Raw genomic sequence first — 72,089 nt, forward strand, 5'->3', positions numbered from 1 at the left:
CTAGGAAGGTATGAAGAGGCCAGTAAGATCAGATAACAATAAAAAAAAGCCTTCTTTCCCTTCTTGGGTTATTTAACAGGAGTTGTCTTCTCAATACTATATTTGGTTGTCTGTGGCATTCTTTTCTGCAAAAGATTTCCTGTAGAAGGGAAAAAAAACAAAAACTCACCATCATTGAAAAGGGATTTTTTTAGAGTGGATGGTTGCCTTCAGATCTAATCATTTGCTTTTTATCTCCTAGATCTTTTCACAGAGATTCTGATTGATACATATGACCATTTTGTTGGGTAACAATGTTCCATTCATTTTTGCTGGAGATAATCTGAAATCTATAGAAATACTCATAATGTTTGATGGGGATGGGGATTTGGAAAAGGGGACAACAATAGAGCAATAGAGTGAGACCAGAGTTGAAAAAAAAAAAATCAGTCCTCTATCATAAAACATATTGTATTGGGCGAGGATGTTAAGTGCAGAGTCTTAATTAATCATCCTTAGGTAGAAGTATAAGTGATAAGCTTTCCTGTATTTCATAAACACCCATGTGAGACCATTACTTATCAGCTTTTAAATCTATTTTTTAAAAAAACATGAACCGAAACCAATGATTATTTAGTAAGCATGATCAAGGTCATAGATTGCTAAAGTTTAAATTAGGGAAGCTCTTCACATTCACATAGATGTTGGAGCTGAAAGGTAACTTGGAGGGCACCTAATCCAATCCTTTGTTTCACAGAGGATTTAAATCAATTTAACATACACTTACTATGGGGAAAAATGCAAGAAGAGAAAAAAAGACAATTCCTTTCCTCAAGGACCTGAAAATCTCATAGGAGAAATATGGCATACACAAATAAATATGACAAAGCATGAGAGTTATGCAAGCAAAGGAGAGATCCAAAATGCTCTAAGGCAATTGGATGAGGGAAAAACGTGATTTATTAAAACAAGCAAAGGACTTAGAATCATGATTTCTGGGTTTTAGTTCCAGTTCTTATATCTACTAGCCGTATGGTCTTGGAGAAGTCACTTAATCCCATCAAACCTCAATTTCCTTACCTGGGAAATGGGCATAATAACGTTTTCCCTACCTACCTTACCAGGGTTTTCCATAAAGATTCAAATGAAGTAATGAATATATATACATATATATATATGTATATATATATATATATTGAAAACAGAAAGAACTGCATCCATATAAGGTATTATTATAGATGGAAAAACTAAGATTTCAATAAGTTAGCTGACCTACCCAGCACAACTAGATAGTAGTAGAAAATATGTTGTTTATTTATAGGTTCAAAGCTGGAGAGTAACTTAAAGGCCATCTCATCCAACACCCTCTTTTAACAAGGAAGGTCATTAAGGTCCACAGGACCAAAGTCTTGCTTAAAATCACAGAGATAATAAGTGGCAGGGCCAGGAGGATTTTATACCAGGTCCTCTGAATTCAATTTTAATCCTCTCTCCATATTATCTCAAGGTCACAGAATTTAGTGTGAATTAGTGATAGAGACTGGCCAACTTCTAATACAATTATTTTTCCTCTATACTCAAGACCAGTGTGTTAGGTTTTCTTTACATGTATTCTCAAAGCAAATTCAGACACTGAACTATACTCCCACTCGTATAGTTTCATAACTGGGAGAAGCAATAGCTCGGACACATAACCTGATAAATAAATTGAAAGAGGAGCTATCTATTGTTATTTGTTCAGCCTTTGTACGTATGTGCATGCAAACACATGTGCATATAAATACATATGGACACCTTTGTGGCCTGTATTTATGTGACTTGAGTTAAATTTGTCTCCTTTAACTAGCTCTCCTTTGGGAACATAAACACATTAGATATTAGACAAGAATTTTTTCAAGAGATTGAAAGAAATGAAATTTGGCCAAGATATCACAGCCATGTTTATACTCACTGAATAATCTCCCTGTGATAAAGTTTAGTTAAGCAGATTGTCTAAATATATGCATGAATATGTATAACATATTATATGTAGTCTATATTTATGTGACAAGTTCCATTTGCTTCCCTCAACTAGCTCTCCTTTGGGGACAGAAATATATTGAACAGAATTGGGGACAGAAATTTACCAAATATCTTCAAGGGAGTGAAAGAAGTGAAAGTTGACCAAGAGATCACTACCATATCAATATTCACTGAATAATCTCCCTATGGAAATGTTTAGTTAAGCAGAGTGTAGTGGACACATAATATATAAACATAGACATATATGTGTATAGATATATACATGCATATACATAGCAATATGACCTTGAACATAAATGTATAATCCTTAAAGGCAGAGACTATTCCTTTTTTAAACTGGTGTCTTTAGTGCCTCCCATATGTCTGGGACAGAGTTGGCACAATAAATACTTTTTGATTGATTAGATAAGTCAATTAAAGATGAATAAGTCACTTATTAATCCTTGTATAAAGAGTGTTGAATTTATTGTTAGAAGGTCTGAACTGTGGGCCTCAGTTTCCCATCAGTAAAATAAACAGTTTGGGTTATATGATAATTTAAACACTAAGTCTATATCGTAAATGAAAATCATAATATTTATAGTATCTACTTCTCTGAGAACTCTTGTGAAGAAAGAATTTTATAAACCTTCAAGAAGTTCTGTATAATTGTGATTTATTAGGAACATAAGGGTTTGTTTTAGAAGTCTGTATTCAGATGTCTATGGTCACCTGACGCTCCTGCTAGTTTGTAAAATTTGAGCACATACACATACACACATATATACACACTGACTCTCTTCCCCCCTCCTCCCACTTTCTAGACATTACTCTACATCATAGGAAATACATAAAACAATAACACTTATCTATAAATCAATTCTAGGAAAATGGAAGGTGTTCTTTTTAGCAAACTGAGAGACTGGTAACTGTCTGACACCTTAATATTTTTTTCCTTTCTGAGATTTCAGGCATTTTGTTTTGTATAGCAATCCTCCTAGTAGATGCTCCTAAATATAAGATTTCTGACCAAGTGCAGGGTACTTGAATTTGTTAATGATGATGAAAAAAAAAAAGGGGGGGCCTTGCAAAATGTCGGGTACTATTCTCATCAAAACAAAAAAGGAAGTAGAGGGAGGGAAGGTGATAGGCACTTGCACATAGGCCTTCCCATCCAAAAGCTTTCTCTCTCTGGGGCTATAACTTCAATAAATTAATAAAGCCCCACCATTTTAAAAGTTTAATGCTAATGCTTTTTGAGGGAATAGTTCTATTTTCTAATCACAGAGTTACTTATGCAAGAACCATGTGTAAGAATTTGTGGCTTAGCCTCCTGAAAGACACTTCCTGCTCATGCATAAAAATACTTTGGGCTGAGAGCTATTTCTAAATTCTGATCTTTTGCTTTTTCTGTTCCTTTTTTGCACCCCCACCCTTAGCTTTAACCTCCTTCTGATGAATCCATTTATCATCCTTTGAATGTCTTCATTTGGAAGCATCAGTTTATCTTTGTACCTTCCCAGACCACTAATTAGCCTAGGTTCTCACAAAGCTAGCAAATACAACTATACTGAAATCCATCCTGGCACAGACCCCTCCCCTAGCTTAAATGCTCCATCACAGCCTAAAGCACAACTGATGACATATAATCACACAGCTTCTTATAAACTAAGAGCTCTTTCCCAGTAGAAGCTATTGAGCAATTTTTTGGCAACATCTCCTGTAATCAATAAAAGCAAACTTCATTCTCTACCTTTAGGACCTGGCTAAAAATAAAATAAAAAATTAGGTGACATGATGAAGAACAGCAGAGAGGAATCCATTTCAGAACCAAAAGTCTCATTTAAAATGAAATGAGATTTTATGCATCCATGAAGTATAAACATATTGGCAGAATATCATTATTAGATTTGAGTCTTCATTTTCCACAGGCAACCCTTTCCAAATAGATTCAAATTAGTATCTTTTTTTAGTTTGCATTTTTTTTTGTTATTTGAATTTAAAAGGACTTTTGCACTGGGTATACACAGAAATTGAGCACAAAAGGCAGAGATATATGAAGCTGCCTCTTTCAATTACTTTTCAGTAATGCAATTTGAGAGAGGTGGAAAAAATCAAATTAACTCTCAAGCAAATCCACTTGTGATTTGAATTTGAAAAAAATGAGAGAGAGAGAGAGCCATCTTTAAATATTTGAGGTTTATGTATCAGGAAAGATTTGCTTTGTGATTACAGGCAAATCATTTTTTTTTCTTATCTCAGTTTCTCCACATCTCTAAAAGAGGATCGATAGTTGCTCTAATTAGAATTATAGAATTTTTAGAGCTAAGAAAGGAGAGACCACAAAGATCATTCTATAGATGAGAATACTGTATATCAGTCACTGAATTGGCTTATTTGCTTTATTGTTTTCTTTGTTACAAGGGAGTTCTCATTCATTGGAATAGAAGGATGGTATATATCTGGAAGGGATATAATATAAGAACAAAAGGCATCAAAATGAATTTTTAAAAAAAGAATTACCTTGTCCATCCTACCTAGTTTTATGGATAACAAATTTTGTGATTAAGGTGATTGTGAGGCAGCTCACTGGTACAGTGGATAGAGGCGGGGCCTACAGCCAGAAAACTTGAGTTTAAATGTGGCCTCTGACACTAGCTGTATAACTCTGGGTAAGTCACAACCTCTGTTTACCTCAGTTTCCTCAACTGTAATATAGGGATAATAATAGCACTTACTTTGCAGGGTTGTTGTTAAGAGCAAATGAGATAATAATTATAAAATACTTAATAGTGGCACACAGTAGGTGATATATGTATACTAGTTATTATTAATCAATTTTATACATAAGATTCAGAGGTTTTAGATAACTTACTCATGATCACATTAATATTAATGGCAGAACTGGAATGACAGTTCTGACTCTATACAGTTCCTCTTCATCTCACTTTCTTAAATATGTATTTTTTATTTCAATTCATTATTTATTTATTTATTTTTAGCATGTCAAGTCATTTTATTGGAACAAACACTGAATTAACAATAAGGAACTCTTGTTGTGAGGATAAAATGAAGTAATGGAAGGGAAAGAACTTTGAAAACTATTATGTGCTATAGCAAAGTATTGCAGAGCTATTTTGATTGCAAATATATATTACCTTATCTTATGGTCCCAGATCCAGATCCTTCCTGGCCCCCTCTGCAAAGTGGGAGACCAGAATACAACACTGCCCACCTCCAGGAGAAGCAGACAGGAAGGATTAAAGCCCTCTGATCCTTTGTGTCAACACTTCTTAGAGAGTGAGTTTAATTATTCCTCTGCTGCTTCCCCTATGGCTAATAATATCCTATCATCTTTATCTCTTTCAATCCCTGTATTAATCAATTACCATCAACATAGAATCAAAATTTCTCCATCTCCCACCTTTAGCTCCCCATCTCCATCCCTCTCAATTCTATCCCTCCCATGTCCCACTCCAAGATCGCATGCCTTCCACTGTGCCCTCTAAAATTTCTGTTCTGTAGTGAACAAACTTCCTTCATTCTGGACCTCTTTCTCTCATACTATTTTCATCTATCAGTCCTGAGAAAAACCTGGCTCCCCCAAATGACATTGAATCCTTGGACATACTTTATAATACTGGCTACACCTTCAAACTACCCAATTCACTAATCCTGGAAGAGAAAGAGACAAAATATCCCTTACTTCCCAATGTCACTTTAAGTCTTTCTTTATTGCCTCAACTCAGCATTCTTTCCCCCTTTGAAATTCACTCATTTAAAATTTTCCAACCAATCCAAATCATGATGGCTATAGTGTATCAGCCCTAAATCAATCTTTCTCCTTTTTTTTTTTTTTTTTTTTTTTTTTTTTTTAGCAGTTCAGCATCCAGCTGAATCCACAACTCCTGTTTATTTTCTAATGGACTTCCATACCCATATTGATGCTTTTCTAACCTCTCTAATCTCCCAGTTCACTCCTCAATTTCCTTAAATCTCATGACCTACTCCTTAACTTTACCTTTACCATACACAAGGTTGGTTTGTCACACCTTAGATCTTACCAGTCACCTCATATATTCCATTTCCTTAATTTAAAACTTTAAAGTTCTCTTTTCTAACCACAACCTCTTATCTTTTCATCTCTCTTTCCCATCTCATTTTCCCTATCCCCAGACCTATTTATCATATTTATCATGACCTTCAATCCCTCTATTTGACAGTATTTTCTCTGGCAATGGCCAGAGTTCCTGTTTTGACTTTAGTTTCCAAGATTTCCAAACTCAACTCTACAATTAATCAATTCAATTCTACACTGTCTTCAACTCTCGAGTTCTTCTCTCCCTTTTATCATTTATCCTTGCCAAACCTTAACTCTGGATAACTCCCACTATCTGCTTCTACAATTCTTACTCACATAATGATAAATGGAAGTAAGTCACTCAATTATTAGGACTGATTATATTATAAGTTCATTTTATCTAACTCTAACCAAGCTCTTGCAGCAATAAAGCAATTCTTTTATTTCTCTCTAATTGATTCTCCATCTTACTAGCCATGGAAATTATTCCAAACCTATTTTTCTCTCCCTAAGCTTCCCATGTTTTCTCCTTTATTTTCTCTCTCAATTCAGCCTCAGACATTTATTAGTTATATTATCTTCTAATAGCTTCAGTTTTACCATATGTAAAATAAGAATCCTAATTACCCCTACCTTATAGCGTTTTTGAAAGGACAACACAAAATAATACTCATTGAGTTCTTTGCAGACCTTAAATAGCTATATAAATGCTAACTTTTAGTCGTATTACTTAAGAAAAAAAAGTTAAAATCATTTGGCATGAATTGCCAAAATTGTCCTTGTCTTTTCTCAAAATCCCTTAGTATTATCACCTATTCACCTTTCCTTTCCCTTAGCTTATCCTACCTGTCTAATTGTTTCTTCTCAGTTTCCTTTGCTGGCTCAGCATCTGCCACTTTATCACTCCTTCTAACTATAGGTTTCCTCAAATCCAGACCTCTCATCTGATTTTATATTCTCTCTTTTAATAAGCAAATCAGATCCCATAGATTTAGTTATTATCAGTCTGCAGATGAATCAAGATCACATGAGTCTCCTCATCAATTGCCTCTTGGCAAAATAGTTGTCCTATAAGCATCTGAAATTCATGTCTAAAGCAAAACTAATTATTTCTTCCAAAAAAATTTACCTTTCCTGATTCAAGGCAATTCTAATAAGCATGAAATAGACAAGATGGAAAATGCCATCCACATCCAGACAGAGAACTATGGAGACTTAATGTGTATCAAAGCATAATATTTTCACTTTTTGTTGTTGTTGTTGCTTTTTGTTTGCTTGTTATTTTCTTCCTTGTATTTTTTTTGCCTTTTGATCTGCTTTTTCTTGAGGAGTATGATGAATATGGAAGTAAGTGTAGAAGAATGGCACATGTTTAACCTATACTGAATTGCTCCCTATCTTTGAGGAGGGAAAGGGGAGAGTGGGAGAAAAATTTGGAACAAAAGGTTTTACAAAGATGAATGTTGAAAACTGTCTTTGCATGAATTTGGAAAAATAAAATACTATTTAAAAAATAAAATAAAATTCACCTCTCTTCCAAATTTCTCAGTTTCTTGCTTTGGAATTATCATTCTTGTCTTCCAGTTTGTAACTTCAATATTATCTTTGACTCTTCCCCCTGCTTCATCCCACAAATACAATTAATTGCTAAATCTTGCTATTTCTTGCTCCATTGCATTTATCATTTCAAACCCTTTCTCTTTACTCATACAGTCACCATTGTAATTCAAGCTTTTAACAACTCTCCCCTATATTATTGAAACAGTCTTTGAATTGAAATCCATGTTTCAATTCCCTTTGCCTCATGGTATTTCTCACATCCTTCAAGAACCATCTTCTATCTCAGGCTTTTTCTGATCCCTCTATTTGCTTCCTCCCAAATGGCCTAAATACTTAACTAATGTTTATTTATTCTTTTTCTGTTGTCTTCTCCATTAGAAGGAAAAGATGGAATAAATATGTTGTTTCATTCTTTGTGTTTACATTTCTACCACCTAACATGAAATGGTACTTAATAAGTATGTGTTGATTGATTGTATTAGAAACTAGATGAATGACTGGGTGCTAGTTTGGTAACCCCACAGCATTAAAATAATAGAAAAGAAAATCTCCAGTTCACTGGGTGGCTCCTATATGGGGAAATGATAGAAACAAATGGAAGATGAAAAACTACAGAGAGGTTTGTTTCTATTCTGTTTCAGTGGTGAGAATACATGCTTATAAAATCACAGACATGTCAATGTATCCATCAAAGTAAGCTATTCTAATATTTTGTGTGTTCACACATATATAATCCATAACAGATTGCCTACCTTCTTGAGGAGAGAGTGAGGAAGGGAGTTATGGATAGAATTTAGTGCTCAAAACTTTTTAAAAAATGTTTAAAATTGTACATGTAATTGGTGGGAAATATTTTCCTAAAAAAAGTAAGTTATTCTATTCAAGTTTTCAGTAAACAATCTGAATGAATAATTAAAATTTGATAGACCCTGCTACTTTCTCTTGACTTGTATGAAAATGATGTTTCTGCCACTGAATATTGTGCTCACTATTTTGCCTTTTAAAATGTCTTCAAAGCTCCAGATGAATTATTTTGATATCACTAGACATTGCTTAAAATGTTTATATATCCTAATTTGCAAGGCTTGAAAAAACTATGGCTCAGTAGAAAGTTTGAAGTTATGAAGGATCTAGGTTAGAATGCTTACTTTGCTTACTTCTACTTTGGTGACCCAGGACAGTCATTCAACCTCTCTCCAGCTTATTTCCTCATTTATAAAATTAGGAAGTTGGACTAAATGATCTCTATGTTCCCTTCTAGTTCTAAATCTATCATCCTATGATTCTATAACTACATTTCTCTAATCTGATTTTTCCTTCTAAAAAAGTATAAGAATTAGCTGTCAGAGGCATTCTGGGAGGCTTCCAAATGCATGTTCTATTAACAGCCCAAACATGAGTGGCTATCGTACCCAAGCTTCAGTCTTAGCTAGATTTTTAATATTGCAGGAGAATTTCATCTCTTGGGAGAGTAAAAACAAAGGAAAGCAATGTAACTAACAGATATGTTTCAAAATCTTCTACTATGAAACAGGGGGAAATGATAAAAATGAATAACATTTTTCAGTCCCAGTATCAAAGGCATGTGGTAGGTATTTAATTCTCCCTGGAAACATCTGTATAATCTCTGGAAAACTAGCTTGTTTTCCCCATCATCTGATGTTCTAATTGCTACATCCATCTTTAGTTTGTCTAACAATACATATGAGTATCAAGCTGACACCTTCTCTGTTTAGAAATACATAAGATTTTGCTAACTTCTGTTAGTGGAAGGGGAGAGAAGAGCAGAGAGGATATATTATAGAAAAGATCCTTAGAATAGAAGCCCCATGCTGATAATTATATCTAATGCTACAATTCTAGCATCAAAGGAGCTCCTCAGATAACTTCCTAGGCAGTAATGATAGAAAAGGACAATACTTCAAAAGCATCAACAACTAAATTACCCACAGGAAAACTGTACAGTCATTTTCCTAAGCATTTGTCAAAGAGATAGCTTGGGGCCTTTAGTGTAGGTCCCATTGTTCCTCTTCATTCAGATGTAAACCACAGGAGGATATTGAACTGGGAAGTGATATTGTATTAAGAAGATAAAGTCATTGATATGATAGATTGATTGGAAATGGAAGACGTTGGAGGCAAGAGAACTCAAGAATCTATTATGATAGTCTAGACTAAAGTGTGGAATGAGGAAGAAAGGATGAATGTACAAAATATTACAAAAGTAGTATAGAAACAACAGAGAATATGCTAAATGACAGAACTTTAAGGAGGAAGAGGAATATGAAAGCAAAGATAAAAAGTAGTCAAAAGGAACAGTGTCATGGAAGCTAAAGAAGGAGAGACTATCAAAATGGAGGAGGGTGAGAGACCATGTCAGCTTGAGAGCTGAGAATTCAAAAAAATTTTGTATTTTGTATATACAGGCCCTAGCACAGTGCTAAATAAATGTTTGATAATTGAGTGACTGATTGGATTGTATTTACAAACTTCCAATGCTTCATCATTTTATAAAAGCTTATATCTCAACTCCTCATCCTGGAATTTAATGATCTCCCAAATCTGATTCCATCCTCCCAAATCAACCTTATTTTCTGATATGACACAAAAAAGGTTAAACTTGAAATCTTGATATGCTATACTTGTTTCCAACCTCTTAATTTTGTTTATGAGATTTTTTAAAATTAGGGTTATCACATGATTACTACAAGAATTAACCATAGGAAAAAAAATTAACCATAAAAAAATAATAATAATAAATAAATAAAAATTTAAAAAATAATAATAAAAAAGAATTAACCATAGATATTCTCTATCTTACCCTGGTATCCATTACATGACAAGAGAACTCAAGGAAGACCCCCAGAATGTTGAGCAGAAGCTCTGTCATGATTTTATAGGAGAATATAAACAAGAATTATATGGGATGGCCAGACATGAATGGGCTGCAATCTGCATCATGAGAGGAAAAATCCAGTCACTGAGATCACCAATTTATGGGAGTACTGACATTTTAGCATTTGATTTCCTCTTCTTCTACATCTACACATTTAATCCGATCATCCCAAACTCAGTTCAAATCTCATCTCCTCATGAAGTTTCCTTCAGGTTTTGCCAATTCCATGGTTCTCTTTCTATTTGTGTCTTTATCTATCTCTGTCCATATTTCTCTTTCTCTTTCACTCTCCCTTTTACTTTCCCATAGCATGTATTAATAATAATATTCTCAACAAACATTTTGGCATTTAATTTTTTTCACATACTGGTTTATATTGTCTTGTAATTGTACCTTGAAGCATGTCAACTCCCCTATGAAACTGTAAGCTTCTTGCAGGCAGGAACCATATTTTAAACTTTTTCTTCTCTTTATTCTGAACATAGCACAGTCCTAAGCCGATAGTTATGTAATTCAATTGAGTCTTACTCTCTACCATTTATAATGTAAAATTTGAGTTCTAATGCAAATTGTAAAAATCACTTGCTGAAAGTGACATTTTACCACATTAGACTCAAAAGGCTGTAGAAATTACTTAAAAGTTCAAGTTGTACTCCCAGCAGAAAATTACTGACTATTTCTGACCTGCCTAATGCATTTGACTTTCCCACTGAAATTTCCCTCTAAAAAACATGCAAATTTTGGCTTCATTGTTAATTCTGCCCTATTGGTCTAAGACTGACCTAATCCCTCTCCCTATTTTATGTATCTTGTTGCCTGTAAATTTCCATGTAATCATAAAATACTGTAGTTGAAAAGGGCCATAAAGACCCCCTAATCCAGCCCCTTGGTTTTATAGAGGAGAAAAGTGAGGCTTAGGTTTGCATTAAATGATTTACAAAATGAATGTTCAGAAGCAAGAGAGGTAGGAGATATTTCATATCAATTAATCAAATGAAAAATCCTCAGGATCTTGGTCAATAGTTGGGTTCACAAGAGTTTGAGAGTCGTTTGCATAAAAATGTGGGAGCTGATGAGATACCACAGAAACAGAGAGTGTAGCAAGAGGAAATTGTGAAGACAGAGCCAAGGAGGATCTTTTCACCGACAAATCAAGAGAACTGGGCTTGGAAGATGGAGAATTTAGAAGAGAGATTGGTTCTATCTTCACAATCTATCAAAGCAATTAATGTTGGCCAGAAGATCCTTCTCAGAAGCCATAGGACTCCTAAAGAGGATAATAGAAGTCTCTGCTTCTAATTGAGTTTTCTTCCTTTCCTTTGCCATATACAAGTCTATGTCAGTGGTATTTTTCAAGATAATATCAAAAGTAAGGTTTTAACTAGTATTATTAACCATGGTTTATTAAACATAAGATTTTCATCACAAGGAACATCAACTACAAAACTGATTTAAATTGTATTTTTAATAGGTGTTCAATGGCAATAGAACAAGGCCATGTGTTTTTAATAGCCCAAATCCAGTCTCCCATATTTTTGATCATTACTGTTACCTAAGATGATATTGTTAAGTCTTTTGGGGTTTTTGCACACAAATTTCCAAATTTGTTGAAGTCATGAAGTACATGAAATAACTGTACCTCCCTCCAAATTCCTGCACTGCTGGGTCAAAGGGTATGCACAGTTTGATAACTTTTTGAGCATAGTTCCAAATTGCTCTCCAGAATGGCTGGATCTGTTCACAGTTCCACCAACAATGCATCAGTGTCCCGGTTTTCCCACATCCCCTCCAACATTTGTCATTATCTTTTCCTGTCATTTTAGCCAATCTGACAAGTGTGTAGTGGTATCTCAGAATTGTCTTAATTTGCATTTCTCTGATCAATAGTGATTTGGAGCACCTTTTCATATGACTAGAAATAGTTTGTTTCTTCATCTGAAAATTGTCTGTTCATATCCTTTACCATTTATCAATTGGAGAATGGATCAATTTCTTATAAATTTGAGTCAATTCTCTATTATTTTGGAAATTAGGCCTTTATCAGAATCTTTGAATGTAAACATGTTTTCCCATTTTATTGCTTCCCTTCTAATCTTGTCTGCATTAGTTTTGTTTGTACAAAAACTTTTTAACTTAATATAATAAAAATTATCTGTTTTGTGGTCAATAATGATCTCTAGTTCTTTGGTCACAAATTCCTACCTCCTCCACAGGTCTAAGAGGTAAACTATGCTATGTTCTTCTAATTTGTTTACAATATCATTATTTATGTCTAGATCATGAACCCATTTTGACCTTATCTTGGTGTATGGTGTTAAGTGTGGGTCCATGCCTACTTTCTGCCATACTAGTTTTCAACTTTCCCAACAGTTTTTGTCAAATAGTGAATTCTTATCCCAAAAGCTGGGGATTTGGGGTTTGCCAAACATTAGATTGCTATAGTTATTGACTATTTTGTCCTGTGAACCTAACCTATTCCATTGATCAACTAGTCTATTTCTTAGCCAGTACTAAATGGTTTTGATTACCAGTGCTTTAGAATATAGTTTTAGATCTGGTACAGCTAGGCCACCTTTATTGCTTTTTTTTTTTTTTTTTTCATTAATTCTCTTGAAATTCTTGACCTTTTGTTCTTCCAAATGAATTTTGTTGTTATTTTTTCTAGGTCAGTAAAATAGTTTCTTGGGAGTTTGGTATAGCACTAAATAAATGGATTCGTTTAGGGAATACTGTCATCTTTATTATATTCCCTCAACCTATCCAAGAGTATTTGATATTTTTCCATTTGTTTAGATCTGACTTTCTTTGTGAGGAAAGTGTTTTGTAGTTTTGCTCATATAGTTCCTGACTTTCCCTTGGCAGATAGATTCCTAAATATTTTATCCCATCAACAGTTATTTTAAATGGAATTTCTCTTTGTAGCTCTTGCTGTTAGATTTTGTTAGTGATATATAAAAACGCTGATGATTTATGTGGATTTATTTTTTATCCTACAACTTTCCTAAAGTTGTAGATTATTTCAAATAATTTTTAGTTGATTCTCTAGGGTTCTCTAAGTATACCATCATATCATTTGAAAGAGTGATAATTTGGTTTTCTCATTAAGTACTCTAATTCCTAACAAAAACTCTTTTGATCATTCCAGTTGGACTAATTTTTGCTTAAGGAGTTTTTAAGTGTTTTAAGATTTTAAGTGTTGAACCTTGAAAGGCTATGAATTCAAAGAATTATTTTTAATAGCATCTGGAAGAACTATTTCTTCTCCATTTTTCCGATTCCTGAATCATAGCCCACCCACTGCAGAAATATTTAAATGAATATATATAACTGTGGAAAATGACATATAGAGATTAATTAAAGAGTATGGGATGAATAAAGCAATAAAATCAGAATTATTTGTCCTTTTAACAATAAGTCTTCAATGCCTAAAATCAAATCAATAATAATAATAGCTAGCATTTGTAAAGTGCTTTAAGATTTACATGTTTTCTTAGCTGTTTCTTATAACCATTTTATGATTATCTCCATTTTTTGTTGTTGTTGTTGTTCAATCGTTTGGTTATTGTTCCTATTTAGTCTTGAAGAGTGTGTAGAATTTTGATAGAAAAAGCAGGAGGGAAGGAATTTCATGTATATTCATGGGGGTTGGAAAACCCAATGCACAATTTGGGAAATCATAATTAGATTTGTTTGGAGAATACAGGAAGACTGAAAGATAAGATTGATATAAGATGAGACTGAAAGATAATTTGATGATAAGCTTAGTTACAGTTTTGAATAACAAACTGAGTATGACCTTTATTTCTATCATGTCTATAATACCATTTGGGGGTTTTGTTGATGTTGTTGTTGCAAAGATATTATAGTGGTTTACCATCTACTTCTCCAGCAAACTCATTTTGTCATGCATTCAGAAATCAAGTGATTTACCCAGGATCACACTAAGAACTCTTCCTAACTCCAGGCCCATTTTACAAATAAAGAAATTGAGTCATAAGTCATAAAGTCATAAAACTACTAAATATTTGATGCAGAATTTGAAATCCAGTCTTTCTGACTCCAAGGTGATTCTTGTATACATTGTACCCACCTAGCTCATTCTCCCATAGTTTTGGATTGTTGTTTTCTAAGATTTATGAAGTTTTCCCTCAAACCAATCCTACATATGTAAGTATTATTATCTCCATTTGACAGGGAAGATATGTTAAAAAATGTCATATATTCCACTATCTAAATTTCTTTATTTGTCGAAGAGAAATGATAATATTTGGATATTGAACCTGGAATTAGAACAGTTGAGATCACATTCTTGTATTCTGGCATCATGGTGGTCATAAGCAAGTCATTTTACTTCTCTGAAAATAGTTTGTAATATGAGTATGAAGAAATAGTTTGTAATATGGGTATGAAATTTTTTTTTCATAAAAAATGGGTATGAAAATATTCACAATACCTAACTTATAGATCTGTTATAAGGCAAGCATCTTATAAACTTTAAAATATATATAGAAGTGTGAGCTGTGATTTCTATTATTAAGCTTAAAATCATTAAGAAATTTACCAATAGTCACATAGCAGAACCAGGTCACAAACTCAGGTCTTTTTAGCCTATGCCCAAATATATATCCCAGAAGAATGAAGGAACTTCATAGCACATTTTCTGCGGTACTCTTTTCTTAGATGTTCACATCCTGAAATGGAGGGTCACATTTTTTGCTTTAGATTTCTTCTGGTTGTACTGGAAGGTCAGTAGACAGTTCTACAACAAGGAAGAGGACAAGATAATTGGAGTTTTGCTTAAGAATACTGAATTTTGTTAAGGGCCACATTTAGAGGGTGGGGACAACACTTTAGTAGCACTGAGACAACAGAATATAGCATCTAATTAGCAGGAATAATTAGGCAAATGAGTAAGCTACTGGTGTCCAGCAGAAGTAACACTAAGTAACCAGCCTTGAGGTTCTTGGGCCCCCCACCAAAATGTAGCAGTCTCTCCAGCAGCAGACTGGTTTCCTGATGGTGTCCCAGGGTCTCTATCTTTTACAGGGTAATGATCTATTCTATTCCCCTCCCCTCCCTAAGAGAAAGTGAACTTTGCAACACTTGTCCAGAGCCTGTTTATGATATTTGTACTGGGCACAAAAATTCCTGAATATACCTCTGATACCAGCTAAGCAGGATCCTATTAAACTGAAATCAAAAAGAGAAAATAACTGATCACCAGTTTGTTAAATACCATGCCCAAAGTTTATTTTAAGAAGGTCAAACAACAGCTCTAAATCTATCTCATTGCCCTATGCTATTTTCAGAAGATAAACTACAGGAATGTAGCATACATCATATTTTCCTTCTCATTGTACCTGTAGAGTAATTTCTAAAGGCACTGGAGATGTATCATAAATAATTCAGGAAGTCCAAATTGAATTTTCAGGAAACTTGATTCCTTAATACAAATGCTCCCTCCATACTACAATGGAAAACTGAGGTTTTTCATTGGACTCCCACTGTCCCCAGTGACCTCCAGCTCTCAGGGAACCCATTTCAAATGGAACAGGATTGCCTAGGACTACTCAAAGTTTCTAGTCAGTTGTTTTTCATGTAATTAATTCACTGCTTTGTAATCAACTGAATTTATTTTGAAAGCCCTTGCTAAGAAATAACCATTAACACAAGTGGGCACAAGTGCGAGTCCACTTAATTTACACCCCAAACAGTCCAAGGTCAGAGAACTGTAGCATAATTTAAAAGAGCTTTACTTCCCAACATTTTGAAATTGGGTTTGCTTTTTCCTTTTTAATTTTAGCTGTGGTTGTTGTAGGGGGTGATGCTTTTAGTAATTCCTACTCCTTGTGGCTGTCATACTTTTGTCATACTTTAACCCTTTCAGGGGCATGATTTAATCTCTGTAGTTACTTCCTCTATGTGTTATGTGAACTATGTGTTGTAAACCCCCTACACTCTGGTAATAATTATAATTACATAAGGCATGCTGTTGAAGTCTGAAAAGTCAGAATCATAAATGAAAAAGCCAATCTAAGAAAACAGTAAAGAACATATATTCAATTTAACATATTTTTAACATGTTTAACACATATTGGATTACTTGCCATCTAAGGGAGGAGGTGGGGGAAAGGGGAGAAAATGTGGAACACACGATTTTGCAAGGGTCAATGTTGCAAAATTATCCATGCAAATGTTTTGAAAATAAAAAGTTTAATAAAAAGAAAAGAAAACAGCATATATAATGAATAGAACAATGGACCCTGAAAACTCTAGTTATTGAGAAAACAAAAGCGTCCAGGAGAATAGATAGTGAATACTTCCTTTTTGATAGACAAGCAAGGGGGCTAGGAGTACCAAATGATGCAAATCTTATTTGAAGAGAAAACAATATTGGTTGCCTTTGTTTAATTGTTTTTCATTTTTACAAGGCTGGTTTTGATTGAGGATGGAGAGGCTAAGTGAGACTATGTCTAGAAATGACTTTTATTATTAAAACAAAGGCCTAGATAAAATTTCAAATGAACAAGAAAAAGAAACCAAGGTCATTTTCACAATTAGAGGAGGCATCAGATTAATATTACAATGAAAGATTTCATTATTATCTCAGGTTAAAACATTACAAGTGCTTTTCCTCTCTCCTCTCCCTAAAACCCATGATCCTTAAGCACCTCTTCTGTACGCTGCACAATTTAACACATGCTAATTCTTTAAACATTTTGTAATTTATAAACAAGTAGAAAGGAATTGCAATCTGCATTTGAAATTGTGTTAAGACTAAACTATCTTTTAACGGAGTTTTATTTTCAATTAATCAATACATGTTTAGTCAATATTTGTTATATTCATAGCATTACTGCAAGGGATATAGAAATATAAGGCCTAATTAACTTGTCTTTAAGAAGATGACAATTTATCTGAGATACCACTACATACCTGTCAGATTGGCTAGAATGACAGGGAAAGATAATGCAGAATGTTGGAGGGGATGTGGGAAAACTGGGACACTGATACATTGTTGGTGGAATTGAGAGTACATCCAGCCATTCTGGAGAATTATTTGGAACTATGCTCAAAAAGTTATCAAACTGTGCATACCCTTTGATCCAGCAGTGTTACTACTGGACTTATATCCCAAAGAGATTTTATAGAAGGGCAAGGGACCTGTATGTGCAAGAATGTTTGTGGCAGCCCTTTTTGTAGTGAACAGAAACTGGAAACTGAGTGGATGCCCATCAATTGGAGAATGGATGAATAAATTGTGGTATATGAATGTTATAGAATATTATTGTTCTGTAAGAAATGACCAGCAGGATGATTTCAGAGAGGCCTGGAGAGACTTACATGAACTGATCCTGAGTGAAATGAGCAGGACCAGGAAATCATTATTATACTTCAACAACAATACTATGTGATGATCAATTCTGATGGCCCTCTTCAACAATGAGATGAACCAAAGCAGTTCCAATAGAGCAGTAATGAACTGAACCAGCTATACCCAGGGAAAGAACTCCGGGAGATGATTATGAACCAATATATAAAATTCCCAATCCCTCTATTTTTGTCCACCTGCATTTTTGATTTCCTTCACAGGCTAATTGTACACTATTTCAAAGTCTTATTCTTTTTGTACAGCAAAACAACTGTATGGACATGTATACATATATTGTATTTAACTTATGCTTTAACATATTTAACATGTATTGGTCAACCTGGCATCTGGGGGAGGGGGTGGGAGGGAAAGAGGGGAAAGTTGGAACAAAAGGTTTTGCAATTGTCAATGCTGAAAAATTACCCATGCATATGTCTTGTAAATAAAAAAGCTATAATAAAAAAAAGATGACAGTTTAGTGTGTAAGAAATAATTAATGTACTTAATATAATTATGCAAAAAAAAGTTCAGAGAAGTGATTGCAACAAATTTAGGAACTTAAATGTATTTTTCTACCAAAAAAAAAGTGGGTAATGTTGAATTGTCCCAGTTGTATGTAATTCTTTGTAACACTATTTGGGATTTTCTTGACTAAGATAGTGGAGTGCTTTCCCATTTTTGAGACAAACAACAAGGTCACACAGCTAGTACATGTTTGTAGCTGGATTTGAATTCAGGAAAATGAGTCTTCCTGACTCCAGGCCAGGCCAGGCCTTCTATCCAGCTACTTAGCTGGCCCTTTGAGGTGGAGTACAAATATTGGCTCCATTTTATCAATAGGCTCAGATATCTTACATGACTTAACATTCCAGTATCACAGTATCTGTAATGTTCGTTGTTCAGCTTCTTGGGTCTCTGGAAGCAGCCTTTGTTTCAGTTCAGTAATCACCACAAGAGTAGCCAGGGGTTAAAGTCCAAATCCTTTATTATCTCTTTCAAAATGTTGTCTCTTTTCCTGGGGCCTGGGTTAGCTTTGTTAGAGGCCTTCTGGAGTCTTGGTTTCAGTGGAGAAACCAAGGAGGAGAGCCTGACACCAAGATGGTAAGAGATGAGATGAATCTGAGTCCAAGGGCTTATGCTTCAGTCTCTAGTCCCCTTGTCTTCTCTAGCTCTCTGTCTCTTCCCTATTTCTGAATGAATCTGGCTGAAGCTCCCAACTTATATGCCCCACACTGAGTATACACCAATCATTATATCACTAGGAAACTATTATTTGTTGTAAGATTAAATCAGTCATACTGAATTTAGAGAACTATTAAGCACCATGATAAACTAGATAACCATTGTCTCATCAATTCCACTTAGTACCTTGTAAGAATCTTGTTTCAAGTTCTGACCCATAAAAAGTATCATACACAAACAATATCAGCTCCAGGATTTAAATTCACCCATCTCCTATTTCCAGCATTCATCACAGTAGGAAGTTTCATAAAGTTGCTAGTGTTTCAGGTGAGCCTTAGAAAATGAGTAGATTTGGAAAGAAATTGGGGGATAGTTAATGTGGAAATGGGTATTATGAGTGGAGATCAGATCAGATAACTGATCTGAATGGAAAGAAGGATGTGTACAGGAAAAAAGTGAGAAATAAAATTAGGTAGCTAAAATAGGACCACCATGGTATAACACATGATAAACAGTAAATATTTGTTGAAATAAATCAAATGGAATTGAATTATGAAGGGTTATAAAAATCATTTCAGAAATTTGGACTTAACCAGTACAGCAATAAGCAGACATAAAGGGTTTTGTTTTGTTTTGTTTTTTTTATTTATTTTCTTTCTTTTTCCTCTTTTCTTTTTTCAAGTGGGAGATAATACATGTGAATTAGGAAGATAGAGGAGGGGAAACCTAAAGAAAAAGATTTGTTGTGAAGGGTATTTCAAGGAGAGGTTCCAAGGAATTTGTGGACTGGTTGGTTGTGAGGTACAAGGTAGAAGTATAACAAACCTGGGAAATTGGAAGAACAATAACATTGGACATTCGTGGGAAAAATGGAAAGAGGAACAAATATTTTATGCTTTGGGAAAGATGACTTATTTTGTATTTAAAGTGATAGTGGAATATATTTATTTGTTTTGCTTGACTAAATTTATGTATCATAAGAGAGATTTTCACTTGGGTAGGGAGTGAGTTAGTAGGTAGCAACAGAGATTTTAAAAAAAGAAAGAAAGAAAGAAAAAAAGAAAAAAATCAAGCAAATGGTAAACATGCACAGGAAAAAAAAAAAAAAGATTCAGAAAGGTACCTAAAAGGAGCAATTACTTACATTAAAGTTAACATATAATCTTGAAAAACAAGTTGTGTGTAACAATTTCATCTTCCTTTTTGTTAAAATGTCTATGGATGATTAAATTCATGGCAAAGGTACAAAATATAAAATAAAAGTGAAGATAGGAAATTCAAGTGTAGATCCCATAAACAGTTAAAAGCAGACTGGAAAAGGTGATAGCATGGCCAGTGGAGAAGTAGACTGTAGGTCCCATTCTTTGAGATCACAGTGAAAGATGAGTAAATAGGCATGTGAAAACACAAATATAAAGAAAAACCAGCAGACCTCAGACTATAAATATTACTTCTCTTTCTGAAGCTTATCAACTTTGTTTTCTAATTCAGAATATAGTGGGTCATCCAGTTTAATCTATGTAGAAATATAGACAGCCTAATCAATAATAAGTCTGTTTGTTCCTCTTAAGCTAACATAAAATGACATTTAAAAATAAAAGGCAAAATATACAGAAAGAAGCAAAGAGTTTTGTTTCCTTTTAGCTTTAGGTCAATCAGGAAAAAGCTTTCAAGGACGTTTGAGTAGGAAATTTAATATGGACATTAATTCAGTCCCAGATCATATTGGTCAATACACCAATGACCTCTTTTTTAATTAACAATTGCCTGGCCTCTGCCAAGTTAGATCCTGATAACTAAGTTACTGAATTATATTACATTTGGTCTAATGTTTGATATTAATTTCACAATATTTTGAGCTCAGAAGATAGCTAAACATTAACATTGACTTGGTACTGCCCTTAGTTTGACTGTGACTTCAGATTACTCTCAAGATGGTCCTAAGAGAACTATCTTGGGCTGAGGTGGGTAGGAGGGGAAGGGGAGGGAGGGAACAAGGGGGAAGCATTTCAGAGATGGCTTTTTCTGCTCCAGGGAAGAAAGGATGAAGGATAAAGATAATGCCTTCTGTTGCTTTTCAATGACCCCCAGGGATTGTCATTGGAGTCGTATTAACAATCTTCACCAAGTCTGGCTACTTTCTTTAAGCCAGATGGGGAAAGCAAATGGTATACTTAGTGCACGGGGGAGGGGAAAGAATGAGAAAGCCAGACCGGGGTTATTATTTTTTTTTTTTTAGCAATCTCTTTAAGTGAAATTAATAAACAAATAATCAAATGCAAACAAAAAATAAAAAACAACCCGCTTTCCCTTTGGATCTTTTCTTTTAAAAATTCTTTAAAAAGATGAAACAATATTGCCTGTTTCTAGCTAATCTAGGGAGGTCAAACAATTTGCACACTGATAGTAACTTAAAGCAGTCCAGGAAGATAGTAAAAACTAATTTGGTTTTAGTGCCCACTAAGAAGGTGATTTGCCAGATGGTCCTCTGGTGCTTCGAAGAAATGGGCTGGCTCCCTACCCCTGTTTTAATATGTAGTCACTGGAGAAGACCTTAGAGTGAGAGTATAAACTGGAAATCAGTTTGAGGTTGTTTCCCAAGAATCATGATGGGAATGTAGTCCGTTCAAAGCAGAGTTTTTCTTCCAGAATCTTTCAGATTTTTGGTGGGGGAGAGCAAAGGGCAGACTTTGTGATTTCATCAGTCTACACTAAAGACTACAATTTTTGAAATTTCTTCCATTGATACAGATCAGAAATTTAAACTCTTAGAGATTTGCCTGTAATACTGAGAAGTTAAGTGACACATATGTTCAGATGGCCATCATGTTAGGACACATATGTGACACAGTGGATAGAATGCCAAGTCTGGGATCATGACAACTCATCCTCCTGGATTCAAATCAGGCCACAGACACTTACTAGCTGTGTGACCCTGGGCAAGTCACTCAATTCTGCCTCAGTTTCCTCATCTGAAAAATAAGCTGGAAAAGGAAATGGCAAACCACTCCAGTATCTTTTCCAAGAAAATTCCAAATGGGGTCACATCTGAATGGAGACACAAATGAACCACAAAAACAAATATATTCGAAGTCACACTTGAACCTTGACCTTCCAAATTCCCAAGCCAACCCTCCCCCTCATGTTACACTGCCTTTATTCTTTATCAGAAAAACTACAAATTATTAAAATATGACAATAAATTTTGTGTATAAATCAACCACTAGACTTCCATCTTGATAGTTGCTTCCCTATTCATAGACATAAAAGCTATTGGAACCTGATCCAATCCTAATTTTTTTTAACTTTTGCAACTTTAATTCTCTTCAAGCAATAATCTAAAACAAAGAAAAGAGATTGGACTAAAGATTTCATTCCCATAGGGAGCTTTCTACTAACAATTCTCCTACTAACGATTCAGTTTGGACATAATCACTGCAACTTTGGCCTTAACCTGGAGTACCTGATTGCCATTTTAAATGCATTTAAAGGTAATTGTTTTCCTTTATTTTATGTATTTATAATAACATTCTGAGAAGAGCACCATAGGCTCCACTAGATTGCCAGAGGACTTCATGAGTCAAAAGGACAAAGAATTTCTCCCTTAAAGAGATCACACTGGATATATTAGTCAGACTGGAACATGATTGAAACCTTTCTGAAGCCAATTCTCTCCATTCACTATGCCGTGTGGTCCCCTGGAAACCCAGAGATATATTACATCTGTTCTAGAACCAAAGGTCATTGTTGTTCGGTTGTATCCAATTCTTCATGACCCTATTTGGGGTTTTCTTGACAAATATGCTAGAGTGGTTTGCCATTTCCTTCACCAGTTCATTTTACAAATATAGAAACTGAGGCAAGTAGTAAATGTCTTAGGGCAGATTTGAACTCAGGTCTTTATTGCTTGAGGATAAATACTCTTTCCACTATGTCACCTAGCTGCCCAATGAAGTTAACGCAGAATTTACTGGATTTAATACAGACACTCAACTTTAGCCCTCCAGCAGTTCAGAACTTCTCAACTCAAAGTGATCCACCTATCTCAGGCATCCCTCCCCCCAGTAGCAGAGCTTCTAAGAGACAGCCCTCAGACATGAAAATACAACAAGATTTTTAAAGAAGCTTTGAACAAAATAAAAGGAAGGGGGAAAAAAAGGTACAATCTCCAAGAGAAAACCACTCTGGGCTTTAGAAAAGAAAGTGAAATAATATACAATGATTCCCTTATCTGTCAGTGTGGTAGAGCTTATTAAAGCTCTTTGTTGACAATGAAAGGACCACCCTGGCTGGAAACTTTCAAAGAATGAAGGGATTTTCTTCCAAGAACAGGTTTCTAATCATTCTCAATTTTCTTTCAGTGGCAATCATCTCTCCATGCATCACATTCTCTGTTGAGCTGCAAAAATAAAAATAAAAGCAAGTTTTTAGTAGAAAGGGAAAGACAGGTAGAAAAGTCAGTAGGAATATATCCAAGTATTTGATAAATATATGGGTTGTATAGACATAATGAAGACCAGGCCTATTCCTAGCAAACATAATGTTGGAATACCACTACTCAATAATGCTTTTATGACTCTTACGCCTAAATCATCTTTGTTTATCTCTAGCTATATCATATATTTCTTGGATGCAAATAGTAATGATCCAAAATAGAAAAATATTAAATAAAGTATGGTGTAATGGAAAAATATTGGACTGGGCATTAGATGATGCTCGGGTGGATGGAGCACTGATCTTGTAATCAGGAAGACTCATCTTTATGAGTTCAAATCCAGCCTCAAGCTGTGTAACCATAAGCAAATCACTTAGCCCTGTTTGCCTCAGTTTTTTCACCTGTAAAATGAGCCGGAGAAGGAAATTGGAAATCATCCCAATGTCTTTGCCAAGAAAATCCCATTGGAGTCACAAAGAGTCCAACATAACTGAAATGACAACAAGAAAAACTCATTAGAGAGGTATAGGAGTTGATCCTTGTTAAGCACCAACCCCTTGGTTATTGTCAATAGGAAAGATTAAAAAGACCTAAATTCTGTCACTTAGTGATATTTTGCTATTTCCCTTCTCTAGACCTCAGTTTCTTGGTACATAAAAAACCCCAAAGCTGACTAAATTACCCCAAAGACCTTCCCCAGCTCTAAATTTATGATTCTATGAGCCAGCAGTCCCCTTTAGCTCCTATAGATTAATGGATAATTCTGACCAGGAATGAACAAGTCTGCTAATGAAGAACAACTGGAACTAGGTAACAATTTTGTCTTTTTAAAATAAATTTTTAGTTTTTAAATTTTCTTTTTTTTTCATTTATTAAGTATTTAGTTTTCCCCTCTCCCTTCCCCTTATCTACTTGTTTTTGTTGAATCTTTTCAGTTGTGACCCCATTTGCAATTTTCTGGGCAAAGATACTGGAGTGGCTTGCCATTTTCTTCTCCAGCTCATTTTATAGATGAGAAAATTGAGGCAAACAGAGTTAAGTGTCACATAGCCAGTGTCTGAAGCTGGATTCCTGCTCCACCCCCATTTTTACCTCCTATAAATCCCCTTTATATATAAAAGAAAAAAAAAAGCAAAACCTTATAGCATATATACATAATCAAGCAAAACAAATTCCCATATGTGTCCTGTCCAAAAAATGTATCTCTCATTCTGCATATTGGAAGCCATGACTTCTCTTTCAAAAAGTGGGTAATCTTTCCTAATGTCCTCTGAAATCATGGTTGATCTTTGCATCAATTAGAGTTCTTAAATCTTTAAAAATTGTTCATCTTTTCCTTGTTATAATGGAATAAATTATTTTCCTGGTTCAATGCACTTCATTCTGCATCAGTTCATACAATTCTTTCCAGGTGTCTCTGAAACTATTCCTTGTATTGCTTCCACAATGGCATTCACAAACTGTAACAGGTTCAGCTACTATGCAATGGATGGACACCCTCTTGCTTTCAGTTCTTTGATTCTACCAAAAAAAAACCTGTCAAAAATATTTTTATGCATGCAAGATTTTCTCCTGTTTCTTTAATGTCTTTGGGGACATAAGCCAATTAAAGACATAGTTGGGTCAAAGGGTATTCACAATTTAGTGGGCATAATTCCAAATTGATTTCTAGAATGACTATGCCAATTTACTGCACCAACAACAGGGCATCAACATACCTGTTTTCCCCAAGGTCCCTTATACCACCTCAACAACTCTCTTTTTTAATAGCTGGGAGAACCGATGCCCAACCCAAAGAGGTAATAAAGTTTGCCCAAGGTCACATTAATAGTTAGAGGAGCCTGAATTCAGGTTCTGATTCTAAACTCTTTGCTCTTTCTATTATGTCACAGTAAGTGATTTCTCTATGTATTCATGAATCATCTCTGTTTGAATCTGTTGCCACACATCATTAAAAACCTCCAAATAGTTGAAAACTTGTAATTTCTGTAGTTAAGAAGGGGAAAAGAATTTCAGCTAATTTAGGGGCAAATTATTTTGTGTATTTCTTGACATTCCAAAGAGAAGGTTGTATTTTTGTGGCTTGGAAACAATGGGTTTGGGGCTATTTTAAGGCTGTGACAGGATTAAACAGGAATAATTAAAATAGCAGTATTGTATTTTGCATTTCTTTTTTTTTTTTCATGGCTACTTTTAGCAATTTCCCCAGTATTACATCCTCTTTGACTTTTATATCTTTTGATTAGGGATGCATACTTCACATTAATGTCCTTGAAGACTAAACACAAAGCATCATTGTATAACAGAAATAGTGCTTCTTTTAGGGTCAGAAGTCAAGGTGCCCCCATACTAAGCAGCTAGGTAGCACAGTGGATGGAATCCCAGACAGACAGTCAGGAAGACTCACTCAGGTTCATATACATGCCCAAACACTAACTTATGATCCTGTGCAAGTGACTTGACTTTTGTCTACCTCAGTTTCTTCATCTGTGAAATGGGGATCATAATAGACCAACCTCTCAGGGAAGTTGTGAGATAAATATAAAATATAAAATGAGATATTTGTGAAGCACTTGCAAATCTTTTTTTAATAAATCAAAATTTATATTTATTATTCCATATATATGTGCCCAGAAAATATATTTTGCAAATCTTTTAAAGTAATTATAATTACTTTAGCTATTATTTAACCAGCTTTTATTATTATGCAGCTATGACTAGACGTCTATGTTTAGGCAAGTCATGTAACCTCAGTTTCCTAAACTGAAAAAAAAAGGATAAAAATGGTTATATTATTTATATTACAGGGTCATTGTGAGGATAAAATCAAGTAACTTACACTACCTAAAGGTAAGAGATAATTATTTGCCCTTGTGTTTATCTTTCCTTACCAGTTAATAAGAATGCTCATCTACCTCCTTATACCAATAACTACTAAATAATAGTAAAGCATTAATCCTGGAACTGATTCTCCCCTCTCTAATTTTAGAGTATACAATAATAGAACTAAACACCTACCTACCTGGAAAATCATTTTGACTATTAATAGATTAACAAGTATGTAAGTTCCTACCAGAGGATTCAGGCCTGTATTAATCAGAGTAAGATAAATCAAAGAATTTCAAAATCTAGTCCTTAAGGAGCTCATATCATCTTTGTTGACATTTCATTCACTTCATTTCCCATTCAAGGTTGCCCTTGGGGTTCATTTGACCACATGTCACCTGTAAAAATGTTCACTTGAGAGGAAAAGGGATGCCTAAAATGTGATTTATGGAAACTCCCAAATGCCCTGATTGTAAATATTTGTTGGGGTGCAAGACAGGGATGGTGAGGAGGCTTCATGAAGGAAGAACCAAAATCACATAACCCAAGGTTAATAACAAATAGTAGGTATTTTTTACATGTGTATGTGTATATATATGTTTATAGATACTGTGTGTTTGTATATATCTATGTGTGTGTATATATCCATGTACACACATATACACGGATATACACAGAGGGACACACAATATTCATAGCAGCATTTGAAAAGGCAGGAGAAAAAAAACTCATGGAAACAAAGCAGGTACCACTCTACTCAGGAAAAATTGAACAAATTTTGACCTAGAAACATAACACAATATTGTAACACAAGAGAGGATGGAGATGAAGAATTCAGATAAGCATGATGAGACTGTGTGAATGAATCAATGTCAAGTCAGCAGAAAGAACATGAACGATGAATGTGTAAACAAATGAATGCAAACATTCCTGAATGAACAAGTGAATGGGACATGGGAAGCATTTATTAAGTGTTTACTATGTGCCAGGCATTATACTAATAATACAGGGGATACCAACACAAGAGAGAGACAGATCTTAACCTCAAGTAATCACATTGCTACAGAGCGGAGGACAGCACATGTAAGGAAATGGTAGTTTTAAGGAAGAGAATTTTGGTCAGGGAAGCCACAGGGATGATGAGGGGACACATCTTTTCCAAAAGCAATTAATAATCATGATTAGATTCTGTTCCTTGGTAGAAAGTGGCTGGAGGAGGATGGAAGAGGAAGGACATGTAGTGAGTGGTGATGGTCAGGGTGAAATACAGTGGGAGATTTGGGACCATCTCTCACTAAACAGGACAGTAGTAGGTGAAAGTCCCAAAGGCAAGTTGTTTAGATCCTCCAGGATATTAGAAGCATTGGAAGCCAGTTTCAGAGGCTCCTGCATGAACAGTAGCCTCCAGGCTACATGGTAGAATGATGATGAGGGAATAATCATAAAATGTAAAGGAAACAACATTCAAGTCCATGATGAATCTAGACCTTAGAGGACTGATAATGAAGCATACTTTTCTCATTAGGGAGTGAACTAGAGGTAATAATAATAGTGTTTATATAACAGTTTAAGATTCACAAAGTTCTTTACAAAATTTTTTTCCCATTTGGTCCTCACAACATCTCTGGGAATTGGATGGGACTAGATATGGGACCCTGGACAAATCACTTAATCCTGTTTGCCTCAGTTTCCTCATTTGTAAAATGAACTGGAAAAGGAAACATCAAAGCACTCCAGTATTTTTCACAATTAAAAAAAAAAACTCCCAAGAGGGTTCACAAAGAGTAGGATGTGATTGAAAATGACTAAACAAAAATAAAAATTATTATTATTAACTTTTATTTAATCAGGATCCATTTCTTCTCAATCTATCCTTTTCACTCTAGTACAATTGTACCTAAGGCTTCCTTTGATGTTCATTTTAATATAATCTTTTCATTTTGTTAGGACTAATGATTTTTATTGCTTCAAAGAATATTTGATACAAGAATTTCCTTTCTCGGCTTAGACAATTAGTTGTTCAGCAAGTTATCCTATACTTTTAGGGAGTTGCCTGGACACTGAGACACCCAGTGAATTAGTCATATAGCAGTATATGTCAGAGATATAATTTTAGGTCAGGTTTTCTCCTGACATTATCTCAAGCTGCTTCTCTAACTTGACTTTACATAGACAAAAATGACTTAGAAACATTATAAAGGCAGCTTAGACAGTGAAATAGGGAGCTAAGCAGTTCCAATGTGACTTTAGATACTTGCTAGCTGTGTGAATCTAGTCAAGTCACTTAACCTGTCTCAGCATCAGGTTCCTCAACTGTAAAATGAAAATAATAACCACACCTACCTCACAATGTTGTAAAGATTTAATGAGATTAGCTTTGTAAAGCATAGTACCTGATACATCTATATGCTTACTCCTTTTTGTACTCATGCTATTCAGATAGAGGCTAATTAGACAATATCTGGGGTCTCTTTTCAACTCTGAGATTCTCTGATTCTGTTTTGTTTTGGGGGGCATGGATGGGTGTTGTGTGCTTGTACTTAAGGAGATGGAAGAGCCAAGTTTGATTTATTTATTTCAGTCTCTGAACTGTCCTAAGCTAAATAGTACCATGTTTCAAGAATCATAAAGGGCAGTCTTTTCCTAAAACTGCTGTAATATTCTTTCTTATTACCAGTTCAACTTGGACATTGACCAGGAGGAAATCTGAGGCAGACGCCCTGCAGAAAGAGAAGAGTGCTTTTAGCTCCTGATCATTGCTTTTAATTAAGGGTCCAGCAGGGCAATCTGCTACTGTTCCAGGCAGATGCAGAGATTAGCCTGTTCAGAAACATGACATAATGAATACTAAACATTTACTTTTTATCAAAATGATTTTATCTATTCATAACATTTCAGTTAAAAAAAAAAAAAAAGATACATTGAACCCCAGAGGTGTACTTTGTGACTCATGAGAAAGATGTACTCTAAATATCTGTTGCTCATAAAAATCCAGCTTTTAACACACTGCCTAGAACATTTGAAGAGCTTAATAAGTGCTTGTTTATGATGATAGTAATCAACAAATTTTAAGTACCTATTGTTTATTACCTATTTAGTGTTAAGAACCATGTTAAGTACTGGGGAGAAAAAAAATTAGAAAAATGGAACAATTTCTGACCTCATTGAGTGTATATTCTATCAGAGGAAACAATATGCAAACCTATAAGTATAGAGTTATCCTTTCCCTATTGCAGTTTCAAAATATTGAAGTGGACATAAGAAATTAAAGGGGAATGTGTTGGGGGGGGGGAGTTACAACAGAGCCTATGACCAAATACATAACCCAAATTTTATAATAAAGTATTGTAAACTTTACACCATAAAAGAAAAAGTTCAGACTTTTCTGTACAAAGGAAGGGTCAAAAAAAATTTAGATCGATTGCAAGGTTACTGCACCTCTAACCCCCTCACTGTGGAAGAGGGTAATTCTAAGCATAATATGTAAAAAACAAAATGATTATGCATTAGTTTTATAATACATCTCTACCCCCCAAAACTCAAGGACTCTCCTTTATTATCTAATATTATTAATCAATATGTAGAGGACAATTTTATCTTGACGTTACCGTATGAAATAGTGTGGAAGATCAAGTTTTATAGATAGGAAATATGAGGTATAAGAAAATGAAATTAAAATATTACTTGCCATCTCTTTCATGAGTCTGGTTTTCTGTCCTGATAAATCAACATAGACAACCTTCCTTTAATTGCTTTAAAATTTGCAAAGCACTTTATAAATATTATCTCATTTTATCCTCACAACAGCCCTGGGAGTAGGTGCTACTGTTGTCTTCATTTTAAATATGAAGAAGCTGAAGCACAGAGTTTAAATAATTTGTCCAGGGGTCCCCCAGCTAGTTAATGTCTGAAGCTAGATTTGAGTTCAGGAATTTCCTGACTCGAAATCTGTCACTCCTTCTTTCCACTGTACCACCTAGCTTCAACCATCTAGCTCTACCTATTTAAGCTCTGTGAGCTGTGGTTTCCTTTTTTGTTAAATGGGGCAAAGAATATTTATGCTACTTACTGTGGATGGTTAAAAAAAAGTTAAGCACCCTGGACTGTTTTTAGTCTACTCTTTTCCTCATACTCAAGTTTTCGTTGTCTGTCTAAGATGCCTCCTCAAGAGGCTAGCTCAATAAACTATCCATCTAACTATGTTATAATCTGAGCAGTAATCATCCCTTATCCACTAAGTGAAGCATATTAAGGAAGGCTTTAAGAATGCTTCTACCTTCTGACTCTACTGCTGAAAGAAATAACAATTCTTCGGGGACTAGCCTCCCAACAACTAGTGGTCAAGAGAGGAGGGGAAAAAATAAACAATGAATTTTGCTCAGTGAGTGAGACAGACAATGTGGAATAATAGATAATGTTGGGTGTATTAGATCTCCATTCTCAGAAGAGTATAAGTCAGTCTCACCAACAAATATCCATTCACACATGTCAAATAGGCAGAATCCTGATCATCTTGTCCAGATTGCTCTTTTTCTCTACTTCATGAGAGACTACAAACTACTCATCTCATAGCTTAGCCCACATTGGAAAAGTTCGGGGGATCCTAGATTCAGCTTCTGTCATTCTCCTCCATCCTCAAGGTCAAAGTCTTTCACCTCTATGGAAAAATTACTGTCGACCTCCCCCAAGTCAGTGTCAGATATTGATTCCTTCTGACCCCTTGGAAGACTCATTATAGTCGAAGAAATTAATGAATGGTTTAAAAAAAAGGGAGGGGAGGGAGGAGAGGGAGAAAGGAAGGAAGGAAAGAAGGAAGGAAGGAAAGAAGGAAGGAAGGAAAGAAGGAAGGAGAAGGAAGGAAGGAAGGAAGGAAGGAAGGAAGGAAGGAAGGAAGGAAGGAAGGAAGGAAGAAGAAGAAAGAAAGAAAGGAAAGAAAGAAAGAAGAAAGAAAAGAAAGAAAGAAAGAAGAAAGAAAGAGAAAGAAAGAAAGAAAGAGAAAGAAAGAAAGAAAGAGAAAGAAAGAAAGAAAGAGAAAGAAAGAAAGGAAGGGAAGGAAGGAAGGAAGGATAGGAAGGAAGGAAGGAAGGAAGGAAGGAAGGAAGGAAGGAAGGAAGGAAGGAAGGAAAGAAGGAAGGAAGGAAAGAAGGAAAGAAGGAAGGAAGGAAGGAAGGAAGGAAGGGAAGGAGGAAGGAAGAAAGAAAGAAAGAAAGAAGAAAAGGAAAGAAAGAAAGAAAGAAAAGAAAGAAAGAAAGAAAGAAGAAAGAAAGGAAAGAGAAGAAGAAGAAGGAAGAAGGAAAGGAAGGAAGGAAGGAAGGAAAGGAAGGAAGGAAGGAAGGAAGGAAGGAAGGAAGGAAGGAAGGAAGGAAGGAAGGAAGGAGGAAGGAGAGGAAGGAAGGAAGGAAGGAAGGAAGGAAGGAAGGAAGGAAGAAGGAAGAAAGGAAGAAAGAAGAAAGAAAGAAAGAAAGAAGAAAGAAAGAAAGAAAGAGAGAGAGGAGAGAGAGAGAGAGAGAGAGAGAGAGAGAGAGAGAGAGGGAGGGAGGGAGGGAGGGAGGGAGGGAGGAGGAGGAAGGAAGGAAGGAAGGAAGGAAGGAAGGAAGGAAGGAAGGAAGGAAGGAAGGAAGGAAGGAAGGAAGGAAGGAAGGAAGGAAGGAAGGAAGGAAGGAAGGAAGGAAGGAAGGAAGGAAGGAAGGAAGGAAGGAAGGAAGGAAGGAAGGAAGGAAAAAAGAAAGAAAGAGGCATATCAGCCAGACCTGCTTCATAAACCAGGCAATAATAAATACTTAAAAGAAGTGATTTGAGATCCTTTTTTTCTTTCTCATTGTAGTGTTAAAGTGATTTTTTTTTTTTCATTTACTCAAGGTTTTAATAGTCTTTTTTGTTTGAAGAAAGGGAGTTGGGGGGAAGCAAGCAATCACTACCAATCAACAAAAAGCAAACCCTAAAATCTCCCCCATAAATAACATTATTTAAAATACTAACTCACTTTCTCCTAAGCAAACCCATCAATCATCACTTTGACAAAACCCAGGATTTGTAGCTCAGGAATACATTGATGATGATTAGACCACATGGAATCATAAGGAAGTTGGGGTAATTTTAATCAAAACTAGCATTTACCATTAAGTGATGATCATGCAGCAGCACATGTAACTAAAGCAATCTATAAATTTGGTGGGAGGAAATACAGTACCTCATTTAGCAATCACACAAAACTTGGAAAATGTTGCTTTTTTATTTCAACCATTAGCATCTCTGGCACCCCAGAAAAACACATGTGCAGCATATTTTCCAGCATTCACTCTTTGCTAACAACCATGCTTGAGTCTCATATGACTGTTTTTAAAATAAGCCATTTACATACCATAATAAAATGAGAAAAGAATGAGATCAGTTACTTTTCACAGGCATGGCTAAGGGAGATTTCTTAAACAAATAAGAGGCAGATCACAAAAAGTAAAATAGATCAGTTTTATTACATGGAATTGAAAAGCTTTTCTGTAAACAAAATCAATATAAGGATAAGAAAGGAAGTTATTGACTAGGAAAAATATTTACATTAAATATCACTAAATAAAAGTCCACTGACTATATATATAGATTTGGAGCTTAGGTCTAAAGAAAAGTCATAGAAGACTCCTCCTTCTCTCTTTTGAAGAAGTGGGGGGACTGTATGGGTGTAAAACATTGCACATAATGTAGCTAATTTGGTTGAACTGTTTTTTTATTTGTTTTTTTGTCTCAAGGGATGGCACTCTGGGTAGAAGAAGGGAAGGGAAATATCAAAGTTTTAAAAAGGAGTTCAATAAAAGAAAATTTAAGAAGAAAAAAGAAAATAAATATAACTTAAATTGTTCCAGGCTTCAGTTTACAGGAGCTCCTATTCCTTTAAAAAACAACAACAAAGATTATTGTATACCAGTTTTCAGCAGGACACTGAATATGCATTCCTATTGCCTGCTGGTGAGGAAAAACACTTTCATCTCACCTAAAAGGTCTTGAGCATTAATTCCCTTAAAAGGAGAGAGGTGGGGGAAGGGTAGAGGCAGTTCATGTCCCTAAAAGCCATCTCTTTACTGAGTAAGAGATCAGTATAATTTATCGTCTAATTTCCCTAAAAGGGAATGATGAATCCAGATTATGTTCTTTAATCCCAGTGATTTTTTATACAAAGAGAGGCTCTTGTCTCACATTGCTGCCTGGATAATTCCCTCAACTAAGAACCACTTGGGAAAGTATGGAGACAAAAGTCTCAGTGGATTTCAGTGCTTACCTGATGAATTCTGAATGTTCAGGACTCCTTTACTAGAAATGCTTGATTTTTATAACTGTTATTATTGTTTATCCTTCATTTTCTAATAGAACCATAGCATCAGGGAGTCGATAGCATGATATGAGGGAGGGCTCTGCAAGGTCACCTGCCTCACTTTCCCCTCCAGAGCCATCTGGGTGCAGTGGCCAGATATAGACCAGGACGAATGGAGATGATCCTGAATGCAATGGGATTTATAACTGTAACATTCTGAAAGCAGAAAAAATATGTTATTCATCTGAAAAATAATCCACTCTGCTGTTGACCCTTACAATGTAGGTGAAAGAGTTATAGTTCGGTTGTGTCCAATTCTTTGTGACCCCATTTGGGGTTTTTCTGGCAAAGATATTGCAGTAGTTTTGCCTTTTTTCTTTTCCAATTCATTTTATAGATTAGGAAACTGAGGTAAACAGGGTTAATTTGCTCAGACTCATACAGCTAATGGTCTGAGGCCACATTTGAACCCAAAGAGATGAGTTTCCTGCATTCAATCAGCTGACCCACTAGAGCAGGGCACCTCAACTCAAAAAATCATCCTGACTATATAAAAAACAAATAAAATGATTGTTAAGAATTATAAACAATTAAACTTGTGGCCTAAGGGATTATTACATTTTAATAGGAGATTCTCACCTCAAAATTTGGCAATCACTATAAAGCAAAGCTTCATTTATTGCTTTGTTGATTATCTAGACTCAAGAAAATGATAGAGAAAATATTGATAATGGAGATTGCACTGGTTTTTTTTCTTTTCTAAGAGCTGATAATTTAACATTCACTAGCACACCTCTGGCTATAAGAGACTACCTAGTTTTATAGATGAGAAAATTGAAGTTCTTAGACTTTAACAATCACCCAAGGTCACATTTATAATAAGAGATCTGGAAACAAAATCTATGTCTTCTGACTTCAGATCCAATGCACTTTTCACTGTGGCATGCCATTTTCAATTTTCTAATATTATAGAATGATCATTATGCCTTAATTATTCTTAGCTGAGAAAACATTTTTTTCTTTCTTAGTTTACTCCAAGTGGGGGGGGGAGGACTATTCAAATTGATGTTGTATCATGTATGTAGATATAAATATATGACATATATGTCACAAATATATATATGTTCTTTATTTTATAGCATTTAGGGCAGGAGGGATCTTAGAGATCATGAGGTACAATTGAATTATTTTAATGATATGGTAACTGAGAACTACAGGAGGACAATGACTTGACCAAAAGCACTTAAGTTTTAGGGGATAGACTATAGACTTGAAGTTGGGTCCTCTGATTCAAATGTATTATCCTTTTCTGTCATCATTTAGTCTTGTATGATTCTGTGTGTCCTGTTTGGGGCTTTCTTGGCAAAGATATGGAGTGGTTTGTCATTTCCTTCTCCAGCTCATTTTACAGATGAGGAAACTGAGGTAAATGGGGTTAAGTGACTTGCCCAGACTAACCCAGCTAGTGTCTGAGATCAGATTTGAACCTGAGTTCAATCCTCCTGACTCCAGACCAGCCTTCTATCAATTGTATCATTTAGATGCCCCATCTCTAGCATATCTACTCTATTTCTATTGATCGAAAAAGTTTCTTATAATCAGAGCTTTCAAAAATGAAGTGAACACACTGCAAGGGGTATTATGTTGAAGGCATTCAAGCAGAGACTGGATGTCTACTTGTAGGAACACTGTATGTGGATCATTCCTGTTCAGATCCTGGTTGAACTCAATGGCCTCGTGGGTCTCTTCATATTTCAAGATTCTGATTTTGGCAGTTTATACTCAATATGCTGATGTATTTTACAAGGTTACTACAAAAATTTGAGGAATTATACTAGGCCTTGTGTTTTCCCCCCTCATAACTCAAATTTCTAATTTCTAATATAAATAAGGAGGGCTAGGTGAGCTATTGTTTATACTTGTATTCTGAACATGGATTCCAGTTAGTTGAAAACTGCACTTATACCTGAAAATCTGGGCCTCTAGGGAAAGCATTTTGCTAAAGAAATGATTTGATAATCATCCTAAGTATGAAGAGATTTAGGTCAACCAAATGGGAAGAATCCTCTCTATGCCTTTTAAAACCATCAGTTCCTCTTAGGAAATGATAGCAATAAAAGGTAGGTGTTCTAGATTCTATTCATGGTTTTGGTGTAGACCGTTGTCTGATCTTATATGTCATTCTTCTTCTTCTTAGTTACTTACTGCTTTTACTTCTTACTGCTACTTTTCCATCCATAAAATAGACACAAATAAGTCTGCTTTGCCATTTGATATCTGTTACTGTGCTATAAAATAGGCAAAGTCTTTAGAGATTCAAACTATCAATAAGCATTTAGTAATGTTAGGCACTGTGATGAGTATAAATCCTCTATCATCATTGGAGAAAGAGAAATTCCATAAAAATGAGTTTTCCAGGTAGCCAAGCCTAATCTTTTAAGTGATAAAACTTTCATTGTTTTAAGTATTTGGGATCAATCTATCAGCCTACTTATGTGCCAGCAAGGTGTTAAAGATACAAATACAAAGAATGAAATATTCTCGTTCTCTCTCAAAGAGCTCATATTCTAATAGGGAAGAAAAGTACAAATACAAATTTATATGGGACAAATGTAAAAAGAATAAATCCTGCTGAGCAGCCAGACTGCTCACTGGATAGAGCATTGTACTTGGATTGAGCAAGTTTGTTGTGTTCGGCTATATCTAACGCTATATGACTTCATTTAGGTTTTCTTGGCAATAATACCAGAGTGGTTTTGCCAATTCCTTCTCCAGATCATTTTACAAAGGGGCTAAGTGACTTGGGTAGGGCTACACAGGTAGTAAGTGTCCGAGGTAAGATTTGAATTCATGCATAAGGAAGAACAATATACAATAGTGCTAGAAAGACCAATTAAAGTCAGGTCATGAAAGGCTTTAAAAGCAAAACAGGAGTTTATACCTTATTCTAGGGCCAATATGAAAGCTGCTAAGGTTTGTTGAGTAGGGAAATGCAATGGACAGTTCTATACTTAGGAAAACTACTTGGCCATTGAGTAGAGGATTTAGGGAAAAGAGACCTGGAGTAAGGAGACCAGTTAAGAGACTATGGCAATAATGTTGTGGAGAAATGATGAGAGCCTGAAAGAAGAACTGTGGCTATGTGATGAAAGAAGGGGTCAGATACAAAAGAAGTTACAGAACAAGAAATGGCAAGGCTTATTAACTTGTTGGGTGAGAGTGAGTGAAGAATGGACTATGGAGCCAGATTTATAAATCTGAGACATTAAGAATGATAGTGTCTTTCACAGAAAGAGAGAAGTTGGGAAGAGGGGTGATCTTGGAGACTAGATAATTATCATGTTCAATCTGTTATATATGATGATCAGCTGTGATAGACTTGGCTCTTCTCAACAATGTGGTGAATCAAGGCAATTTCAATAGATTTGAGATGAAAAATGCCATCCACATCCAGAGAGAACTATGGAAACTAGATATATAGATCAAAGCATAGTATTTTCACCTTTTTGTTTTGTTTTGTTTTCTTTCTCATATTTTTCCCCTTTTGATCTGATGATTTGTTTTTTGAACATGATAAATATGGAAATATTTTTTAAAGAATTGCATATAATTAATTTACTGCTTGCTGTCCTGAGGAGGTGGGAAAGAAGAAAAAATTAGAACACAAAGTCTTACAAATAAAGCAATTCAAGACAAGCCTAATAGACTTGGGATGGAAAGAGAGAACTATGAAGACTGAATGTACATCAAAGTATAGCATCTTCATATTTTGTTTGTTGTTATTTGCTTCTTTCTTTCCTTCTTTTGATCTGTTTTCTTTTTCTTGTACAGCATGACAAATATGAAAATATGTTTAGAAGAGCCACACATGTTTAACTTACATCAGATTGCTTGCTGTCTTGAGGAGGGAGAAAAAAAAATGGAACACAAGGTTTTGCAAAGGTGAGTGTTGAAAACTATCTTTGCATGTATTTGGAAAAATAAAATACTATTGAAATTTTTTTAAAAGTAAGGCAAGCAACAGTTCCTGCTCTCAGGGAAATAACTATGTACAAATAAGATAACAGTTAAATTGGAGATGATCACCGAGGGAAAGTGTTAACCATAAGGGAAATTGGGGAAAGCTTCTTATAGAACACGGTACTTTAGCTAAAATTTGAAGGAAGATAAAGAAGGTAAGAAAAGGAGATGAGGAGGGAGAAAGTTCCATGCATAGAAATATTCAGAACTGAAGATACATCTTGTGTGAAGAATAGCAAAGAGGTCATTGAAGAATACAAAGGGACATGAAAAATACAAAGATTAGAAAGGTAAGAAAGTGCTAAATTGTGAAGAGTTTTAAGAGCCAAAAAGAGGATTTTAATAATATAAATTTCAAAATTATATATAATACATACACATACTCATACATAATATAATATAAATTATAAATAATAAGGAGTCACTAGAATTCATTTGAATGGAGGATTCATATGGCCAGACATATTTCACGATGATCAATTTGACATCTGACTGTTGTTCAATTCTGTCTGACTCTTATGATCTCATGGACCATACTGTCCATGAGGTTTTCTCATCAAAGATACTAGAGCGGTTTGCCATTTCTCCTTTCAAGTTCATTTTTACAGATGAGGAAATGAAGCAAAGACTTGCCAAGAGTCACACAGTGTACCCTTGTACAGTAGTGTACAGACACTACCCACACAGTTAGTTAGTGTCTGAGGCCATATTTGAACTCAGGTCCTCCTAACTCTAGTACTATCCCTGGTATCCCCTGAGTCATCTACCTGTCTCTTGGCAGCTGAGTAGAGGATGATAATTAAACCTAGGGGAATGTATGAAGGTTAAGTTCTTCACCTCACTTCAGCCCCAGAAGACATCCAATATTTATTTGTAAAGTTCCAGGTACAGTTCCAGAATTTCTGGTTGGTATTCCCCACCTTTTATAGCCACTTCAACAATCCTATCTTCTTTTCATTCACACAGGAAAAGGAATTATAAAAGGACATACAAAAAAATTTTGGACAAAGAATACCCAATTGGAGGAAATGCCAAAGTAAAGGGAATGTCAAACATCTTGCCTCTCTCATAACTTTGCTCCCGGCACAGTTTTTATTATTTGTTATAATAAAAATAGATTTCTTTCACAAACCCCAGAGTTAAGGACTTTGAAGAATTAACTATATGGTAAATAAGTATCTTATGAGGTAAATCAGTATGTGGAAAAAATTCACAAACTGTGTGTCCATTAAATTAGCACAAAAAAACCCACTAAATCTCAAAGATATGAAATAATAGCATATAAATATGATTTCCAGATTTTATTTATTTACTTTTTTATAGTATAAATTCCTTAACAAGCAATTATGGCGACTGATAGCTGCAGGTGTCTCTGCTTATATGCTGTCAGAGTTATTTTGTCCTGAAACTCCTTCATCTTTGTTCTTTTTCCCTTTTCATTTTTTTTTTTTTTTTTTTTTTTGCTTTCTAATAACATCTGAAAGTGTCTCCATGCCATTCCAGGGAGGGGGTCTAAAAACTAAGCCCACTCAAAGGATATCTCTATGCTTGTCTTTAATCACTCATTAATACAGGTCACAACACTGGAGTTAGATTTACAAAATCAGTCCTTTTGATGTTGGGCATATTAATTCTACACATTTGAATCTCTACAGTTGCTCCCTTAAGTTTTAATGGATTTCTGTTTATGTTCAGTTAGTAATAGGACTTTCTACCTCCCTTGTTATGCATCTTACTTACCTGTCAATATCTATTCTCCTTCCTCCACATTCCTGGTACCAACTTATGATTGCCAATGGATCTTTCAGATTTACTTTTAATTCATTTCACCCAGAGGCTATCCAGGCTCCATTCAAGTACTCAGGGCCACTATCTGCTGGTAGATAAAGTATCCAAACAATTTTATAAAAATGTTCTCTTGCTCCTTATATTTTCTTGGAGGAAATTAGGTTATCTGGTGGCTAGAACATTGGGCCTAGAGTCAGGAGGATCTGATTTCAAATCTGAATACAAAAAGCAGTTAATGAATGCTTATGAACAAATAATTGAAGTAATTTTTATTAAGGTATCTGAGTCATGAACTAATATGTTATTAATATCCTCAGGTATTTTTTTAAGTAGCTTTTTGATAGAAAGGGCTTGAGTCACTTCTCCCCTAAGAAAAAATTCATTCAAAAAAGCATCAGAGGAGGGATCACTTTTTAAAAAATATTTAATTGATGCATTTTATATATTATATATGTATGTAAATATATTTCTACTATATTATAGTTATGTATTATATGTAAATTGTTATTTATCACTGAATGACTCCACATCATAGATATTTCTCTTTAGCAAGCATAGCCAATAATAAATCACTGAACTTCTTTATATTTCAGTTTCTTCATCTGTAAAAAGAGGTAATTGCTCTAGATAATTACAAAAGCTTTTTTCATCTCCAATATTCTGATTTTTAGAAAGTAGTCACTAGGTTGTTGTTTACTGATTTTTATGTATTCAATGTTCATATTTCCAAATAGTCAGTAAATGTTTCAACATTGCAAAAAAAAAGGCAACACACAAGCATAACAAAGCAAATTAAATCAACATACTGGTAATGTCTGAAAAGAGATACATCATTCTGAATCCTTGAACCTTCCTACTAAGAGACAATAGTCCTTTGAAGCAGGATTGTCACTCCACTGACCAGTAATCTGATGTTTTTTGATGTTGTTTTCTTTTTTCATTATTTGGTCATTGTATAAATTATTCTCCTAGTTCTACTTATTTTGCTCAACATCAATTCCTATCTTTTTCTCCCAAGTTTCTCTGAATTCTTCATCTTCTTAATTTTTATGGCACAATAATATTCCATTACATTTGTATACCACAATTGGTGCAACCATTTCCCAGATGAAAGATGCCCACTTTTTTCCAGTTCTTTTCTATACATAAAATGCTATTACAGATATTTTTGCATATAAAGGACTTTTCCCTTTGTCTTTGAGCTTTTGGGGGTGCTTCCCTCATAGCAGTATCTGTGAATCAAAGATTTAAGACAATTTAAGGATTTTTTGGAATGAGGATTGACTATTTTGAGGAGGAGTTTCATACATGAGGTAGCAACTGAGCTATACTTTGAAGGAAAGGAAAGATTCTAATAGGTAAATATAAAAACGTCACTTCGTTGTCCAATTGCCAATTTATCACACTCCCTCCCACTGAAGGAATCTCTTTAGAACTGCTCTCCCTATCACCACAAATCTTGGCCTACAAATAAAAAGCTCTGAGACGAAAGCAGCCTCCAGCTAAGCTTCAGTCAGGTTTCTCTGGCTAAAAAAAGCTCAAACAGACTTGTAATTATGCATTATTAATTGGCTCCCCCACTGGTGTTATTCTGTTTCCAGCCAAACCCAGGCTCAGTCTCCCTGTCTTTTACTCACCACACAGACTCATGCCCATGAGGCTGGAGAATAATTCTGCAATAAAGCGGCATCTGATTGAAAGCATCCACTACCAAGGCAGCTGCCCAGGATCACAGCTGCACAGTATCAGATGCCCTGACTCAAGAGAAGATGAGGGAGGTTTGCAGCCTGGAAGCCCCTAGAAAACTCTAGCTTTCAATGTGACCACAAGCCCTTATGAAATAGAGTAATCTGAGCCCAATCCATGGGAGAATGATCATGATGAGGCATATGGAATTGCCCAAATGCTAGACTTGGGTAAATGACCAGTTCAGCTGTTCTGAGTTAGTACTATCTCCAGATGTGGTCAAAAACTCAAGTGACATAGACATTGATATTTCAGTAAACTTAGCAGAAATGAAGTTGTCTTAAGTCCAAAATGCTAAAGCTAAGCATTGCATTGAAACCACAAGACAAAAGCTCTATCTTCAAAAATAAAATGAGCATTTCTTAAGCATGCACTATGTACAAAGCATTACCAAAACAAAAGTCCCTTCTATTAGAGTGACTATTATATTTTTTCCTTTAATTTTTCACTTAACAAGCACTTATTTTCTCACCTTTTCACCATTTAAAAGAAAAAGAAAAGAAAAGAAAAAATCTTCATGATCAAACCAACAAATTTCCATATCATTCAAGTCCAAAAAATGTTATCTCTCATTTTTCACCTGTCCAGCAGGAAGTGGGAATCACAGTTTATCATCATTTGCTCAGGGTTATACAGTTTATAAGTTTATGAGAACAACTTTTAACTCAGGTCTTCCTGACTCCAGGCTCAGGTTCTATCCTCGACACTGCCTAACTACCCAGTTCATGATTTCAGAGTTCATCATGAGTCTGCTGAAATTATAGCTGGTTGTCCGAGTTCTATGATTACTGTATAAATTGTTCTTCTAATGCTGCTCACTTCACTCTGCATCAGTTCATACAAGTCTTCCCAGGTGTCTCTGAAACAATCTCTTTTGACATTTCTTATAAGGTTGAAAATAATACTTAACATGTATATAGAATCTGCTATTCAGGCACTACAGTATATCATAATTTATTAATCCCCAATTTATGAGCACTTTCTCCCCCTTTAAGATTTCCAGTTCTTTACCATTATCAAAAGACCTACTATAAGCACTTTTGTATTTATGGGTCCTTCCCTTTTCCAATTTCTTTGATTAAAGAGCTTGAATTTATAATGGATAAATCCATAGGAGCAACCCAAGCAAAGTGGAAAATGGAATCTGAAGAGAAAAGGGCATTGCTGCTTGAGGTACTGAGCATCCTTTAAAACTGAGCCACTTTTGTTTGAGCGCCTAGTTTTATAAAGAGCGCTATCTTTGGAGAATAGGGATTGTATCTTATATTTTCAGATGTTGACTACAAAATAAACAGATCTCCAGGGAAGAATGTACAGAATCATATTCATACAAAGGTCTCAAAGCAGCTTACAAATACCAACTCCTTTGAGAGTCAATTAACTCATCTGTCTTCAAACCAGACCTGAACTTGATGACAGCAGAGATTTACAGGTAGAGGCAGGTAAAGAACCCTGTACTTGTAATCTTATATCAAGTACTCCATTCTATCTGGTACTTCTTTCTTCACACAATTATAGAATCATGGGATAATGTGGCTAGGAGGACCTTAAAGATGATGTAGTCTAGGCCCCTCTAACGGAGAAAAATAAGGCTTGGAAAGGCTGTGACTTACTGAAAGTTACACAACTCATTTAATATCTATAAAAACAAAAATAGGTTAAAATATGTTCAAATCTGTGCTCAGATAGTAACTGTGTGACCCTGGGCTAGTTATTAAACCCTGTTTGCCTCAGTTTCTTCGTCTGTAAAATAAGCTGAAGAAGGAAATGGCAAACCATTCTAGTATCTTTGGAAAAAAAAGGGAGGGAGGGTCATGAAGAGGCAACACAGTTGAAAAGTGACTGGCTAACAGTTATGTATGCATATATGTGTGTGTGTGTGTGTTCTCATTTCTTCTATATATTCTCATATATATGCAAACAATATATATATATGCACACATATATTTATAGAAACATATATAAACATGTACACACATGTATATATATGTATGTATCCTTACCTATCCCACTACCACCTATTGGTTTCCTAAGAAAGATATGTTAGACAAAAATAAACTATATAGATGTTATCAAAGATGATTTTTGAACAAAAAATTGTTATTTTTTTCCCTTCCTGGGTAAGTCACTTAATGTCTTCATGTCTCAGACAATAAATGTCCAAGACAATAAATTACCAATCTGCAGTGGTAGAGGGAATTTGCTCACTGGGAGTTCTCTATAACAATAAAATAATAAGTTCTTACAATGTCATCAAGGTTGGATTAAGAATAGTATCTTGCAAGATGATGATGTGATCCAACTGCTGCTTTTGATGACATACTAATTCAACAAATATTTATTAAGATTAGATAATTACAATGATAATATATAATAATATAAATTATAGCAGTTATATAAAGATTTAAAGTTTACAAAATGTGTTACAAATATTATCTCATTTTATCCTCGCAACAACCCTTTGAAGTATGTTCTATTATGATCTCCATTTTATAAGTGAGAAAAATCTAATAGGCAGAGATTAAATGACTTGCTAGTGAGTGTCTGAGCCTGAATTTGGACTCCAGTTTTCCTGACTACAAATCAAGTATTCTATCACTTGAGCTACTTAGCTTCCTAGAAACTGTAGAAAAAATATCAGTAAAGTATATTGCTTAGGAATTTTGTTGTTGTTCAGTTGGGTCTAACCCCTCATGATCTCATTTGGTGTTTTCTTGGCAAAATTACTGGAATGGTTTGTCATTTCCTCCTCCAACGCATTTTGCATGAGAAAACTGAAGCAAACAAGATAAGTAAAGCTAGTAAGTATCTGAGGTTGGATTTGAACTCAGGTCCAGGCCTCACACACTATCTACTATACCACCCCGTCACATTGTCAATTCATTCCAGAAACAATAGCAAAATTTTATGCAACTGGGCCTGAAACCTGTCTTAGACACTTTCACATGTGCCTTCTCAATGAGGGTGATGGGAGGAAAATCGAGAATCTGCAACTCAACATTTTAAAAACAAATGTTAAAAAAAAAAAAGTTTTACATATAACTGGGAAAACAAAAATATTTTTAAATATATAAATATATTAAAATAAAATATTAAAAATATTACTGGGGAAATTAAAAATGTTTTAAAAATTAAAAACACTTAAGTTTACTGAAGCAGGACTATAAAAATAATTAATTTTGGATGATATGACCTCTAAGACCCTTTCCAGTTCTAAACCTATGGCCTCTTATCAATTCTTTAAGAGATATGGAAGCAGACTGATACAGTGGAAAGAACTTTGACTCTGGAGTCAAATGACCTGCATTTAAATACCACCTCTGATTTATAAATTTGCACAAGTCCCTGAGCTTTGGTCTCCTCACTTGTAAAATGAAAGGTTTATACTAAATTATTTATTTCTAAGATCCCCTCTAGCTCTGTGATCCTAAGGAGAATAATCTATAGACCAAAAACCTTAGTTTAAGATTAAGGGTGAAGATCTACATCAATGCCCATAAATAAGGAAGTGTAGATTCACTCACTCATATCTATGCCCAAAATGACCTTCACCTCATAGTAACATCCAGTAGATTTACTTTGTCTAGACTGCTGCCCTTTGTCTTTCCTGCTAGATACCTGAATTTAGGAGAACAAACATATGGTAAAGCCTGCTTGATATTGTCAAGGATAAAGGATGGGATACTTAACTACTGCTGCTAAACTCTCTGTTACAAGGGGGATGATGATGATAATGATGGATGTACATCTTGTAAGGATATGAAAACTTCATGAGCTAAGGGATTTTATTACTGGTAGGTTAAGGAAGTAAACAATTTGCCCCATTTAACTAGTTTTGTTGTTGAATCATTTCCAGTTGTGTGTGATTCTTCATTTAGAGATACTGTGGTTTGCCTTTTCCTTCATCAGTTCATTGTACGGATGAGGAAATTGAGGTAAACAGGATTAAGTGACTTGTTCAAGATAACACAACTATTAATTGTCTAAGACCAGATTTTATCTCAGGAAGATAAGTCTTCTTGATTTCAGCCCTGGCACTGTGCTACTTAGGGTTTAAACAAACTATTCCTGTTGCTAGTCTATATACATGGAGATTCTTCTCCTCTCTCTGAATTTTTATACAGATTGTTCCTCATGCCTTGAAGGCACTTCCTCTTCAATTCTAACCCTGGGAATTCCTGGTTTCCTGCAATACTGAGCATGGCTGTCATATATAGTCTTTTCTCATCCCTCTTCCCTACCCACTGTTATGCCTCCCTCTCCCCAAAAAATTACCTCATATTTATTGGTTTTTTATTTTTATTTTCCTTAGTTACATGTAAAAACTTTTTTTGCTTATACATGTACATTGTTTGTTTGTTTGTTTGTTTTAACATATCCTATGAATCATAGTGGAAGAGAAAAATCAGAACAAAAGAGGAAAGCCAAGAGAAAAAAAAAAAGAAGAAGAAGAAGAAAAGTGAATATAGCATGTATTGATCTATATTCAGTCTCCATAGTTCTTTCTCTAGGTGTGGATGGTGTTTTCCATCCAAAGTTTATTGGGATTACCTTGGATCACTGAAGCACTGAGAAGAACCAAGTCTGTCATAGTTGATCATCATATAATCTTGCTGTTGTTGTGTACAATGTTTTCCTGGTTCTACTTGTTTCACTCATATTTATTTTGCACATAATTGTTCTTATATACGATGTCACACTACAGAACACCATCTCCTTGAGGTAGACACTGTTCAATTTTGCCTTTTTATCCCAGGCTGTAGCTGGTACTATGGTACATGTTTAATAGATACTTCTTGATTAGTAGACTAGCTCAGAAGAGCTCCTAACTGTAGCAAATACCTACTTCCTTCTCTTAGTCCAGGATCCTTTAGATCATAGAATCTATGAACATGACAGCTTTTTTAAAATATGTATTTTGTGCAAATTAAGACAACTCTGAGACACCACTACACACCTCTCAGATTGACTAAGATGACAGGAAAAGACAAGGATGAATGTTAGAAGGGATATGGGAAAACTGAGACACTGATACATTGTTGGTGGAACTGTGAACAGATCCAGCCATTCTGGAGAGCAAGTTGAAACTATGTTCAAAAAGTTATCATACCCCTTTGACTTAGCAGGATTTCTACTGGGCCTGTACCCCAAAGAGATCTTAAAGAAGAGAAAGGGATACACATGTGCAAAAATGTTTGTGGCAGCCCTCTGTGTAGTGGCCCGAAACTGGAAACTGAGTAGATGCCATCGATTGGAGAATGGCTGAATAAATTATGGCATATGAATATTATGGAATATTATTGTTCTGTAAGAAATGATCAGTAGGATGATTTCAGAAAGTCCTGGAGAGACTTATATGAACTGATGCTAAGAGAAATGAGCAGGACCAGGAGATCATTGTACATGGCAACAGCAACATTAAACAATGATCAATTGTGATCTTTGTGGCTCTTTTCAACAGTGAGATGACTGATGCCAGTTCTAGTGATTTTGTGATGAAGAGAGCCATCTACACCCAGAGAGAGGACTGTAGGAACTGAATGTGGATCACAACATAATATTGTCACTCTTTTTGTTGTTGTTCGCTTCTATATTGTTTTCCTACTCATGTACTTTTTTTGATCTGATATCTCTTGTGCAGCAAAAGAATTGTATAAATATGTTCATACACATTGGATTCAACATTTATATGTACATTGGATTCAACATTTATATATACACTTACATTTTAACATGTTTAACATAAATTGAATTGCTTGCCATCTAGGGGTGAGAGTGAAGGGAAGGAGGAGAAAATCTGAAATACAAGGCTATACAAGGGTCAATGCTGTCAAATTATCTGTGCATATGTTTTGAAAACTGAAAGCTTAAAAAAAAAAAAATAATAAAATAAAAAAAAAAAATATATATATATATATACACACACACACAAACACACACACACACACACATACACATATATAGGCAATTGCTTTACCTTATATTGGGGATTTTTTTGTGATCCTTTGTATTTAATTTTATGCATTTAAAAATAGTATTCTGAGAAAGGATCAGCATTAAAGGAGTCCCTGACACAGACAAAAAAATCAGGGTTTCAATCTAAGATTTTAAAATATAAAAGAATAATTCATAATATTTCATATATCTGTCACAACTTCAGTTCATTTTTTGCCCAACTTTAAATTTTATTTTAGGAAAATCTCAAAAATATAGTTTAGGCTTAGGCTCATGTTTCATTTATGATTAAGTTCCTTAAATCTATCTCAGCCTTTGTGACCCATTAGGAAATTACACTCATACTTTAAGTACATTTTCTAAGAGAAAGAGGAGATAACAATACAGTATGAAGATTCCCCAAATGGCCACTCATTGTTCAGGTTAAAAGGATCAGCATCTCTTCCCCAATTTTTGTATTGCTTCTAGCTAATAGGTTAAAGTACACACATTTATGTTTCCCAAATGAAGCACAGAGGTTTTTCAGTGTGGACGCCTTCTTGCTCCCTTTGTCTTCATACAATAAGATGAGCAAAAAAAAGAGCAGTGATGAGCTTTCACACTTTGTATAACAAAGTTTTTCTCTCTAAATCTTTTTGCCTGTCATCTAGGGGAGGGAGTAGAAGGAGGGAGGGGAAAATCTGGAAAAATGAATACAAGGGATAATGTTATAAAAAAAAATTACTCATGCATATACACTGTCAAAAAATGTATAATTATAAAATTAATTTTTAAAAAAGTGATGTGCATAAAAAAAATATAAAAATTTTAAAATAAATAAATAAATATTTTGCCCACATCACCTAAGAAGTGAAAATTAGGCATGGTTCACTCCTGGTGGTCCCATATGGCTCTCTCTGTCCCACATCTAACTATCCTGGAAAGAAGACCAATCTGTCTTTTTTTAAGTGCCATACTTTAATCAACAAGCATTTATAATGTATATATTTATATATATATGTATGTGCATACACACATTATATATGTATATATAATTTCCCTCCAATTACATGTTGAAACATTTTAAAGATTTTTAAAAACTTTTGTGTTCCAAGTTCTGTTCCTCCATTCTTCTCTCCTTTTCCCTCCCTAAAATAGTAAGCAATCAGATACAGGTTATATATGTGCAATCATCTAAAATATTTCCATATTAGTCTTTTTTTTTTTCAAGAAAACTCAAACAAAAAAAAAAGCTTAAAAATTGCATGCTTCACTCTATTCAAACAGTATCAGTTCTTTCTCAGAAGAGTATAATATACTTCATTATTAGTTCTTTGGAATTGTATTGCTGAGAATAGTTAAGTCATTCACAATTCTTCATCATATAACATTGTTGCTATGTACAATGTTCTTCTGGTTCTGCTCACCTCATTTTGCATCAGTTCATGTAAGTCTTTACAGATTTTTCTAAGATCATCTTGCTTGCCATTTCTTATAGCACAATAATACCCATCTTAATAATAATATCCCATCTTAATCATATAGCACAGTTTTCAACAAGTATTTATTGTTTACTATGTCAACTGTGTTTACTATGTGAAAAACTGTGCTAAAAATACAAATGTACAAAGAATACAAAGACAAATGAAGCGTAATACATAATACATAAATAACAAATCACAATACCCCATCACATTCTAAATCTGAGCCCTTTCTATCACTTCTTTGGTTCATAGAATCATAGATTGAAAAGCTAAAAGGAACATAAGAACATATTCAGGGAGAAACTAGAAAACCACACAAGAAGGTTCTAACTCTCTAGTCAAGAGTCACGTATAAATTTAATTCTGTGCTAATCCATTCACAGCGGAAACTACAAGGCATAGCCAAGACAATATTAGTCCGTTAAAGCTACTGAATATTACTACTGAAGTCATAATTGTTTTAAGCCCTCAGGGGCAGAATAAACACAAAACTCTGAAAAGGTCTGAAATAAAAGACTATGAAGAGTCTATGAAGCTTTCTGGGATGAGTAATTACTATGCATAATTTATATGCTAGATGACTTATGTTGACTTTAAATGCATTGTAATCATGATTCTGTAAAAACTGTGTCACACTTTGTTGATTTACGATACCTTCAAATCATTTTGGCAATTGTCTACTAATAAGGCAAGAGACAGTAGAGTTGATTGGCCCTGGTTCCAATTTTTGTCTGCGCAAAATTAATAATGTATTTATGGATTCACAGTTAAAATTCTCTGCATTGAATCAAAAGGAATTTAGATTGTGGCCAGTCTCCACTTCTTTACTTATTTCTAGGGTCCTAATCCTAGTAGTTCCAATAAAAACACTGACAAATCCCAATAGACTCTTAATCAGTGGTCTCTGTATCTTGGATATATGGTCAGTGAACACAGACTTTTCTGTAAAATTAGTTGCCAACACCCAAGTCAAAAAAAAAAAAAAAAAAAAAAAAAAAGACTGAAGCAAAAGGCTATTTTATAAGAGGGCAGCAATCTACAGGGCTGTGCTGAAGATCAAATGATCTGGTGAATGTCAAGTACCTTATGAGTCTTAAAGCACTTTATAAATGTCAGTTATTATCATTATTACTGTCATATTATGGAATTGAGAAACAATTTAGAGAGTAAGAATTTACTGGTAAATATCGAATTGTACAAGAAATAAGGTGCCTTTACCAGCCTGTGCAAAAATTTTGCTTATGCAAGTATCTTAGCAATATCTGGCAAAGTTTCTGCCAATAAAGGCAAAGGTTAGGTTGTTGGGGATTTCCCCCCTAAAAAACCAGAAAAGGTGGCCCCAAGGATTGATAGGTCCATAGAACTAAGGACCAAGACTCAAGTCATTGATGTGTAGGTAATACAATTCTGCCATATTGGCTGAGCTAGTTTTTCCCTAAAAGGTAGGGAGGCTCTTTCAGACTTAATTAGTAAGTGGCAAAGAGGCAAATCGCTGACATGGCCCTGCAGGCTCATAAAGACTCACCGCCCCTTACATTTGGCAGATGTTCCAATACCTCACAAGTTACCTATTTAAAACATCCTATTGACCAAATGCATTTCTGGAAAAGAGGGAGAGCAAGTCTATTCAAACTAGTTCTATACCTTTGCTTATTGTCCTTTTCTTTTTAAGGATAAGTAAACCATTTTTAAATTAACTGTTAGATGGTACAAAAATTTTTTCAGATTTCATTCCGATCCTGAATGTGAAGCATTAAACTAATTTCAGTCGTGTCAAGCCTACAAGACCAGCCCACTTGGCAAAAATCATTATAATAGTGATAGACCTTATTAAGAGAGAAAGGGGATGGGAATAAACAGTTATATAGCACCTAAATAAAGCATTGCATTAAGCACTTTTTCAAATGTTGCTTCATCCAATTCTCAAAACAATTCTGTGAGGCAAGTGCTATTATACCCATTTCATAGTTAGTCAATGAGCATTTACCAAATGCCTAGGTACCATGCTATGTGCTAGAGATACAAAGATAGAGGACAGGTCTATCCTTAAGAAGCTCTCTATCCAATGTTTATCAATTAATTGTCTGATTAATTCTGCCTCTTATATTAGCGCATCCCTCTCCTCAAAGCCCACTGATATGAGACTCTCCTTATTAGGAGATAATATTCCATACCTGAATAGGAACCAAAGTTGTTGATTGTTTGAGAAAAAGAGGGTCTGGTTGTCTGACTTCAGCTTCAAGAGAGAAGACATAAAATTCAAGAATTCTTCAGATCTAGAAAGGGAGAGGAAGATTGAGAAGAAGCTGATACGTAGAGGATCCCTATCCCCAGTTTTCTGTACTACAGACTCAGGGATCTTCCCCTGAGGAGAGATTTGAGATTCTGTCTTGGTTGAGCTGAGTTATCTTGCTCCCAGTGGGAGACCTCATTCACTCTGTTTTGTCTGGCATATTCTCATATGTCTAACTTCTCTGATTTCGGTTTTTCTATTGACATGGTTAAATGAGTTTATTCGCTGTTCATTACATATGTTCATTGCAGAACTAGCACTGGATGGGAAGAAAGCCAAGCCTTATTTAAAATAGTATTCTTTCCCCATTAAGAGACAGACTTCAGGAGTGCATCTTGATCTTAAAAAATATTTCCCCCATACTAACAATGTCTAAGGGAGCAGATAGTTGTAATTCTTTTTTTTTTCTTTTTAAGTTTGTAATATTCAATATAGCTACAATTCTAACCTGGTACCTCCTTTCTTTGAGGAGAGCAGAATCTTCCCAACCTCATGCATCCCATTTTGGCAGGAATCAAAAGTTTCCCTTGGAACAGAACTGAGGGATGACATTAGAGATATCTATTCTTGCCTTCCTGTGAACTGCTATGGATAAAACAGCACACATGGAACCACACATCTTACATTAAAAACCCTAGTCCTTCAAAGCTCAACTCAAATAATCCCACATACATGAAGACTTTTCTGAATTCTGAGAGCTTTTACTGACTCCCCTCCCACAATTACCTGGTATTTACTTTTATCTATTTTGTAACCATTTATAAGTACCCATGTTATTTCCCCACAATATTTTGTAGACTCCTTGAGAACAAGGATTTCTTTTTTCCCAGTACCCACCTTAGTACCTGGCACATAGTTATGACTTAATAAATACTTCTTTACTTGTTTGCTTATACAGTAGTCTAAGACAATTCCAACAGATTTGAGATGGAAAATCCCCATCCAAAGAAAGAGATATGGAGACTGAAAGTGGATCAAAGAATACTATTTTTATTTTATTTTTTATTTTTCTTTCTTGTTTTTCCCTTTTGTTTTCATTTTTATTTTACAATGTGATTAAAATAGAAATGTTTTAAATAATTGTTCATGTATAACCTATATCAGATTGTTTGTTGTCTTGGGGAGGAGAGAAAGATAGGAAAAGACAGAAAAAAAATTGGAATTCAAAATCTTACAAAAGTGAATGTTGAAAACTATCTCTACATAAAATTGGAAAAAATAAAATGCTATTAAATATGGAAGAAAAAAAAAGATTACTTTTCGATTGATAAAATACTAAACTTAAAATTAGGAAGATGGGTTCAAATCCTATTTGACATTTACTATGTAATCAAGAATAAAAATAATAGGGCAGCTGGGTGGAGCCGTGGACAGAGCATTGGGCCTGGAGTCAGGAAGACCCAATTCAAATTCCCGAATTCAAATCTGGCCCTAGACACTTATTAGCTTTGTAATTCTGGACAAGTCACTTAACCCTGTTTGCCCAGTTGGTTGCAATCTGAATAAAGTAGAAGAGAATGTTAAAATCTAATCTCATTATCAGCCCTATTCTTCAAAGGCTAATTTGACCCAGTAGGGAATGAGGAAATAGAAAGAGAAAAACTCCTGGATTTTTCTAATATTAACAATTGGTTAATAATCATTTCCCCTATCAAGAAAACCCCAAATGGCGTCATAAAATGTTGGATACGACTGAAGAACAAACAAGGGGTGAGGTACTTAACCACTCCAAGCCTCAGCCAGTTCTGCAATACTTATCTACTAAGCTATAAGAGGCTTGCCATTGCCACTAATTCTCAATCAATTAATCAACAAGTATTCATTAAGCTCTTATGTGCCAGGTGCTATGCTAGGTGCTAGAGATATAAATATAAAGCATGAAACAATCTCTTTATTCAAATAGGGAAGACAACATTACATATGTACTTACATAGAATAAATTTAAAGAGAATAAAAATAAATGTAAAGATATTAAAGTCAATATGTATTTATTAAGCTTCTATAATGCTGAGAATACAAAAAAAAAAAAAGGACAAAATACAGTCTCTTTTCTTCAAGGAGCTCACAAACAGGAAGTATTAATATTTGGGAAAATTAGGAAAGTCTTCAAATGATGCTTGATTTTCATCATGGAGGAAGAAAAGAACTCTAAGGCAGCAATGAGAAAGAAATGCATTACATTTGGAATGGAAAATCTCAAAAGGAAAATCTCAGAGACAGAAGGTGGAGTGTCATGTAGGGAACAGAAGGAGGATCAATTTGGTTAGGTGTAAAAGCAAAGAAGAAGGAGTAATATACAAGAAGACTGGGAAGATAATTTTAAGCCAGGTAGTGAAGGACTTTAAAAAATAACTAAAGGCAGTAGGAGAGACATGATCAAAAATATTATTAAAGAAAATGAATTTGCCATAAAAATGGAGGATTGATTGGGAAGACATAAGGCAGAGGAGGGTATAACAATAGTTTAGTGGAGAAATGATAAAAGCTCTGTGGGAGAAAAAAGGGGTTGGATGCTAGTGATGTGGAATTAGAAATAGTAAGATTGGGCAACTAGTTAGAGATACAGGATGAGAACTAGTAAAGAATTGTGGAAAATTTATTAATTGCTATGAACCTGATAGAATTTATGAATGGTAGTGTCTTGAACAAAAATAGGTAACTTAGAGGAAAAAGATCAATCAGGTCTGTGAAAAAGATAATAAAATCTGTTTTGGACAGAAAGAAAAAAAGGAAGAAAGAATGCTAAGTTTAGGGAACAGCCAGTGGTCCAGTTTGGCAGAAACACATGGTGTGGATAGGGCAACGTAGAGTCTATGACATGGGGAAGAAAGATATAATAAGAAGTAATGTTCCAGACACAGTGTTCTTTCAGAGCAAGAGGAAAGAGAGAGAAAAATTTGTTGCCAAGATATCTGAGTCTTTGGAGAAATATTTTGATATATCTTTTCCAAAAGTGGGGGGAGAGGGGAAAGACAAAGCTATTATTTTTACTTCTTTGTGGTTAGAAATTGCAGAATACAGAAAAATTGAAGTATCCCTATTTTATAATAATTTTACTAATTTCTCTATAATTAACTTTTTTAATCAAGAAGAGGAAATTGAGAAGCATAATTTAATTTTCAGCAGGAATTTTAACAGCCTAACAAAGTAGAGAGGAGAAAACAATGCAGAGAGAGCTCTGACCCTTTGACCATCAAATAATAAAGCAAATGAAGGAGATTGGTGCTTTCCAAAAGCTGGCAAGCATCCATTTTTATCTTTGAAGCTGTTTGCCATCATTGTTGAACTACATCTTCAAAACAGGAAGCCGCTTAATTGTGATTTTAGAGCAACCTCGCCCTTTCTTGTGCACTAACAACCTTACTCCAAGCTACTGACTTTGATTGGAGCTGAACCATTATAATGGTAGACATTAAGGCATTTCCTCTTTCTGTTTAACATCTAAATGCTTAGAAGTAGCTCTTAGGTTACTCGGTCTTATTGGCTAAGTTTGCAAGAGACATTTTTACAAATATGATTCTGCCTTTTCCCTAATGTCTCCATCCTCATTCAGACCCTCAGCTCCCACCTGAGGATAGATCCTGTCTCCAGTCCCTCCTTTTTTTTCCAATCCTTATTCTCACTTCATTTCAACTATCCTACATACTATTGTTGAAATTGGAGTAGGGTTTAGAGCTGCCTTTCATCAGTATATTTAACTTCACAGTGAGGAAATTTCTTCTACTAATACAGGTTAGGACCTTCTCTGCAACAATAAAATTTTAAGAGAATTCGGAGAGGGTAAGGGTCACACAAGTCTTTTTGAATTTGAAGCCAACTTTCTTGTTTCATAATTTTATGATCTTTTCTGAATAAGTTAACCCTACTCAATGGAACTGAACCTTTGTCACCAAGAAAAACAATTAAGGAAACATAACCAATATATTGATCTCATCCAACAAGAATCTTCAAATCTGTTAACTATTCTTCTGGGATATTATTGCTTCCTTAATTATTCAGAGCTTGATTTCTTTTTAGTGATCTGTTTATTTGCATTGTAATCATTTTGCATATTACTATCCTGCTTTTGCTTGTTTCATTCTGTATCAGTTGGTACAATTCTTCTTATACTTTTCTGAGTTCCTCATATTGAACTTTCTTACTTAGATATATCAACCTTTTGCAGTGGAATGGAACTTGAATATCTACCAATCAAATAATCAAAAAGATATTTATTGAGGGCCTATTATATAGCTAGTGCTGGCAGGGATCCAAAAAAAGATCCCAAAAATCCCATAGGGGAAATAAAATATACACACATGAGACATGTAAAGAATGAATTCAGCAAGATTAAAGGTACAAAATGATGTGCTGCAGAGAATTAGAGAATGACAATGTATAATAAAGTGATGATTATAAAGCTCCTCAAGAAAAGTACAGCAATGAAAAATGATTAACAAATTTTGGCAGGTGAATATATTATATAATCATTGTACTATAGAGAATAATAATAAGGAAGAATTCACAGGAACAAGGGGAGAGCTATGTGAAATGACATGGAAGGCAGGAAGCAAGATAAACAAAGTATGAAGACATCAGTAAATCAAATAGAATGGAGATCACTGGTACCACATAATTAAAAACTGAGCCCAGTCTTTCTTTTTGCTAATAAACCATAAATAATGAAAGTAGAAAGTGCCATCAATCATAAATGCCTTTTTAGCTGATTTTCCTTACATTGTTTACAATGTTTTTTGTGGAAAGTTTGCTTATATGGTTTTGAATTGAAACAAAATGCATCAATAGAATAAAAAAGTTTTAAAGACAAAAGTATAAGAGGAGACAGGCAAAAAAAAAAATCAATGCTAGCTCAAGCTTTTAATTTTAGCTTTCACGCTTGTTGTTATTATTGTTCAGTCTTTCAATTGTTTTCTGATTTTTTGTGATCCCATTTGAGGTTTTTTTTTTTTGGCAAAAATACCATTGTTGTTTGCCCTTTTTTCAGTTCATTTTTCATATGAGGAAACTGAAGCAAACAGGAATAAGGGACTTGAGTAGGATCACACAGCCAGTAAGTATCTGAGGCAAATTCTGAACTCATAAAAATGAATCTTTCTGATTACAAGCCCAGCACTCTATCCACTGTACCACAAAGAAATTGAATTCAATGAACTCTAAGGTTTCTTCCAGCCTATTAAATTGCTCATTGACATGTTTTTTTTTTCCTTCCATGGGCACAATACTCCCATTATTTCTGGCACCCCAAGTTGTCAGTGTTCCCCATTGTTCTTCCAAAGTTAGACAATGTTTTACATTGGAGATATTTTATACTTACTTGTCTGTATATAAGGCATCCCTCTTCTTTCCTTCATTAGAATATAAGCTTTGTGAAAGCAAAAAAAAAAAAAAAAAAAAAAAAATTCATTTGCCCTGGGTATAACGTCTGGGGTAGAACAGGTGATTAATAAATGTTGTTGGACTTAATTTTCAATCAGAAGCTCTTTGAATGCATTTTAATGGAATAGCCTAAATCAATTTCAATCACATGTGCATAGCACTAGCCAATGATGAAGTGTCCATGAAGAAAAGGATAAAAATGTTCAACTTCATAATGCGCCATGGTGATACACTCCCTGAATATTGAAGAGGAAAAAGCAGACAGGTGTTTTAAAAAGCAGCATATTGAATTTCTCTTTATCATGGTCACATGATAAATAGAGGTCAGGATGAAAGATGTGACAGAAATAGTTTTAAGTATGAATGGATATCATATCCATTATCTAGCAAAGATGGCAAAGGACAGAAGAACCATTCCAACTTACAGATTGATTTCCTTGGGACCATAGAGGATAAAAACTTAGAGGGATAGAACCAACATGATGTTTGTTCTGAGAGAAATAGAAAAATTATTAATTCAGATACTTGGTAGACATGGCAGCACTTTACTTGAAACATAAAAATAGATAGTACAAGGGCTTTCATTTCAGTCTTCAGCAGGGGCTCTTCACATAAGTCAACCCAATTATCTGCCCCACTGGAGAGAAACAGCAATATAAAAAAATCTCAAAATTCTTTATATTTGCCTAGATGTGCATCATATAAATATGTGAAAGAATGTCTTGCAGAATTATAGAAATATAAAATATTGAAGGAGGAAGAGATCACATAGGTCTACTCCATCATCCAACAAATTGTTTTCTTTCCTGACCTTGAATCCATAGGGTAAACAAAAGAAAGAAAGCATCCAGAGCTGGGGTGGGAGGAAAGCTAACTTGGAATTTCAAATGGAACAGCTTTGAAATCATTTCAGGAGGAGCTGACTATATGTGGCTTTTGGGGGGTTGTTTTGATTTTTTAAAAAAAAATAATGTCCCCTTAGTTGGTCCCATTCTTATCTGATAGATAAATATGTCCTATGGTAAGGGAGTTGAGGAATAGCTTTGCATTCATAATTCCCCCCTCCCCATGTTTACATTTGTCTAAGTCCCCACAGAACTAATACAGGGTGTCAGAACACCTTTAAAATGGCATTTCCTTAGAGTAAAACTGTTAAGTAATTGAGACTTAAGCAAATACTGAAATGAGGGAAAATGTTAAGCATTTAATGGGTAGCAGCTAGGCAGCACGGTGGATAGAGTATCAGGCTTGTAGTCCAGGAAGAGTCATCTTCTGAAAATTTAAATCTTCCCTCAGACACTTACAAGTCACTTTACTTACTTTGCCTCAGTCCCCTCATCTGTAAAGTGAACTGGAGAGGGAAATGACAAACCACTCCAGGATCTTTACCAAGAAAATCCTAAATGGGATCACTAAGAGTCAAACATGACTGAAATAACTGAACAACAAAAATTAATAAAAACATTCACAACTGAAATGGCACTTAACAATACATTTTCGTCCACTATCTCATGTGATCATCACAACAACCTTGTGAATTCAGTAAGACAGATAGATATTATTAGGCATCTATTACAGGGAAGAGTTCACTGGGCCTGAATCTGGAAGACCCGACTACAAATTCAGCCTTAGGCACTTACTATGTAGCCCCTGGACACTTAATTGCTATCTGCCAAAATTTCCTCCAATAAAAATGAGGATAATAACATAATCTATCTCCCAGGATTGTTGTAAAGATCAAACCAGATAACAGTTGTAAAGCACTTAACACACATAAATGCTTAAAGGAACTGAAATGCTTCCATACCAATTTTACAGCACATAAAATAGACTAGAGTGGTTAACAAACCAAGCAATTTAAACATCAAGCATTTTTTAAGTGACTACTGTATGCCTGGCATGAAATTAGGTTCATCAAATACAAAATTGAAACATTCCTTTATCCCTTAAAGAACTTACATCCTATTAGAAGAAGCAAATGTGCACTTAAAAGTAAACACAAAACATAGACAAAATAAAAATAAATACATTCATAATTCAAAAAGCATTTACTAAGCATTTGCTATAGAGATAGATAACACAATAATAGGAATTACATACATTTCAGATACTGGTCCCTATTCTCATTTTGCTTATAAATTGACTTCTGTTTTATTTTCTCCATTTTATAGACCAGGAATGTAATCTGCTATGACTGCTTGAATTACCTAAGGAAGACTATGGAAATAGACTATTAGAGAAGTGCTCCAGCTTCTTATTGCAAATTTACCCTTTAGTCCTATCCAGAAGTTCTCAAAATATGATCCCGGGGCCTGTGGGGATCCCTAAGATACTTTCATAGGATTCATACTATTTTCATACTAACAACATCAGAAATATGTTGGATAAATGCTTAAAAACCAGCTTTCCTGGAAAATAATGTACACGGGACACACTTGGAAATTAAATTTGCACCATCATTTTTCTCATCTAGACAATCAACAAAACAATAACTCAAACCCTAATTTGTAGCATTTGACAATTTCTTATGCTCACACTGAAAATTTAACTATCAGATCTCATGGTATGAGCTGGTTCTAGCACATCTCTAATTTTATTTTCAAATACAAGTAAAGATAATTTTCAACATAGATTTTTGTAAAACTTTATGTTCCAAATTTTTCTCCCTCCTTCCCTCACTTCCCCTCTGTCTAAGACATCAAGCAATATGATATGATTTAAATATGTGCAGTCCCTTTAAACATATTTCCATATTTGTCTTGTTGTACAAGAAGAATTAGATCAAAAGTAAAACAAAACAAAACAAAACAAACAAACAAACAAAAAACACAAGAAAGAAAAAAACAAATAAAAAGCTGAAAATACAGTGCTTCAATCCACATTCTGTCTCCATAGTTTTCTCTCTGGATGCAGAAGGCATTTTCCATTCCAATTCTATAGAAATTGCCTTGAATCAATGGATTGTTTAGAAGAGCCAATCTATCACGTAATTTTGCTGTTACTCAGTACAATGTTCTCCTAGTTCTCACTTCACTCAGCATCAGTTCATGTAGGTCCTTCCAGGACTAAAAGATGTTTCATTTCTAATGCACTAAATATCAATGGAAATAACTCACATAACAAACACTCTTTGAGGACCTCAATAATTTTTAAGAATGTAAAGGGAGTTGCAAGACCAAAATGTTTGAGAACCACTCTTTTTCTTTTTTTTTTTTATTAAAGATTTCTAATTTTCAAAAGATATACATGAAAAAAAAAAAGATATGCATGGATAATTTTTCAACATTAATCTTTACAAGACCTTATGTTCCAGTTTTCCCCCTTTCCCCCACATCCTCCCCTAGATGGCAAGTAGTCCAATATATATGGTAAAAATATATGTTAAATCCAATATATGCATACATATTTATACACTTGTCTTGCTGCACAAGAAAAATCAAATCACAAAGAAAAAAATAAGAAAATAAAATGCAACCAAACAACAACAAAAAGAGTGAAAATGCTATGTTGTGATCCATACTCATCCACCATCCTCTCTCCAGGTGTAGATAGCTCTCTTCATCACAAGATTATTGGAACTAGTCTGGATCATCTCATTGTTGAACAGAGCCACGTCTATCAGAATTGATCATTGTATAATTTTGTTGTTGCAGTTATACCTTTTTTTTCCAAAAAATAAATGATTTTGAGTATCTAGATGTAAAGAGGTGAAATGAACAAGATCACACCAAAGGTAGAAGGGCCATTAATCAGACATCGAGGTACTTCATCTCTAAATTCTACATACCATGTGTCCTTCCTAAAATGAATGTTTAAAAGCTTAAGTTCAATGAAGAAAATAACAAAACAGATTTTTTTTAAAAACCACACACCAACATTTCAATATTTTATTAATCACAATGTGACAACATTTTATTTTTATGTTGCAAATAAGCTGAGGGTTTTTTCCCAGTCTTAACTAACTTGGAGTCTTGTAGGATCTCAATGCCTTACAGTTTTCTGTAGTCCTAATAGTTTTCTGATTTATTTTTGAATAAACAATTGTGAAATGGATTTAAAAGAGTCTTGAACAATTCAGGTTTTCTTAATGTGCTATCCCAAAAGGAAGGATAAAAGGCTGGCAGAAAGAGAAAACAGGATGCTTTGATTAGATTAGGGGAAAAAAAAATACATTTTCAAATTCTGTGATATTTTATAACCCAAACAAAAACTTCAAAAGGAAAAAAAAATTTTTTTTCTTGGGAAATATTTAAATACTTTTGTACTAAATTATTTCCACAATATTTTCAGAGTCCTAAAGGCTAAAAATATGTTGGATTTTTTTTCTTCTAAAAAGGGGAAATATCGAGCACTACTGTCTATCTACCCAGGTTACCTATACCTTCGGAATCCAATACTTAACGTGCAACAAGAAAATTGGATTTACACACATATATTGTATTTAGGTTATACTGTAACACATGTAAAATGTATGAGATTGCTTGTCATCTAGGGGAGGGAGTAGAGGGAGGGAGGGGAAAATCTGGAAAAATGAATACAAGGGATAATTCTATAAAAAATTACTCATGCATATGTACTGTCAAAAAAAGTATAATTGTAAAATTAATAAAATAAAATAAAAAATAAAAAGGGGAAATATCTTCTTAGCCTCTTTGGGAGAAGGGAGGCAATTGGGGTTATGTGACTTGCCCAGGGTCACACAGCTAGTAAGTATTAGAATCAAATTTGAACTCAGATCCTCCTGACTCCTACACCCAGGCTTCGATCCACTACCTATTTGCAATTTATTGTTCTAATTTGGATACTTACTTTTTAAAATGAATGAATGTATTCTGCTTGTTTCTAATTTATACAATTCTCTTTAGGTTCATAACTTGACATTTTTATACACACTGAGAATGCTTGCAATGGTCACTTGTTTTATTCTAACACAATATCTTATAATATTATTCATTAATGTGACATTTTGGGTAATAAGCATGAGAAAACATTGAATTGTGTAATTAATGGGAATTTGTGCATGTGTTTTATATAATAGAGATGGGGAAAAAGAACTCTGCTGAAATCTTGGATGAAACAAGAGAAATGTGTTTCTCCAAATGTACAACATCCATAGTTTAATGTATCTTCCCAAGCATATTATGGTGATACACAAAAAGAAAGGAAGCACTCTTCAGCAGAAAGAATTTGGACAGGGACTGTTGGGTTTTGCCTTTGAATTCCCAGTCACTAATACAATGCCTGACACCTAATTTATTCTTTAGTCATGTCTGGCTCTTTATAACCCCATTTTGGGGTTTTCTTGGCAAAGATAGTATAATGACTTGCCACTTCCTTCTCCAGCTCATTTTATAGATGAGCAACTGAGGCAAACAATTAAGTGATTTACCCAGTGTCACACAGCTATTAAGTGGCTGAGGCCAGATTTGAACTTATGAAAATGAGTCTTCCAGATTCCAGACCCAGCTTTTGATCTAGTCAAAACTCAATACATACTTGACTAACTTTTGAATCTTACAACTATATAAATTGATTATCCCTCCTCTTTGCTCATGATATAAATGCCTCATTTCCACTATCAAAACTTTTAACTTCAGTGATTTGGTAAAGCACTTAATTGCTTTTTCCTGATTTTAGCAGAAATTGGATCAATCTACTGGAAATACTCAAATTTAAATTAGATAAACACACATTGAAAAAGCATAGGATGATAACTATTGAAGCTAGAAGAGACTTCAGGGATCTTTGAGCTAATCTCTTTATTTTACAAATAAGGAAACTGAGGCATTGAGAAATTAAAACAAGTAGTCCTAAAGCATGCAGCTAATATATGTCTGGGTGAAATTCAAATCCCAAATTCCAAATCCAACACTCTATCCAGAAGCAGCTCGATAAAAGGCTGGGCCTAGAGTCAATAAGACCTGACTTTCAGTCTTGGACATCCACTGCACTAGCTAGGCAATGACTGGGCAAGCCATTTAATATGTCTTGCTTTAGTTTCTTCACCTGGGGGTTATAACAGCATCTAGCTCTCAAGGTTGTTGTGAGGATCAGTTGAAATAATAATATCGGTGAAGCACTCAGGATACGATATGGTAGATGCTTAATGAATGCTCATTCCCTTTTCCCGATAACTTATACCACACTGCCTTTCGTGTTGTTGGTTGGACCTCTAGCCCTTCTCTCACTGAGTTTCTGAGAGCAAGCCTGTGAAATTACGGCTGCCAAAATTTGGTTCTGATCATTTCTCTGGGTATGTGCTTCTAGACTGGGGCTAAGTCTGGACACAAGGATGGATAACCAGTGAGAGCGTACTCTCAAGGAAGGCCAGATGGAGAAGCTGTAATGAACAAAAGGGGAATGAATGATAAGGAGAGAAGCAAAGAGTGACTTTTTTTAGTGTCTATGGGAAACACTGATTTTTCTGCAGCTCTGTTTGACAGCACCAGGCCCCGGATCAGGAAACACAGCCTATGCTCTAGAGCTTAATCCTTCCAGCTGATCAGGGCTTTCTCCTGGTTTCCCATCCAAGCACCAACCCAACCCAACCACACAAGCCTAAGGCTAATAGTGACTGGAGCAACAATGGATTCTTGTAAGTGAAAAAGGGCAGATGGGAGAAAATTGAATGTTGATATAAGTTCCTAGTGTCCTGAATCTGTGATATTGTGTTGGTTCTTGGTTTTGACCCAGCTCCTAGTTCCTACCCCTTTCCTCCTCCTTCCCCAGTGCCAATTCCAACTTCCTCCCCTCCCCCCCAAAAAAAAAAAAGTTAAAGTAAGAGAGTCCTTGAAAAACTTTTACAAACATTTTAAAGTATTAACACCTAGGACCAATCCCTCAGTGGGTGGAACACCAACCACACCTTTTCCTGCTTATAAAGCTGAACTAAATAAATAAATTTCTTCAAGCCAAATTTACTCCTGGCCTGTGCCTTAATTTAACCTTGTTCATTTGTAAATTCATTAATCATTTTTTTAAGCACATCGGTGGCACATGGATAGAGCTCTAGGTTTGGAGTCTGGAAGAGTTCAAATCTGACCTCAGATCCTTGTTACCTGGGTTACTCTGGGCAAGTCCCTTCAGCTTGTTTTCCTCACTTACCTCATCTGTAAAATGAACTACCGAAGGAAATGGCGAACCAGCCCAGTATCTGACAAGAAAACTCTTAATGGTTTCACTACGGAAATGAATGAACAACATGCAAGGAGGCAGAGTGCTAATTGTTAGAGATAGAACTACAAAGAATGATACATTCATGATGCTCACCTTTTAACTTTAGCTTTGTAGACAAAGAGGCCCCACTTAACCTCAACTTTGTATCTTTACTGTGGACTACTCCACTTCGTTCTGTCCACCAATCTCCTCAGATCTATATTCTGCCTACCTCTGAAAGTGATGATATATAATAGGTGTGACTTCCTAATCCAATAGGAAAAGGAGAAATAACATTTGTCAAATTAGGAATGGAACAACATACAAAAAAGAAAAAAAAAAAGAAGGCAGACAAACTGAACTTCTGACAAGAGTAAAAGACAATTAAAGTTACCATATAAAGTCAATAAGAGATTTCCAATTTGCTAGCCCTGTCTAAGAGAATCAAGGTCTTCCAGCTAGAGAGACCATCTGATCACAAATCCAGCACTATTTATTTTAGGATTTATTTACTATCTATGAAAAGGTCCAATTTTTTTCAATATAATGCCAGCACATAGTAGGTGCTTAATAAATGCTTATTGACCAATGCAATGACTCCTTATTTCTCAGTTTTCAAATTTCTTATGAATTTCCCTATGATTCCAATAGTACTAATTTTGTAGCTGAGCTCTGGGCTGAGCTGAATCCCTTTGAACAATGGATCAATGATTCCCTGATCAGATTCCCTTCATTCAGATCTACATCTTGCTACTGAACCCAGGTGAGTCTGGTGGTCAAAGGGAGACTGGTGACTGCACAGCCCTCCCTCACTTCAATCCAATTTACTTGCAAGTCATGGGATCATCTCCCTGATGTCATGGTCCTTTTCAAGAACTAAGGACAAGCAATAATATTAACTGGTACAACTAGGTGACCCAGTGGATACAGGAATCAAAAATATCTGAGTTTAATGTAAACTCAAGACAGGCCCCGCACAAATCTTATAACCGCTGCCTGCCTCAGTTTCCTCAACTGTAAAAAGGATGTCATAACAGCATCTGCCTCAGAAGGTTATTGTGTAGACCAAATGAGATCACATTTTTAAAATCCCTGGCTAGTTAAGAGTATGCACTACAGAAGTGGTAGCTATTACTATTATGATGATCTATTCCTACTTACCAAAGAAAGATGCCCCCAAAGAAAGATGTTATGAGAGAAGAAAGCACAAAGATTTCCCCATTGATCCTGCTAAGAATGAACTTAGAGAAATGAATACAGAAGGCTCCTAGAAATAAGTCTGACTTTGGCACTCAAAAATAAAATGCTTTACTTGCCCGGCCTACCAACTTCTACAATTTAGATAACTATACTAGTTTATTTAACAACTAGCTGTTTTTTGTTTTTTTTTAATGTTATTTCCAAGCACTATCTGTTTTAGGATTTATTTACTGTCTATGGTGATGAAAAGGTCCAATTTTTTCAATATAATTTTTGAGGTGTTTATGCAAATCGCATCCCTCCCAGATTTATGCAAATAACCCCCTCTGGCTTAAAACTATCAAATTAGTTTAAGAGTTATTAGCCTTTTGAAAAATCTAACCTCCTCCGAAGAAGCAATCTCAATGTTTCTCTTGAATTACTGATGTTTATTTTTCCAGAACAATTAAGGATTTTTCCCCAGTACTCCTGCATCTGTGTAAACTTTTAACTCTAGGGTGGTCTCTGGGCTCACATCCTCTCTTTTGTTAACAGTTGCAAATTAGGAGCATTTCCTTTAGAGCTATTAACACACTTTAATTAGGACTTTGGTATTGCATTTATCTACCTTTTCCTGATGAGATAGATTTCATTTTTTATTTGTGGGCTATTTCTCTAAGTCTTGACTGATGATGGTAACGACTAAGACACTCTTTCCAGGAAAACAAATTTAATTTCTGTTTATTCAACTAAAAAGCAGAAAAATAACATGACCTATCTTCCATTCCTTGGGTTATAGAATTTCAAGTCTCTAAAGTAGTAGAGTTAACATTCAAATACAGATTTCTGAAGTCCTAGCATCTGCCTTCATCTTCTGACCCCTCATGACCCTATTTGGGGTTTTCTTGGCAAAAATACTAGAGTGATTTGTGATTTCCTTCTCCCACTATTTTGTGGATGAAGTAGCAAAGCAAAAGTAAGTGACTTCTCCAGGGTCCCACGGCTAATAAATGTCTGAAGCCATATTTGAACTAAAGAAGATGATCCCAAACTCAGTGCCTCCTGCACTTTGCCATCCCACTGCCCAGCAATTACTCTTTGGTGTCCAGCAAATAAAAGGATCAAGACTTGGAGATATTTCTTCCAAATTTTAAAGTGGAGGAGACTGAAGTCTAGTGAAATTAAATGCCTTAAATTACACAATTATTATAAAGCGTATCTAGAATTTGAAATCAATTCTTCTAAATCCCAAACCACCATATTTCTATCGTACCAAAGAGATTGTAAGAATGTTTTTATACCACTTATACTTTATACAATTTTATGCTACATAAGCTGCTCAAATATTGATCCTCTTATCGAAAAGAAAACATCAGTAGGTTCACAAGAAGGTCAATACCATTAAGTATAAATTAATCATGAACTAGTCCCCAGCTTTAGGGATTTAGGTTCACTGTTAGGATACAACTACCAACAAGGCATATTTTATATGTATGATGGAGGGGAAAGGTTACTGGATGAAGGGGTTCAGTCCTTCAGTCATTGACTACGCAACCTGACTGATTGGTGAACTGAATTTCTTGGTTTCTTTCAACTCAAAATTTTATGAGTCCATATATTTTTAATGGCTTTTTAAAAAAATTAGGCACTAGATTTTAAAAGTCCTGATAACTTGGCTTTGAGCTACTTTTAATTTAAATCTCTTTTGATTTTTACAGTCACTATCAAGACAAATTCTAGACATGGCAAAATAAATAGCTCTCACTCCCCTCCTCCTAAACTGCCCTTTGCACCCTGCTCTCCTTGGTCCCTCGCCCTTCCCCCACCACCCTCAATCGGAAGCAATGGGAGCAGGAAATGAATTTTAACTCTCAAACTTTGATTTGGAAGTCGGCCAAAGGAGAGACTGAAATAAAAGGGCTCAAGGAAGGCCAGGCAGGAAGATTTCTGTTTCATATGTGGGACATCCTCTACTTATTGAAATTCTCATTTCAGCATACCAGAAGGCTTCGATGAAAGCAAGCTCTTGCTCTAGCAAAGGATGGAACAATGGCCCTGTTCTCCCCTCGGAGGCCACAGCACTCTGTTTCTTGCCCTGTTTTTCAGCTTTCTGAGAAAGTGTTTTCTTTGGGTGCTGTTGAACTCTTTGTGAGCACCTGGCTTTTGTTCTCCTCCAAAGCAAATAAATGAGTGGTTAGACTTAGCAAGGACACATTCCTCAGAGTTCGAAGCTGTAAGGGAGGTAGGAATTGATAGCATCATGTTATAAGAGTTATTTCCTAATAATTAGAGTTGTTAGGGAGCAAAAGTGGAATGGATTAAACTGATCTTCCAAAAGGGCTGGCATACCATACCCATCATATTCCCCTGTTCATTAAACTCAGTGATTTCCTGGTTTTGTTCAGTCAGTCTTGTCTGACTCTCAGTGGTCCCATTTGGGGATATTCTTAGAAAAAACAGGTTTGTTTAGTCAGTTTTGTCTGACTCTTAGTGATCCCATTTGGGTTTTTTTTTGGGGGGGGGAAATTTGCCATTTCCTTCTCCAGCTCATTTTACAGATGAGGCAACTGAGACAAACAGTGGTAAATGACTTGTCCAGAGTCACATAACTAGTAATTCTCTAAGCTAAATTTGAACTCAGATCTTTTTGATTCTAAACCACTCTATCCACTGAGCCCCATACCACTGACCTTCCTCTAATACCAGACAGATAGAGAGAATTAAGTCCTGCAAATGACATGTTGGCTGTGAGAAACAGGACAAAACATTTCATCCCTCTTATTCCACCATATTCTAAATTTCCCTCTTGGATTACATTCAATTTATTCTGTATATATCTTATTTGCAGCTAGGTGATGTAATATATACAGTGACAGACTAGGAGTCAGGAGGACCTGAGTTCAAATTTGCCCTCACCTGTTTGCTGCAGTTTCCTCATCTGTCAGATGAGCTGCAGAAGGAAATGGCAAACCATTCCAGTATCTCTGGAAACCTCAAATGAGCAAAAAGAGTTGGGAACAACTGAAAAATGACTGAACAATAATATCTTGTTTGTACATAGCTGTCTTCTCATTAGATTATGAGCTCCATAGAACAAGATCTGGTTTTTGCCATTTGTTTAATCTGCAGAATTGAATTTAGCTCATGGCCTGGCTCATAACAAATATTTAATAAGTGCTTGTTGACTTAACTTGCCACGGGGAAGTACTAAGACTAGGGATCTCAAGATGAAATTCTTTTCTAGGTATGAGCCAGACTAAATGACCTCTGAGATCTCATACAATTCCAAATGCTTTGTAAAAATATTAAATTTAATTAAAATATTCCCTTTAAAGAATTAATTCCTATAGATCAGAGAATATTCAGTTTTTAAACTGGTAAATCTAAACAAAGTAAAGGTTACCAAGATGAGTAAAATGGAAAGATTACATCATCCTTTGCAAATGTCACACTCCAAGTTATTCATCTTATTGTTTGTTCTCCAAACACTTAAATTGTGACTAGAAGGTCACTTTGGACCTAACTTTGGATTTGGATTCAGAGAAACCTGAGATCAAATGCTGCCTCAGACATTTCCTCCTATATGATCTTGGGAGAGCTTTCCACCCTTTCAATGATTCTAGTCAACTCTGTGAGGTAGCAAAGAAGGGGCCCACTTGTGTTGGTAAAATTAGTCTTTTTATCTGAGGTTCCTACAAAGATAAAAACCACTAATCCAATCCCTAGCCACAGGAACTGATACTTACTTACTTATCTTTAAGGAATTTACAATCTAATCAGGGAGATGAGGAAAAAAAAAGAAAAAAGAAAAGATAACCAATAATGTAAAATGCTAGATGCTAAATGTCCCTTTGCCTAAAATCATAGAAATTTATTTCCAGCTTGTGACATCTCTGATGACCTTACATCTTAATATTATCTTCAAGTTTACAGAATAGTGAATTTCATTCCATTTTGCTGGCCAGTTGATGGAAATAATAAACAGTACACAGGCCCAGAAGGGAAAATTTTATTTGAGTTATAACCTCTGTCGGTAAGAAACCTTAAGGATTGTCTTCCAAACGTGGGTCTTCTCTTAGGCCTTAGCTAAATAGGAATGTGAACATCCAACTAAGTCAAATCAAGGATTGTTCAGTTGCCTCTGACTCTTTGTGACCCCATATGAGATTTTCTTGGCAAAGACACTACAATAGTTTGCCATTTCCTTCTCCGGCTCATTTTACAGAGGAGGAAGTTGAGGCAAACAGGTTGAATGACACACCCAGTATATATCGAGAACAGATTTGAACTCAGAAAAATGAATTTTCCTGTCACCAAACCCATCATTTTATACACTGAACTATCCAGCTACTCCAAACTACAATTGGCAATCAGTCAATAAGCTAAAATTTCACTCAGAACAAGGTTTAAGGGTTATGAGAAATTTTGGCAAAAACCAGGAGCCAGAGATGCTTGATTATTGCATAATACTAAGAGCTATACTTTACAATTTCACTCTACTGCTTTCCACTTTTGAATGTTTAATGTTATTTGTTTTAATGCTTTAAAGATAGTTTTTGTTTTTAACAAGCTATTTGCTTCTTAATATATCCCTACACCGTTCCTTATAACAAGATTTTAAAAATATAAAACAGTTCTGCAAAACCAAGGGTCTAACCGTATCCAACAACAGTGTATGCAGCAATCCACATCCACAGCCCCCCACCTTTCCACAAAAAAAAAAAAAAAAAAGGAAGGAGGTTTGGGGTATAGTGAACTCTATTTTGGTCATTCTAAAACATTTGTTTGGGTTTACAGAAAGTTCTTGGGAAATTCCTAATTTTTTTTTTTTTTTTTTTTTTTACCTAGAAGGTCAGGGCAATACCAATCTGGCATGCCTGGTTTCACTCCTTTCAAGCCAGATTCTTGTTCTTCATTTCTCTCTTTAACCTTCCCCTTCCCAAACCATATTTACAATAACCAAAAAATGCATAATGCTAGAGTAAAAATTAACCACTGGTTTATTTTTTTTGTTTGCCTTAGGAAAGTCCTAAATTCTTAATTGGGTCTATATTTTTTTCCTTCCTAATTTGATATATAAAGGTGAGATGGAATATGTGAACTAGGTTTGGAATGGGGAGGGAATTTGTCCTTTTGAAAGCAAAACCTGGAACTAAAGAACTAGGGCTGTCAATTTAATTAGCCCTAGAAGGTGTGGCAGTGAATTAAGGGCTGCTATGCATTTCATTACATTGTTTTCTTGAAAGAGAATGGGGGAAATGGGTAGTTTCCTTGGAAATACCCTGTTTCCCAGATTTAGGTCACTACTTTTCTTGAGCTTATTTGCAAGGAATCAGTTGTCTGACTTCTTCAGGTGGCTCTGAAATACTGACTGGGTTTTCTTGGGTGTGTTAGGATGTGGAATTCCATTCATTGTTATTAAAATAATCTAAAAAAAAAAAAATATATATATATATATATATGTATATACATATATATATATATATATATATATGTATATATATATATGTGTGTGTGTGTGTGTATATATATATATATATATATATATATATATTTTTTTTTTTTTTTTTTTTTTTTTCCTTCCTAGGACTCACAGATCTATCTTGCCTGGGTTGGATTTTTTAATTTTTTTTTTTTAAAGGTGAAATCATTTACAACGCTTTTCTTTATTTTGGCTCAGATCGCACTCTGACATTGAATTGACTGCATCTACAGAACTCTGAGGATTGACTTTCTTAACCTTGGTCACTTAGAGGAGGACTTCCACTGTTTAAGGGGGGAAAAAAAAACCAAAAAGGTATTTGAAGTGGTGGAAATGAAGGTGGAGCCTTCTTCCCTTCCTGCCAACTTTTGCCGTTTTTTCCCAGGCTGTGACCAGACCTGAAACAGAATGAGTCCATTTTTGATTCCCTTTGATTGATAAGAGTAAAGTATGATGCCTCTGACTATGAAAGTCTGAGCAAACCACTTCATCTCTCAATGCCATGAGTGGCTAGGGGGACTAAATTTCACCAAAGGTATAGCAGAGAGAATTTTCTTTTGGGAAGTCCCCTACACCAATTAAATTACAGGTTCGTTCTCTTTCCCTATCAGACTTCCCAACTCTCTTTCTCACAGTATTAAAATGAAGGTTTTTGCTTTTAGAGTCAGCCACGGTACTAAGATTCTTTTTATGTTTTATTCATTTTTAAGACCACAATTACATTCATTTATCTTCATATTTGACCGCAAAGTCTATCACCCTAAGATGTATTGTCTATACCCTTAGTCATTTGTTGTTGTTTTTTTAAAGTGTAAAAACCCACCCCTGGAAATGACAGCAGTCCCCTAAATTCAGAATGAATGGAAAAACTCATTAGTTGCCTATTGAAAAATCTTCAGAAAAACAGGCATTTCCTCCAGCTGCACAAGCTTGGTGTCTTCATTCCTTTCTCCTTAGGTCAGAGCCAAATGGATGTACTGAATGCAAGAGGGAAAAAAAAGCCATTCTCACATTCTCTCTTTGAAATAAAAATACTTATTGAGAAAGAAAGGGCGAGAGAGAAATAGGATGAGAAGCTGGGAGAAGGAAAGGGAAGTGAGGAGGGATGGATAAATGGCAATGACAAAAGGAACATATCCTGACAGCTAACTGTACTGAAGGTATGGGCTGGTAGAGGAAGATTGTTGCTTTGGTCAACAGCCAATGTAATAGCCAAAAAGTGTAAGAGATTTTCTTTTTCTTTTGTAGCAATTACTCATCATTTTTTAGTGAATAAAAAACTGACCTTCAGACAGGAAAACGTGGATTCTGAAACAAGCTGACTGTATAATCAGGCAGTTGTTAATGTTCCAAATCCCCTGCTAACTACAAGTTACAAGAGAAAGGTGCCCATAAAAGGATCCTCCACTTTTTATTAAAATTTATTAAAATCTCGGGTGGTTCAAAATAAATAAACAAACAAACAAACAAACAAAAAACAACCAGCTTAGCACTAGTTAATCACACCCACTTAAAAACACCATAAATCATTTCCTATCACACTTTCCTTCCCTGACTGTATGTTCAGGTTCATTCATTATGCTATGGGGGAAGTAGCCAATTAAGGTAGACTACCTCCATCCTTCCTTTCTAAATTACAGTTAGCTCAAGTAGGTAACTCTTAAGTATTTGGGATATGCCAACTAGAGTGAGAGGAGAAAAAATGGAAGCAACCTGTAAAGTAATAAAAATAATATCTCATACAGAGAAAATTTTGTGTCCCCACCCTATCAGGTAGGCAGTGCAAATCTTATTTTCATTTTACTCAGGAAACAAAAACTCAGAAAAGTTAAGGGATCTGAGATCTTTATTTGTTTTTGTTTTTAGCAAAAGAGAGTTCTAAAGGGGTCACCAAGTAAATAAGCATTTGCCAAGTATTCACTACTTTACTACTTGAAAATTCCCATGCTAGGGGCTGAAAATACAACAAAAGTCTTTGCTCTCAAAAAACTTACATT

Source organism: Sminthopsis crassicaudata, chromosome 3, assembly GCF_048593235.1.
Source record: "Sminthopsis crassicaudata isolate SCR6 chromosome 3, ASM4859323v1, whole genome shotgun sequence".
NCBI classification, from domain to species: Eukaryota; Metazoa; Chordata; class Mammalia; order Dasyuromorphia; family Dasyuridae; genus Sminthopsis; species Sminthopsis crassicaudata.